Here is a 68,221-nt window from a genome sequence, read left to right as displayed (position 1 = left end):
TTCACCCACCCATCCTTCCTTTATTCTTGGAGGCTCCTTCCTGTCTTGTCATATTTTCTCTCTTTACGCTTGCTTGTCCTTGCAAGCCCTTTCAAGTCAGGTTTCAATTAAAATCTTCAATCCCAAAGATCCTTTTTAGATCAGAGTCAAAGCGGATGGAGCCCCCCCTCCCCCTCCCCCTCTTTTCTGATATTCAAAAATGTCATATTTTGTCATTCCATACATTGGAGGCTGCTCAGTAACTATTACATTTTGCAAACGTTACATTGCAAAGATCTAAACCAGGCAGCCTTGTTTCCCCCTCCAAGGATGTTTTATAATCTATCATTGCTTTTGTCTTGAATTGTACAACAAACAGGATGGGGAGAAGGGAGAAGGGAGGAAGGAGGAAGGAAGGAAAGAAGAAGGAAGAGGTCTGCTTTGGAAAAACCCCAAAGGCTGTATTAAGTATTTCAGTTGGCTGAAATGATTCCTTTCTGTGACACAGGTGGGAAGCTCTCGATCTCAGAATTTAATGTGAAAGTCAGGTCCCGCTGAGCAAAAAACTAGGTGAGAAGAACATCTGTGGATCCAAACAGGCAACCTGTAATGCAGCGTCCCTGCAGATGAGACTTCCGGTCCTGCAGCTGGTGTCTTTTTCTAGACCTTTGCTGAAATCCTCTGACCCAGTCATTCCTTAAGCCACGTTCAGATGACCCCAAGGCCAGGTTCACACGACACAGTTAGCCTGGTCAATTAGACTTGCTCCGTTTGCTCAAGAAGCCAAGCTAGTCTGGCATTGACCTTGGTGGGTTTGTTTCTGGCTGAGCCGGTGGTGGAAACTCTGTCACTTTGGGGAAATGTTGGGTTGATACGGAAAATTAGTCAATTTGGTAAACCAGAGCCAAAATGGGCTTTTATTTTTAAATCTATTCCTCTCTTGATTTTGAGCTCTACCCGTAGGTCATTTGAAATTTACTCGTTAAAAGGAAGGCTGGGGCGGGGGGAGCAACGGACCCAGATGAGAAGAAGCTGGAAGGGACGAGCAGCGTACCACCCCCTCCCAACTGGGCCTGCCAGCTGCATCTTAGTTTCAGGACCATGGACAGGGCTGGTGGGCAACCCTTGATTGGCTCCACCCCAAGACCCAAGACTGGGCTTGGCTTTCAGGTCTGATTCCACCACGGAGCCCTGAAAAGGGGGGCAGGGAGGGAAGGAGATAAGACAGCCAGCCCCCCCCCCACATCCGCACTCTGCTCGGAAGGGCTCTTCCCTCCTCGCCAGAAAATCCCAGACGGACGTTTGCTGAGGGTTTGTTTGTAAATGCTGCTGTTTGCATTTCTAGGTTGGCTTGTTTCTGCTGCTATCGTTTCCCTTTGGAGGATTTTTACCTGGAAAGAGGGGATAAAAATAAAGTGATAAATCAAGCAGAGAGCGGTTAGGCCAGCAAGGAGTGAACTCAAGAGGTGCAAGGAGAGTAGGTTTTTCACGGCTGGAGAAGCACCCTTGTTTCCGCCCAGGAGCTGCAGCAGCTGCATCCACCATGTTCCGGGCTGCAGATGAATTCTTCATGCTTCTGACATGCTTCCACCTGCTCAAGCTTGACAAAACTAGACCCCCAAACATACCCCCACCAGGTTCTGAATTCAGGCCCTCCTGAAAATGCAGATAAGGTTTTTCCAGATCTTATTTGCATACTCAAACACAACACATGTCCACAGAGGCACTAGGAGTTCATTAGGCTTATGGCTGCAAATGGCAGTCAACATCTCAACCTCACTGACTCAACAGCTCTGTAAATTCCCCTCTCCTTGCTAAACCTCAGCAGCCCCTTCCTGTCCACAACTCTGATGAGGCTCTTGATCTTTTGCCTGCAAGGGCCAGAAATTGTGCACGGGGGAAACTGGGCTCCGTATACACAGGTTTGCTGATCTACTTGGATGTAGAGACTTCTGCAGACCTTCTGTTGGGAGGAGATGTGGCTCCTGGTGGGGGACAGGTCCCTTGAGTATTTTATCAGCTGTTTTCACCCTTCCGGATCCTCTGAGGCTGCACCAAGAGGTTCTCCGGCTGCGGAAACTGAGGAGAGCTTTCCAACTTCTGGTCCTCTCCGAGGCTTCCAAAACCCTCTGACTCTGAAGCTGGAGTCAACCTTGCTTCCCAATCCCATCTGTTGGGGAGGTTTTCAAAGTGAGGGGGTGGCTCTGGAGTTGGCCAGCTGGGAGTCACTCCGGTGCTTGCCCAGAGTCCATAAAAGCTTTGTGAACTGCCCAGTGCCGCGTAAATCACACCTGTTTACCGCTTTGCCATCCTCATCTTCCAACCACGCCTGCCCATTTTCTCCTGGCCCTCAGCAATCGGCAGGCAGGCTGGAACAGCTCTGCTGATTTACTGACGAGAAGCTCCCAGCTACAGCCTCTAATCTCTGCGCTGAAGGAGCACCTTGCCAGAATTATTGCAAGGCTGTGGTGTCACTGGCAGATAAGAGATCAGCGCGTTGATTACACCTCTCAGAGGCTGGCCCAGGTGATCCCTGGGGGTGGATGTTGTCCTCAGGCTTGGAGCTTTTTTCCAGGAGCAGGCCAGCAATTACCGCCATGCCAGGGAATGGGTGAAGGATCAAGAGGCCATCCTTGCACCCCGGCTGTTCTCTAATGGCTGTGGCAAATTGGAGAGCTTTCTTTGCAGCCAAGGGGTGGGACGCCAGCCTGCCTCACACGCAGCTATTTATAGCTCCCGTCTTGATTTTTTGATGATTACCTTTCAAATTTTAAATATGAGATCTGCTTTGTGGAAATAACACGGTGCAAACTAATTATAGGCTTTGTGGTTTTCAATGAATGGAAGGCCTCCTCCTTCTCTTCTTCTCCTCCTCCTTCTCCTCCTCCTCCTCCTATTCCTCCTCCTCCTCCTCCTGATCACATGGCAGAGAAGGTTCCAGGCACATCAAGGAGGAGAAACAGAGACCTAGAAGGTGGGACCCCCAGAGGCAGAGGCCAAGCCTTGGGAATGGAGTCGATGGGCCTCCTTCTCCTGAATGGCAAGGCTGAGGAAGAGAAGTGGACCAACTCCAAGGTGATAGAAGAAGCTTCTGTCTGGATGGCGCCTAAGTGGCTTCATGACCCCATGAGCTCTTGGTGCTCAGCAGCTGCACATGTGAAGGCCCTTGGCACGCTTTCTGCAAGCCTCCCAGAGGAAGTGGCAGCCCCCCACCCCCAAAAAAGCCTTTCCAGAAACTGACCGGTTTTTAGGATGACTCACGAGGTTTGGAGAGCCCTTCCGGATCCCTCCTGTTTGCAGTGTGAACTGCGATGTATCCTAACCAGAATGCTGGCCAGTTTCCTTTTACCCACCACTCCTTTCTCAGCACAGAAAGGCTATACAGGTAGCCCTCAAGTTACATCCCTTCGTTTAGTGACCGTTCAAAATTCCAACTGCACTAAAAAAAGGTGCTTTGTGGACCGGTCCTTGCAGTCACGTGATCCAAATCCGGGCGCTTGGCAACCAACATGCATTTACCTCTTTTGTAGCATCCCAGAATCACGAGGTGACATTCGTGTCCTCCCCAGCCAGCAAAGTCCGCGTGAGAAGCCAGGTTCACTTAACGAGTCACTTAAGAATTACAGTGATTTGGCTTAACAATTGTGGCCAAGAAAAGGTCATAAGATCGAACATGACTCCCTTAAGGACCGCCTTGCTTAGCAGTGGGACCGTTTTAGCCATGGATGAGGAAGGGTCCCAGCAGAGCCCTCGGAGGAAAACCCGCTGAATGAAACCAGACACCTTGCATTGGCTTTGACGTTCCCGGCTCAGCCTCCATCCCGACGGCAAAGCCAGCTCATCCATCAATTTATTTGCTGGCCAGTCCTTAATGGCTGCCTTTGGCCTGAGCCGCCTGCACTGCCATAACACGGGAAAGCTGGAAATGGACTCAGAGGCAGTTTAATTAGCCGCCTCGTTTCCTATTGTTGTTTGGGTCTCCTGTTATTGAGAGGGTGGGGGCTGCTTCCCTCTTCCTCCCTGCTTGCTTGCCACACCAAGGTGTGTTTCACAGGTGAGGGGCACGATCTCGCTAGGGGTGTGCAAAGCCCTCAAAGTGAGCAGACTTATTAGGGAGCAGACCCCGGCCGTCTGGTCAGAGATGAGATATCGAATTGCCATTACCTGCAAACAAATGAATGAATGAATCAAAGACAATGAGCTTTATTTCTTACTGAAGGGAGACATAATAGAGGAGGCCCTTAAAAACCGGCCATTTCAAGAGTGGGGAGGAGGCCAACAAGCTTGAGTTTCAGCTCCAAGCTTCCAGATTTGGAGACACCGCAAAGGTGGGCATAGGAACCCAAAGGATTATTTCCAGAAAGAGCTCGAGAAACCTCCCGGTTTCTTTATGGGCTGCTTCCACCATGATTTTGGGAAGACAAGGGGGAGGCCCACCTCCCAATATCTGAAGGAGGCCAGTGTGAACAGGGGGAGAGGAGGAGACATTGGATCCAACTCTCCATTCTGTGCAGGAATCCAAATTAAAGCACTGCTGCTTAGTCACAACCATGAAGCGGGAGTCCACTGGTCATCATTGGTTCCACTTTGGACAACTGCTAGCAAAGCTGTGGGCTTTTCCCCTGAAGGTCTGTTGGAATCCACTTTCTTGTGAAGGGAAGGGAATGGCTTTCTTCTCAGGTGTTTCATAACCTTCCCAGCTTTGTCTGGTCAAGACAAGTCCTAAGTCTTGTTGAGTCCTTAAAAAGGACCACCCATGGACCTCGTCATGGTTCTATGAAAAGCCCTCCTACCTTGCCAGCTTCCCGTAGATGGCTCCTTCCTCCTCAGCTCCCTGTCTTCCCAGCCTATGACAGTCAGCCGAGATAGCAGGTGTCCTCTGACCCAAGGAGCGTCAGCATGGACAGCACAATTATATGGTCCTGTGGCAGGTTCGATGCACTGCTGCAGCCACAGTCTGAGCAGGGCTGAGTTTCCAACTGTTTATGTTTGATCATAGGTGAAAAAGGAGAAGATTGTGTCCAACTCGTGAAGCATTCATGTAACGTGAACTTTCCTACCCTGATTCACGGCATGTTACATCCCCCTGCAAGCAGAAACCCCATCACAGTTATTTATTTCATCTATTTTCATTTTAGGACATTTATATTGCCGCCTATTTGCACATGGCAGCTCGAGGCAGCTTACAAGAATATAAAAACCTCATATAAAAAACAATAAAACTAATAAAAGAGAGAATCACGTAATAAATTAATAATAGAATAGAATAACCCCGCCTGCTCCCTGCCCCAGTAACAACACATCCCATGAGCCATTGAATAGGCACCATCCTACTCTGAGTTCCCCAGGTCCATTGGCAGAACTGGGTCTTCAGTGCCTTCCGGAAGAGCACTAGAGTGGGGGCCGTTCTAATCTCGGGGGGGTGATGTTCCAGAGAGAGGGAGCCACCATGGAGAAGGCCCTTCTTTTGGGTCCCACCAGGTGTATCTCCCTCGGGGATGGGACCTGCAACGTTCTCTGCCTAACTGCTCTGGTGGGTCGGGGAGATATGACCGGCAAGAGACGGTTATGGGGTGCCAACTAGCCTTTCATTTCTTGAGTGGGGCAAGATAGACCAGTTCAAACCTCCCTTGAGTTGAGAAGTCACCCGACGGGTTGGGTGAAGCTCAGCCAACCTCCTTCAGTATGGTCCAAGACCAACATCCTGTTTTATTGGCTGATGGCATAATTATGTATTATGTTTTGCCTCTTGCTCACCAACCAGGGTTCTGTTCTTGTGTGTGTGTGTGTATACACTTGGTAAATAGATAAATCAGTTGCGGAGGACAATCAGGGGATTTGATTAGGGCAGCAGCCCTTGGATGCTGGCTGCCGTGCACGGGTGGGTGGGTGGGTGTGTTGGAAGAGCAGGTGAAGGGGGGGGCACCGCTTGCGCATTTGTATCCCACCCTGGGTGTATATGAGCCTGCTAGGGAAAGAAATAGCAGGAGCGCCGGACTGATGGATGCGGAGGAGAGGGAGGCCCTCCCTTTCGGGGTCCTGCTGATGGGCCAGAGGCTGTCATTAACTTCTGCCTTCGGCTGCTCCTCCTCAGGTGCCGAGACCAGAAAGTGCCATTGATTGCAGGGCTACCCAATTAAACCCTCTTCTAAATGGCTCGTTATTAGCCAACCCCCTCACCCAAAAGGCTTTAAATGGATGACTGGCTGGAAGCTCCTTCTGATCGTTTTCTGTTGGGTTGATTGAAAACTTCCTGCAAAAGGTCAGCAGGCTATTGGCCAGGAAGCATCAACAGCCAAGAGAAAGGGCTAAGGGAAGAATATACTTCCTTCTCCTCTTTCTCTTCCTCTTCCTCTCTTCCTCCTCTTTCTCCTCTTCCTCCTCCTCCTTTTCCTTGTCTTCTTCCTTGTCTTCTTGCTCTTCCTCTCCTCCTCCTCCTCCTCATTATCATCAACATCCTCTTCCTTGTCTTCTTCCTCTTCCTTATCTTCTTGCTCCTTCTCCTCTTCTTCCTCCTTCTCCTCTTCTTCCTCTTGGACCATTTGAAAACAGAGGATCAGAACAGGAAGCTAAAGACCTGATCAAGCCAGTAGGAGGAGCCTCTTTTTCAGCCCCCTGAAATTTAGGCTAGAATCCCCAACGGAAGGTAAAGAGTTCAGCCTCTTCCCCCCACCCCATTTCACCTACAGCTGCAGGTCCTCCTACGAGGCTGTGCCTGGGTTCTGTGGGGGGGCGGCCAAAGGTTGGCTTAGATCTTGCCTGCTAGGCCAGGAGGGAGGAGAAGGGAGGCCAGGAGCCCAGCCCACGTGCTGTCATCATTGATTCTTCTGAGCATCTTGAGAAAACCAGACATGCACAAACAGGACGGTGAAGATTTCACCACACGCAGCACTATCTTACTATGAAAACAATGCACCGTGATTATTGCCTCATGGTATCTTTCTAAAAAAAAATGATATTTCCATCGTTGGCCTTCCTTTGCCCGTAGGGATTAGTGGGAGGGTCTATCACCCCACTGAGGATTAATAAGTATTCCTTTGGGATCATCTTTGATCACTGACTGTGCTTCAGCAAGCATGGACGTAGGACTTCATATCGTGTCCTAAAACTGCAAATCAAAACTTGCAAGCCACGTTCATTGAATTCACACAATACCCTAAATCCACCTTGAACAAGTTCTGGCCGAGCGTGTTTCCTGCAATCCAGACCCATGTCAGTCACAGATCAGCCCTTCGTGTAGCTGCCATTTCATAGCTGTGTAGTCATTTCTCTTTGACCGGCAGAATCAACGCTGAAGGTTGCCAAATCTGTTCTTTGCAACTGCGGAAGACACAAGGGAGTCGGCCACCTGAGTGACAGCCGCCTCCGGAGTGGCTCCTTTCTGGATGATCTCTTCTTTATGGGGAAAGGGAGCGATTTGGCCAATTGAAAAGTTGTCTAAAAAGCCCCTGGACGGAAGCCATTGTTTCCTTAACACAATGTGGCTGCTCTTACTAGGAGTTGGGCAAGGGAGTGCTCCGTCTCTCTCTCTCTCTCTTTTAAAAGGGAGAAATTGTCCCTTGATCGGCGTGAATGAACATTCATCATATTTGAGTGAAGACGTAATGTGACAAGAAAAGTCCCAGCTGTCAGTCAAGTCACGTCTCCCAAACAGGCGGCATATGTGCGACCTGCCTTCATCGTCTCTTGTTTGTCTGAAACTGTCACCCGAGCAGCGCCAGCCCCAACAACCAAGAAGCAAGAGGCTGCTCCGCTTTTGAAGGACATATCTGAGAGATTGCAGGGAGACATTTGTTATGTAGAAATAAAATATGAATTTTAATGGGAGCCATTAACATGAACTCTTTTAGGAATAACTACAGGACTTTTATGATGAACGTATTAGAGCTCTGTTCTGCCATCACCACCTGCCACTCTTCATAAATCAACGCCAACAAGTTAATTCTTCCTAAAAGAGGATAAATCTGATTCTCGAGGACGGAGGGCAAGATGGAAGAATTATATCCAAGCCACCAACCTGCGCAGTCATGACAAATATGCAGCCAGGGTGCACAAGGAACTGAGAAATAAGGACTCGGCTTTCATGGACTCGGAGGGGCCCCAACCAGTCCGGACTCCAGGAGGCACTCGTGAGTTGCATTTCATTGGCTGATGGACTGGAGGAGGAGCTGCATGGGAACCTGGGAGTTTAAGGGGCATCGAATCTCCTTGTCTGTCTTGGGGTTTCTCAGCCTTGGCAGGTTTAAGATGTGCAGACAATCAACTCCCAGAACACAATGACCAACGTTGCAGTCTCTTTGCTTATTTTATGTATTTGTATCCCACCTTTATTATTTTGAAAAAATAAACTGAAAGCAGTGAACATAATGTAACACACCTTCCTCTTCCTATTTGCCCCACAATAACAACCCTGTGAGGGCTGAGAGGAGAAGGACTGGCCCAAAGGCCATCCAGCTGGATTTCACAGCTAAGGTGGGACTAGAACTCACAGTCAACCAGTTTCTAGCCTGGTGCGTTAACCACCCCAGCAAACTAGCTCTCTCCATACAACAGGCAAGAAGGGGAAGGCCCCAGAGGCTCTTGTTTAGCCTGGTCCTCTCTCTGCCAAGGCTGTGCCCTCCACTTGGGTCAGATGGGTGGACAAGAGAGGCAGGCCTTCCACTCCTCTCAGGCCCAGCCTCGCCTTCCACACCAGCAGCCCGGCTCTTTGCTCCACGCCGCATGCCTTCCTCCAGGGCTGCCTCTTCCCTCACCCACCCCTCTCCTCTGTCACTGCTGTGTGCAAATAATTCACGAGGCAACACAATGAGCAGCTCCTGAGCCTCTTCGCTCGCATACATGTCTGGTCAGATAAGTTTCAGCCAGGATTTTGATCAAGTCGTGGATGGAGGACAGCAACAGCAGCAGCAGCTGCGAGGAGGAGGAGGCAACTGGGGCTGCGTTGATGAGCTAGTCAGCCCTCAGAGAGGTGCCAGCCGTATCAGTGGCTTTGATCACTGGTGCTTGCTGCTCAGCCCCTCATGGAGCCGCCAGGTCGACTTCTCCTGTGGTCTCCTGCCTCTCAGCTCACAGAGAGATAATGGAGCAAGGTCTTCTTCTTCCCTTAGAAAAGCCAGGTCCCCAGATGTAAGCTAGTTCTAAACTGAGGTGGGCATCGTCCCTGTGAAAGGACCTTGGGGTGGGGTCAACCATACTCAATGGTGCCACATGGCTGCAGGTATGACATTGGTAGAAGACAGTGTCCAAATTCTGGGGAGCCCTCCTCCCTGCCCGATTCTGTGCTGAGCAGGGGTGAGGCACAATGACTTCAAGAAGCCCTTTCAGCAGCAGTGGTCCTCCAGGGACCCTCCCCAGGCAGGGTCCACATGCCTTCCGGAGAACCTCCTGCTCCACAGATTGTCAAAGGAGCCCTTTGACAGCTGCTGTCCGTGGCATTCTTGAAGAACACCAGAACTTCGCAGGTGATTTCTTGAAGACCAGAGGACTGAAGGTCATTTTGGGTCAGGTGGCAGATCTGGTGTTTTCCATCCTTCCTAGGTGGGAATCTGTTTGATCCCCTTTTCTGACTGAGGTGCTTGCAGACAAATGCTATGGAAGCAGCAGCGCTCTCCTTCCTGCTCTCAGCTTCGCTGGGTCGCATGAAAAGAGCCAAGAGTTTCAATTCCTGGAAGGTGAAAAGGCTCCTTCCTGTGACTGGATGGTTTCTCCGTGGGGTTTCCACTGGAAGCCACGGAAGCCGGCTTTAGACACGGACATTTGGGGCAGTGGCAACTGTTGCTGGGCAGTTGGGCCTAGACTGAGCTAGCTTTTCATTCCTGGAAGCAAGAAGTCATCCTTCTGGTGCCATAACTGTATCTAAGAAGAAGCCATTCGCAAGGCACCCCTTGTAAAATGCTCCCCACGCCCACAAAACCTGGCATTTTGGAGCCCAGCCTTGCCACCTTCTGTCTCCTTTACCAACATCCCCAAAACACCATCTCACAGTCCTGTGGTATTTTGACCCAGGCTCTCGGGATGTGACCGGGCACCAGTGTGCCCACTTAGCTCCTGGGCAGTTCTCCGCCAGCATTGTGTCTCTCCTGGGTCCAGTCCACCTTTGTCTTTATTTGGATCCATCAGAACGAGGCGTTTGTGCAGCTGGCATGTTGCAAAACAGCTTGAAGCATTTTGTTCTGGCCACAGCCAGGAGCCGAGCCGAGCTGCTTTTCTTGGGGTTGAATTTAGTGATGGATTTATTGACTTTTTCGCAGTGACACTGGGGGTGTGTGTAGTGGGGTGCCTGTCCACCACATGCCTTTGGAAAGGGCTTTGGATTGTCAAGGGGCGCCTCTCCTGCCCAACCTCTGGAGGAAACTGTTCTGTTTGTACGATGGCTGTGACTCCGAGGATAAAAAATATATTGTAAGAGACACTTCAGCGCACCCTTTTTTGAATGGCTGGATTTTCTTTGAACTGCGCTTCTTGAGCAAAGGTACATCTTTACGTGGTTCCCTTCCTTCGGTGTGACAGTCAGTAAGCCAGAAATGTTCCAGCCATGCTGCTGAGACTGCTGGCTTGTATCTTTCGGTCATCCTATCGCAGCAAAAGGAACAGGAAGGCTTTCCCAGGCGCTCTGAATTCAGAGCATGTCCTTGTCTTTGAAAACTCCATTTGGCCAAAGGACAAACTCTATTCTGCAAAGCCACAATCCATGAAGCCTCCGAAGGAGAGAAACCTTGTTTGGAACCTGAGGAAGAGGTGCGGAAGGGATCCAGGCTGAAAATAAGCAAGGAATGAAAAGTTCAGGAGTGCCTTGCAGGATCCAATCATCTCCGTTTCACAGTCTTCTTTCCATTGTGACCCCCCCTTTTTTTTTACCCAGGAAGTTAAGCAAGGAATCCCAAGGGTTGTGAGGTTGCCTGGGAATTCTTTAAAGAAAAAATCTTCCCAAAGAAGTCCACAGCCACATCAGCCTTCAAAAGAGGGTTTGAATGCGAGAAAGCTTTGAAAGGAAGCACTGGATTAAACAGGTGCTCAACCTCTGAAGTGCCAGATTGGAACAGCTGCCCCATCTGGACACCCAAAGGGGCTTCTGAACATGTCAACTTCTATTCTTGGATTCAACTCATTGAGACGGTGTGGCTCAATTTCCCGACTTGAGCACTGGCTCCAGTTGGATTGCTGCAGTGGTCTTGCTTGAGGCCTCCAAATGGAACCCAGCCACTTGGTCCAGAAAGTGACCTAATCACTTTCTACGTTCATCTCTGTTTGTGTGTGTGTATGTTTCCATCCTATGCATTTTCTGAATTTCACTTTCTACTTTGCTGCGTGTATCAGTCCAGCTGTAACCTATTTGCGAAAGTGGATGGCCTCAGGATGTCCCAGGGGACCTGGTTGGCTACAGAAGGGCTCAGAGAAACACCCCTGAGCCTCTGTTATCTTGCAGATGCCACAGGAAGCATAAACAAGATTTCTTGGGGCTGGAAATAAGACCAGAGTTAACATGTCTGTTATCTTTTGCTCGGTGTGGTTATCCAAAGCAGTTGTCTTGCCATTCTCTGCACCAAGACCCCTTAATTGCACATTAAGGCTCACTCCAGGTAAGGCATTGCAGGGCAATTTAAGCACACCTCACATGGTGCAATAAAGACACAAGGGAGAGGGAATTTTGTCTACCTGGGAAAGGAAATAATTGCCTCCCAGCCATCCTTTCTGGGCTGCCTGGGTGGTGGGGAGTTTCTGAAGGATGTGCCAAGATGAGATTACAAAAATCCAGGAGATCCATGGATCAAAGCAAAAGCCTTACATTAAGTCCAACTTCCTCTCTCTGGGACCAAATGGATACTTTCAGTGGGAAAGCCATAAATAAAAGAAAAGCAGAAGAAACGAAAAGAGAACGTTGGGTGCCTTCATTCACTCAACCCATCGGTATTTTTCAATGTTTGCCTTGAAACATCCAAACTTGATAGATCCACAACGGATTATTCATTGGCTTTGCATGATTTCTGTTTTTGTTTGAAAGAAGGTTGATCTAAAATCTTTTGTTCTTCAAAGCACGTTTTTCTTCTGGAAAGAAGTCAAGAGGATAGAAAACTATACTTGTATCAACAATAGGACATTCCCCCCAGACTCCAGAGGCCAGTCACCTGGCTTAAAGGGCCCATGGCCTGGGTTTGCCTTGCCCTTCCACTGGCTTGCCATCTGTGGGGTGAGCCCATCATCTGAATGGAGGAAGCTCATCCTACAATTCTTTGATGCAGCCTAGGGTGGCAGTCCTTGGGGCACACCTCAACCCAACACAGGAAGAGCAATGGAGGAAGGCTGGCCGCCTCATTCTTCAGCTCACGATGGGAAATTTGCTGAAGGCGAAACTCTCAATGGACCTTCAACTCACAAGAGAAAAATGATGGCAAATCTTCGCTGCTATTGCAATGCCAAGTGAATGACAAGGTCAGGTTGAGGTTTGATTTTAAGAAGGCCAAGGGGATGGACTTCAATTGCCATCATGCAATCCAAAACTGAAGATCCACCAAGGATTCTTGACGAATGAAGCGGAATCAGAGTGGTTCTTCCACCAGGATCTGTCCACAACCATTTTACGCTGTCTCAGAAGGTGGGACTCCGAAAGGCACCAAGAGGTACCCCCGAGAGCGGAGCGCAGAGGAGGCAGGAGGACAAATGGCCAGGTCCTGTGAGGGGCTGCCCCTTAAAGAGATAGCCTCTGCTCCGTGGTTTCTCTTCCTGCTGCTCTCCGAGGCGTCGCCTCTGCGAAGGCAGCGGGAGAGGGAGAAAGAAAGAGCTGCTGCAAAGACACGGTCACATAGTCACTTCCAGGGGTGGGCTGCGACCGGTTCGTCCCGGTTGGCCGAACTGGTACCGAACCAGCAGCTAATTTTATGGCCGGTTGGGTGAACTGGCAAATCCCACCCCAGGCTGGCTCCACTTACCCCACCCTGCTCCTCCAAGGAGTCCCCACATGGCCCGTTTTGGATCCCAGGTAAGTCCAGGGCCTGTGCGAAAGTTCTCAGAGGGCGAAAAACAGCCCCACTGGGGGCTCCGGAAGGCTGGAAGTGGGAGGGCAAAAACGACCCCCACCACCACCATGGTGCAGGAGACTGACGAGGCCACACCCACCATGGCCACGCCCACCCAGCACCCAGGCAGAGAACTGGTTGCTACCATTTTGAAGCCCACCCCATTCAGTTCCCACCGCCGTGCTTTCCCTGGATAGACTAGCTCTCATCTCAAGTGAACCCTAGACGTTTTCATATCAAAGCACTGAGGGGAAAAGGTTTTTCATTCTGTTTCTTTTTTTGCTTTTAACATCAGGAAACATATTACGAATTCAGAATTTGGGATGTTTTTTGTTTTCTGCTGTCCGGTTTGGGAATTTGGAGAAGTGAAAAGGGACAGAAGCTAGAGAACGAAAGGTGAAAAGCGAAAAGTTTTTTAAACTATCTCCAGCTTTAGCCTAGAAAGTCTGGACTCCCCCTTGAGGTCAGGCTATAAAGCCAGGAATTTCTCCCCGAGACATGAGCCACGTGCAATAGACTTTTAGCATGTCTCAAAGAACCAGGGACCCAAGGAAGCCCGGATTAGCTGGAACCCTCCACCCCTATAAATCTGACCCCTTTCCTTGCAAGTCGGACATATGCGAGGAAGAGGAAGATGGGGGACCCTGGGCTGAGAAAGGTCCCAGCTGGAAGAGTGGGAAACTCGGCTTGAAAAGGCCTGGGAAACCTTCCTCCTGGGGGGGGGTGTGTCCCCTTCCAAGACCGGCCACCCCCACCTCTCCCGTCCCCAAGCAAATCCAGGACCGTCCCTCCCTATTCTCTGCAGGCCAAGCTTCTCCTGGGGTTCCCACAGGTGGGCCGGTAGATTGTTTGGCAAGCTGATGATTAGTGGGGAGGTGTAAGTAGAAGCAGAGAACAGGTCCTGGGAGGTGCTCTATTATATCTACAGTGAGAAATATCTCTCAGTAAACATGTTTCCCATCCATTATTAAGTACCTGGGTCTCATGAAATATTGAAGGCTTGTGCATACAAGAGAGATAGAGAGAGGTAGGTGCAGGACTTTGTCTGGTCTGCCCCAACTCCTGTAACATGGCAGCAGAAGCTTGGATGGCAATCACACCATTATCAGCTGTTAGGATGTCTTCCCCGGATCAGACCAAGAGCCCCAACAGCCTGATAGGAAGGAGACAACCTTGGTGTTCCAGAGGTTGAGCTGGAACACCTTACCAACAAGGGAGGATTGGAAGCCCTTGGATTGGACCTGCCCGTAGACAGGAAAGGTGGGACTCTGCTACTTTGGGGGTTGGTTGCAGTTCATTTGATTTCACCATTGTCCTTACGCTGAGTCCTGGGCCCTTAAGCCCTGCCAATTCTTCTGGGAGGTTACAGAATTGGTATCCGAGCCTCTTACGACTCAGATGTTCTTCTGAAGAATGCTCGTTGGCATCTTCTAAAGGGGATGAGGAGATCCAGAAAGCTCGACTGTGTTCCAGGAGAAGCTTCAATCGTTCTCAGCTGCCAGGGGTTGTTTTAGGAGTCCTACAACCCACCTTAAACCCTTCTTTTTCAGGCTCAACACCAGGAATGAACATCCTGTGGAAGGAAAGGGGTACCAAGGAGAGCAAGCAAGAAATGATTCACTGTTCAGTGGAAGGTGAACTCTGGTTCTTTGTCCTGCAACCCATCGTGTGACTGTAACCTTCCCTCCTATTTGTGTAGAATTTTGAAGCTGCTTTGAGATATATTGTCTCATGTTCAGTTGCCATGTTCAGGGCCTGAGAAATCTTTGGTTGCTGGTACCACTAGACTAGATCAGAGCCATGGGGACACAGTGATTAGAATGCAGTATACAGGCTGACTCTCCCACAGCCAGCAGTTCAATCTTGACCGGCTCAAGATTAACTCACCCTTCCAAGTGAGGATGGAATGAGAACCCAGATAGTTGGGGGGGGGGGCAAGAGGCGGACTCTGTAAACTGCTTAGAGAGGGCGGTAAAGCACCGTGAAGCGGTATATAAATCCAAGTGGTATTGCTATTGCTAAGGCTCTGGATTGTTGTACGTATGCTTGCCAGATAGAAACTTTCAACGAAGATCCGTCTGTTCTGCGAAGACACTGCGGGACTGAACCCTTAAACCAGGGTGGGCAATTATGGTCCTGTGGACTTCAACTCCCAGAATTCCTGGGCCAGTCATGCTCAGGAATTCTGGGAGTTGAAGTCCACATATCATAGAGGGGCCATAGTTGCCCACGACTGCCTTAAACACTGTCAAGAAGATCATGTTTTGGAAAGAGTTTTGAGTTTTAACGAAAGCTGTCTCAGTGGCTCCTTGGAGTTTTCGTCTAATCAGCCCTCGTGGGCATCTGCAGGGTAAGAACGGGGTACAAGGTATGCAAATGAGAGGAATTGTACAATTTGCATCCGTGAATTTGCATCCTTGAGGCAACAACATTGTGATGCCTGTGGCATCACTGAGCCTCGTTCTGGGTGTTGGTGTCAGTCAGTAACATTGAAAGGAAGTTTTTTGTGGAATTTCTCCCGATTGGGATCAATTTTTTAATTGTTTGTAAGGCTTGCGAGCATCCAGGGAGTTTCACAGTTAAAAGAATAAAACAGCACAGTAACATTTGAAGGTAACGCAAAATGCAACACAGGAAAAGCGGCATCACATCAATAGAACTACTGAACCATAAAAGAACAATTAACACCAACTATTCAACATGCAGGAAATTGGCATGCAGACAAATGCAACCTAAAACAATATATAGATAAATATGTAAGTAACAAGAGCCCTACCTGTCTGGGAGGGTGCAATAGCATCTGGCCAGGCCAATACAGCGACAGGGGGGAAATCCCTCCGTCTGGCTTGCTTTCAGACCCCGAGAGATAGTTTGCTTCGGAGCGATCTTTCCAGGGGAAAGAGTGGGTTGCATGACTCTCCCCCTCCCCCACTCCGCAAGCTTCCAGGAGGCACCTGGCTGGCCAGCCAGGAGAAGAAATGCAGGACGGGGCCACCTGGAACTTTTATGTAGTCCGTAGAATCTGATGCATTGGGGGAAGAATCCAAAAAGCGGAGAAGGGAGGGAGCTGAAAAGAGCGCCTGTAATTTAGACGGTTGGATAGGCAAACAAAGCTCCATGGGGAGCATTTAGACTTATATATAGCTCCGTGGTGCTTCCCAGCCATCCCTGAGTGGTTACAGAGTCAGCCTCTCGCCCCTTCGAATCTGGGTCCTCATTTTACTCACTCAGGATGGAAGGCTCAGTCAACCTTGAGGAGGTCAGGATCAAACTGCTGGCAGAGGGCAGGGTTTGCCTGCGATACTGCGTGGCTAGGCGCTGGGAGTGGAGGGGACCAGGGGTGGGATTCAAATTTCTTACTACTGGTTCTGTGGGCATGGCTTGGTGGGTGTGGCTTGGTGGGCATGGCAGGGGAAGGATATACTGCAAAATCCCCCTTCCCTCCCCACCCCACTAACCTGCTTTCCAGCTCCGTTCTCCTGTGCAGGGCAACCAAAGGAGACCCAGCTGATCAGCTGGGACTCAATGGGAGGCAGAGAAGAGATGGGGTTGGCGGGGCCAGTCAGGGGCGGGATTGGCCAGTTCTCTGAACTACTCAAAATTTCCACTACCGGTGGTCCTCCAGAACTGGTCAGAACCTGCTGAATACCACCACTGGTCCTCGTTTTATCCCTGTTCTGGACCCTGAGGGATCTTTTATTGGTTCCTTGGAAAGGATACTCCACCCCCAAGCCCACTCCCCCTCTTGGGTTGTGTGTTCGTTCAGTACACCTGTTCTGGCTTACTGGCTCATTCACAGAGTGATTGTCTTCACAACCTACTAATATAGTGTTAGCCATTATAATTAAGATTAAAAGTAGCTAGACCAGAGGTGGGTATTCAGCAGGTTCTGACCAGTTCTGGAGAGCCAGTAGCAGAAATTTTGAGTAGTTGGGAGAACCAGCAAATCCCACTTCTGATTGGACAAATCCAATCCCTCAATATGTATAGCCATAATATCACAAGAGCAAAATTTTGTGAAAATAAGCCAGAATGGAACAGGCTCCCCACTTAGGTCCTCTCCCTGCCCCCCTCACCTAACTGAAGACCTGAAGACCTGAAGAAACCCTTAGGAGAAGTCTGAGAAAGGTGCCTTCCATGTTTCTGGAGGTCCGTAATTGGCCCTGCTTGGTACAGGTAGCCTTCCAAAACAGACGGGAATTCTGTCAAAACATTTTTGGACTGACTTCTCTGAAAAGGCCATGAACTGCACTTAGAACTCAGGGTCCTCCCATCACTTTGTGTCTGTGATGCAGGACGTAAAACCATCACCTTCATGTCCACGTGGTAAGTATGTAAGTAATTATCTACCGGTTTGATAGTTTAAAGCAGCTGTGTGGATGGGTAAACCATGCACACAGCCATTTTGTGGGGTAGGGGCAGGCCCCTCTTCTCCTGCACTTGAGCCAGGTTTGCATCACTTCTTAGTTTCATCTCAAATTCTGCCACAAGGCTAAAAATGGAATTAATTCATGGAGAAATCTGTGTTATTGTGTTAGTCACAGTGGCTCTTGAAAACTCACGCAAACCCAGCTACCAGCTGCTGGGGAAAATCCAGAGGGATTGTGCTTGTCTTCAGTTGTGTGTCCTCTCTGCTCCCCTAAGATTTCTGGATGGCCACTAGAGAAGGAGGCGAGTGGGGACGCACAGGGCTCATCAAGTGCTGAAATTTGACATGAAACACATCCGTGCAGAAAAGAACCTCTGGGGCCCGCCTGGGAAGGACTCCTCCACTCCAGAAGATCTCCACAGCCAGGGAGCAGAGAAGAGAAGCCGAGACAGCATTGTGCTCCCGACTTCTCTACTTACAGTGTGTGTGCAAGTGTGTGTACAACATACAGCGATACGCCAAGCTGTGGTGCTGACTGCAATTCCACACAGTTCTCCAGCCAGATATACAGAAAATGCATCTGAAAAAAGGGTGAGTCTCTACTATGGATGAAAGCCATTTTCAGAGTCCTCCAACTGCCTTGTTGAGAGAAGGTCTCACAATCTTAGAGCGCCACCTTCAGTTTCCGGGGGGCTGAGAAAAAGCGGTTCCTCCCACCATATAGAAACTAATCTCCCCAATTTGCAATGCCAGGAAATGTTTGTTTTACTGTACATGCACCTTTGGCCAGGAGAGGTATGTTAAATGCATGTGAGCATTTTTGTAGACTTTTTAAAAAAATCACAGCACGTTAAGCCGAGGAAGATCAGAAAGGGCTCATGCCAACCAACGTGAACCCCCAAAGTGGATCCCTCTGTGAGCCCTTCATATCCATCATGAGAAGAACAACATTTGGTGGCGAGGGGATCTTTTAAAGTTACTTTGGTCAACTAAGCTGAGTTTTGAGAGCAATATTAAAAGGATGCCCTACGGCACATGAACCAATTGATTTCTGAGAGTTGATAAATTCTTGCTGATTAGAGGCCCTTTAAGGGTTATTTTTCAGGGAATTCTCTGCCTCCCTGGGTTGTTTTCCAGAGTTCTACATAACAGTTCCTTGTTCTCAAAACACAACTGAACTTTTTCCATTAAAAGTTTGCATGACCCTGAATTCTCCAGCCAGCCCAAGGATCACCAGATTCCCACACACCCCCTCTTCGCTTTTTTTTAGTACTGGCTGACCTCTCCTGCTGAAATCCAGTGGCACAGTTTCTCTCCATTTGGAGGCGAGAAACACACAAAAAGGGTAGTGAAAAATTGCACCACTTTCCCACCTGCGAGGACCTTCTGGGACGTGTCTGACAGGAGCTCCTGCTCGAAGACAAGGCAGCGTGTTTATTTTCAAATATGGAGCCGACCTTCCCAGGATGGCTCACAAACACTTGAAAATCACAGCTTGGGGGCGGGGGGGGGGGAAGAGGGGGAAGGTGGTTTCTCCAAGCACCAGACCATTGTAGTTGTGTTGTTTAACAAATTAATGCCATGGGATGCCTTTGTTATGTGCCTCGCCTGTCCACGTTCCACTAAAATGCTGCTTTCTTGGAGAGCACGTCCTTCCTTCAGGAGCTGCTCCTACCCTACCAATAAAGCAGACATTGGCAGCCCTTGTGAATCAAAGTTATTTCCCTCCCAGGGAAGTTATGGGCACTGAACTATCCCAAAGACCGTAAGAGAAAATGAAAAAGCAGCTCTTTTCCCATTTCTCCCAAGAGAGCCCAGAACCACAAACCTATTGTGTGCTCCAGAGGCACCAAAGCCCTGGAGGTGACGTGTGGATGCTTGGTGGGACCATCTTCAGTGTGGAAATGATCATCCTGGCCAGGCAGGGTGTGCTCAGATGCTGTCGGATGTTTGCACAAGGTCCCAAACATGGGATTAGGATGTTTGTGTGTGGGGTGGGAGCTTGCCACCACATCTTCCTTTGATACACGGGGAGGAATCCTGTGGCTGGAGGCCCACCAGGGCTTCCTCCACCCTGAATGGGAGGAGTATCAGTTGGGGCATATTGAACATTTCTTGCTCACAAAACTGTACCTAATGTGGCCGTCGCCAAGCAACATCTCCACTGGGTGAGTGAGCGATCCTACACGGGAGTCAAGGGCAGAGAAAGTCAGCCTTACATGTGCAAACCAGGCCGGGTTCATGCAGAACATGGGCCTCCTCACTCTTGCTTTGTGCCCCAGGCGGAGCTGCCCGGTGTCTGGCTGGTTATGGAAGCTGCCCAGCCTTCCCTCCCCGGCGTTGCTTGACACCTGATTTTCACCTGGCCTGTTCACTCCACAGGAAGCTCACATACACCAAAACGTCCTTCAGCAGAACCGATAAAACGCGGCCGTAACACTTGGCAATTTATCCCCACCTCCTTCTGGTCTGTCTCTCAGAAGAGGCCCAGAGACATCAGGACGGTGAAGTAGGGGGAGCTCATGTTCTGGCCACAGCTGCACCCAAACGTCAACCCTCACCTGAGGGGAGAACAACCTTGCCAACAAACCCATGGATGAACCCATGCTTCCTTCCTTCATCCCTTCCTGCTCTATACCTTCCTCTCTTCATTACTTCTTTCCTCCCACCCTCCCTCCTTCTCTCTCTTTCCTTCCTTCCTTCTTTCCTCCCCACTCCTGTTCTATTCCTCCCTCCCTTCATTGCTTCTTTCCTTCCTCCTTCCCCCCTTCCTCACTAGTAGCACAGCCGGACTCTGTCTGCCTAGGAGCATCTTCCAGGATCCCTTCAGGCCCCAGTACAAACTTTGTGTTGCTGGTAATTTGAATCAATACATTTTTTTTTAAATGGTGTTAACGTCCAAGTTTTTCAGATGATTAGTTCCATGAAATTGATGTAGGTCCAGTTTCAATGCATATTTTATTTAGCATAATGGAACATGTTGCTCTAAAATGTTCTGATTCATCGTTGCAAAAGAATTTAATTGGTCTCACTATCACAAGGATAATTGAGCCTGTCAGAGAAACACAAATACTGTGATAACGGGGAGACCAATGGAAGCATACGGACGGGCACACACACACACACACACACACACACACACACGCACTGAAGTGCACTCTGTAAACTGAGAGCGTCCCATAATTCCCTTCAAAACCAAAGCTTGCAGCATCTCTTGGGGATAATTAGTGGCTGCTGTAAGAGCATCATTTGATTGCGAAATGCGACCTTCCAATGGACCCTTCGTGGACCCCTCCCACCTTGCTCCACCCGTGGCACAAACACACCCCAGGAAGCATCGCCCCCCCCCTTCTGCATCCCTGCATCCTGCAAACCCACAGGGATTTCTAGCCTTTGAGCAGAGTGACCAGCCCCCTCCTCAGTCTCTTGATACATGGGACCCCCCCCCACCCACTGCTGCTGACTCCCCACACAGGTGAGTGATATCAAGAACAAAAAGGGGAAGGGGAAGGGAAAGGGAAAGGGAAGGGAGGGAGGGAGGGAGGGAGGGAAGGAAAGCAGGCAAGGGAAAGGGAAGGGAAGGAGGAAGGAGGGAAAAGAAGGAAGGAAGGAAGGAAGGAAGGAAGGAAGGAAGGAAGGAAGGAAGGAAGGAAGGAAGGAAGGAAGGAAGGAAGGAAGGAAGGGAGGAAGGAAGGAAGGAAAGGAAAGCAGGGAAGGGAAAGGAAAAGGAAGGGAAGGAGGAAGGAAGGAAGGAAGTAACAAAGGAAGGGAAGGAAAGCAGGGAAAGGAAAGGGAAGGGAAGGGAAGGAAGGAAGGAAGGAAGGAAGGAAGGAAGGAAGGAAGGAAAGAAGGAAGGAAGGAAGGGAAGGAAAGCAGGGAAGGGAAGGGGAAGGGAAGAAGGGGAGAGCTATCCTAAATAAAAGAGCTCCTGGTGACTTCTACCTCTTAAAATTAAAATACGGAGGAGGACAGAATGGAGGCATCAAACAGGACCCAGGGCCTCCGTCCACCGGTGGCGAAAGGCTTTCCGGTCAGCTGATTTCCGGCCTGCCAAAGAGGCTGGGTGGCAGCGCGGAAGGGCTCAGTTCCTGCCTTTGCCCATCACCCTTTGCCCCCCATGATCAGGATGGCACCGTTAGGGAGCAAGTCAAAACAGAGTCAGGCTGGCTTTGCCAAAGGGGGCTGTGGGGAGGGGTTGCATTGAGCCCCACTCAGGGGTGGAGGGGAGGGAACCTCGGCATGTCAGCAGTGAGGGGTGGCTCCCTATTTCTTGGGGTGGGGAATGACCCCCAAGCCTTGTCGGGATTTGTTCGGCTGGTGCTTTGGGCCGAGACATCCAGGTTTGGTTGAAGAGGCTCCTTCCCTCTTCCCTCACAGCACACGGGGGGGGGGGCAGCCTCCCTCTCCCCAATTATCCATGCAAAGACAAAGCAACCAGGGTGTTTTTTTTAAAAAAAAAATCTCTTCCATTTTAATTGTTGAGAAAAAGCAATACCTGTCATTGGGCCTCCAGGTCTTTGGAATTTAATTAGATCTAATGACCAGATAAGTTGAGGATTTTGAATAAGGACCTGCAGGGAATCTGTTGTGTGAACAAGATCAGGCCACTATTCCATTTCCTCTGTAAGCTTCTCTAAATAATTTCTAGAGCTGCATTTTGAGCAGATGGATGGATGGATGGATGGATGGATGGATGGATGGATGGATGGATGGATGATAGATAGATAGGGTAGGGTAGGGTAGGGTAGGATGAAGAGATGATAGATCTCTCTTTCCTTCCTTCCCTTCCTTCCTTCCTTCCTTCCTTCCTTCCTTCCTTCCTTCCTTCCTTCCTTCCTTCCTTCCCTTCTTTGGTATAGTTCCTATTCAGATCCCACATTTATTCAGGTTTATTAAAAACGTGAGATGAAGAGTGAATAGCAAGGAGTCTTATTGGATGACTTGGGTCTATGGAACATAGGTGTTGCCTTCCCTGTCTTTGCTATGTTTATGCCAAAGAAAGAAAGAGAGAGAGAAAGAAGGAAGGAAGGAAGATATATAGATGATAGATAGATAGATGATAGATAGATAGATAGATAGATAGATAGATAGATAGATAGATAGATAGATAGACAGACAGACAGACAGACAGACAGACAGACAGACAGACAGACAATAGCAGGGCTATGCAGAGCTCTGAATTTGATCTGCAAAATATGTTTTAGCACATGCAAATGTTTCATCTGGCCACTTCTATTTTGAAGTACACAGTAGCTACATTTGTGTTCCCATTAATCTTAAGTATATTTTGGAAATGAGATGGAGGGACGGACGGACGGACGAGGGAATATGTTCTAGTGTTTGCAAGAGAGGAGGAGGATGCCCTCCCTCCCCTGTCTGAAAGTCACCTCTGAGTGAGCTTGCTTGGACTTTCCAAGCAATCGTTCAGGTGGTGCCTTCTCAGGGCTGACAGGACTCTCTGGGAAGGGGCCATAATGCTGGGCCCATCAAGTGGGAGGAGAACCTGCCCGTCAGCAGCAGGAACCTCAGTCCTTGAGGGCCACTGACACTCCTGACAAGCGCCTTTGCCTGGTGTATCTGCAGGATAATTTTGCATTGTCATTTGGAGCACTTAAAGTATCACCAAGATTTCGCCATTCTAAAAGCTTAGCATCTGTCAGCTGGGCAAGTTATTTCAGTGAAAGGGTATCATCACAGCAGCAGTGGAAAACAAAACGTGCCTGAGGTGTCCGACTGGGTGCTCTTCATCCGTTCTGGGCAGACTCCATCACCTCTGGAAGGGCAGGTGCCTCAGCCACCTGGGTCAGCGAGGAGAAACCACTCTGCACTCTCCGTAGAGCCTCTGTGTTTGGCCAAGGGATATTTAGCCATTCTCCTCCCTGGAAGAATGCCTTTGCTTCTACTTATTGGCACAGGGGGTGTGCAGTTGACCCTCTTCTCCTGCAACAGGTAAATCGCTGAGTCCCTGGGAGAGTAACTGACGAAACGGAGAGAAAGTTAGGTGAAAGAGGGAGGCAGAATTGCTCAACCTCCTTGGTCCAAAGCAGAATTCGCCCACCTGGATCTGCAAGGAGAGACTGTTTGTTCTCCTCTCTCAGGGTTGATGTCTTCACAATGGTTGGGATGACAATGGCCATGCTCTTGCTCATGGGCATGTTGGCCGAGATGGATGGGGAAGTGAGATCTAAGATATCTGAAGGACCCTGGCAATCTTCTTCTACAAGGCTTTGGCCAACAGAGGTTTTTCTCCCTTTGACCTCTGAAAGAGAAGACAGTGGTAACATGTGGCCTTTTCTCAGATCTCAGTGGCTGGAAACGCCACCTTTGAAACTCTTTCTTTGCACTGCCGGACCAGGTCTCTTCAAGAAGACGGGCCTCATCGGCACCAGAGCACCTTGTCCGGAGCCCGAGACGGCCTTTTGCTAAAGTATACCTGAAGAAACCTGAGTCTGCTGAGCAGACCCTCCTGTTCCCAACCCTTGGGTGGCCTCTGCCCAAGAGATAGATTTGCATGCATCTTAAATGCCTGTCAGCCGACAACAAGGCAGCCACGTCATGTTTCATTTATACAAGGGACTTGGTGGTGACTCGGGTCACAAACAAATAAACACAATTGTTTCAGCATGCATCAAATACTGGTTACAAGCCCTGGAATGAATAAAACAGCCCAGCAGAGTGGAGAGCCGCGGGGGGGGGGGGGAGTACACAAAATGTAGGGCTAACTCAGATAAAGAAGCATTCGAATAGCATTTGAAACTCTCAATCAACTGATATCTATTTCCTTTCCTTCCAGCGGCTACCTGCCCTTCTTGCTAACCCCTTTGTCCCCCTGTCTAAACACATTTAGCCAGTTGGCCCTTCTAGCCCATCACTTTCTGGACTCCCTGCTCCCCCCGCTGCCCAGGTGTGTACAGGTACCACTACCCCCTTAGCTCTTCAAATCTGGTTCACTGAGCTGCCCATCGGATCTTTTTGAGGACTTGCTTGGTCCCTTTCCTCCAGGAGCTGTGGGAGGTAAGCAGGGAGGGAGTCAAGCATGTCATCAGCCTCGAGTCCCTCTGTGCTCACCAGAGATCTAAGTCCAGCCCACCTTGCGTTCCCTTGACTCTTCTCTACCACCCAATTACTTTGACCATTAGTAGTTCAGCTGGTTGCAGAGGGCCTGGATTTCCTGCTTTTCCTGGCGTCTGAGGGGTTGTCTGCCTCGGAGAGCCCTCGGGGAGAGCAGGAATCAGCCCACTCAGCCTCTCCACCTGGCTCAAGCCTCGGTAAAATCGGAATCCCACTTTTGGAGGAGTTCAGCTGACCCGGAGAGGCAAGAGTTAACAGCTGCAGCCAACCACAAATTCTGAGAGTTGAGGTCCATTCCTCTGAAGGTTGGGAAGGTTGAGAAGCAGCCGTCTAAGGGATTGGATCAGGGGTGGGATTCTACCAGTTCTTGCCTATTCGCTAGAACTGGTTGTTAACATTCTAAGCAGTTCGGAGAACCGGTTGTTAGAAGAAATTCCTGGCCTAATCCTGTAAGGAAAGCAGGAAGGAAACATTCTGGTGTTGCTTACAGAAACTGCCTCTCCCTTAACCCTTATTACATTCTTGGCAGGACTAGACTTCCTGTCTCAGGAACTTCACTGGAGTTTTTTTCCCCTCCTTTGCTGGTACTTTGCTCATGTGGAGTGACCATTCAAAGTTACAATGGCACTGGAAAAATTAACTTATGACCGTTTTTCACACTTACGACTGTTGCAGCATCCCCAGTCATGAGAGGCCAGGCGAGGAGATGCGTGCCTCGATGTGAGTGATATGGAGTTGGCCACGCCCAGCCAGTCACATGACCACCAAGCCAAGCCCACCAACTAAGCCAGAACCGGTTGTTTAAAAAATTGAATCCCACCCCTGGATTGGATCAAGAGGGTGCATGGCTAACTGAACCCCCCCCCTCCTTTCCAAGCTGCCTTCTGTCTCTGCAGGGATGACCAGAAGAACAAAAAGAGCCCAGGGGAGCCTCCACCCCAAGGGGGAGGGGGAGGGGGAGGGCCATCAGGCATGGCCCACCCCCTTCCCTCCAATCAAAGAACCACCGATGTCCAGCTTGGGAAGTCTCCTTCCTCAGCGTCTCTCATCTCTCCATATCTGCTCCTTCTCTGGAACCATTTATGGGAACTGCAAAGAGAGACATCTTTATTGCTAATTCATTAAAAACACATAAAGAAAATTCTAACAGCAGATTAGCTTATGAGGGCAGTTTTTACAAGTGCACTGCAATTAGAAGATATACAAAACAATTACTTTCTAGGAAAACTCTCCACTTAATCTCTCTCCTTGTTTGCCCCGGGTGGCTTCTTCAATCACTCTCTGGCTTTTTATCCCCTTGCGCAGCAACAACACACAAGGGCGCCTCACACCACGTTGGCACAGTTGCTGCTGGGCCACCCGAGGAAGAGAGAGGCCGGCCATCTCTAGCCTCGCATGAGCCCCTCAGCCCTGCGCTTGCCAAGAAGCCCACCTCAGGCTGCGGGGCCGCCCTTTGCAAAGTAGGGGGGGGTGTAGGCTGGTTGGCAGGCTGGTTGCCCTCTGATAAGCCCCTCTGGGGGACAAGCCCCTCTGCCCAACCCTGTTTTAAAGCTAAAGCTCGGGTCTCAATCACAATTTACAAGCCACGACGTTTGAGTTCATGTCTGTGGAAGTGGAAGAAGCTTCTTGCGCAAAAAGCGAAACGTCACCAAAGAAAAACCAGAAAGTCCAGTTGCCCCTTGAAAAAAAAGCATCTTTGGTACAATCTGAGTTAATGAACGATGGTAAGCCATGGTTAGTGGGATAATGGCGATAATCTCCAGTTCAGCCACCACAAGAAACCTCAGTTTACAACCTGTAATGGCTTGACCCTTACTGACTGACATGAAATAGCAGTCAGAAACCAAAGAAATCTCCTTCGGTGTCAGCCAGTTGTGAGAACCAGGCTGGCCACGCGGCTCAGACATCATGAAAAACCCTGGCTTGTCCAGCTAACCCTGTTGAGTAAGCTACAACTAGGCACCTTCTAAATCTGGTTTGCGAATCCCAGTGGCCACATTCACACAACACAGGGAATCAAAAGCCAGTATGCTCCATTCCCATGGGATGTTTTGGCTCCCTGTCTGAATCTGGCCTCTCCTGCAAGCTTTTCCAGCCCGTGGAAAACAATTTCTTGAAGGTGACCTTTCCCCAGAAAATAAACCCTCCGAGGCAAAACTGTTATTCCAAGTTTTGCTGGGTCCTGCAAACTCCATCTCGACTGCCTTCCACAATCCGTTAACATGTGACCCAATATTTCCTGAGCAAACAATCATATCGTACATTTCAGCAGCTTCCTGGCCATCCAAGAGGAGCCACAACCCCTTTGGGTCTGTCTCTGGCCCGGTCGGGACAACTTGTGAACCGTGTTGTGGGTTGCAGCTCCCATTATTTTTCTTTTCTAAGGATGCTAGCTGGGCTCCAGAGATTGTTCTTGCAAATTCCAGGGATTAGCACTTTGCTTACATATGGCTGCTACCTATCCATTTATCTTAGTTAAAAATAAAGGGGTCACACAAAGGGCAGGTGCTGAGTGAAGAGTCCTGGGGTACTTCCTAAAATGGGGAGGGCCAGGGTTGAAAGAGCCCCCAGAAGTTGGACGTTGGCCTTCCCTGGAAAACTGTGTCTGATGGACTTGGGGTCCTTGGGGAAACTCCAGCCGTTCCAGGTTGTATGACAGGCTGGAGAAGCCCTGATGAGAACATTCATAATTAGTGACAAATCTTTGGCACAAGGAGGCATGGCTAATGCACCTGGACAGATGACCGGATGGAGGAGGTTGGCAGTCACGCAAGCAATTTTACTGTGTCACCTGCGCCCTAAATCAAGGGAGCAGCTCTGTTGCTGGCTTCCCGAAAAGCTCGGAGGAACCATCACCAAAGTCCAGGGGGGCAGAGCAACCCCCAAAACACACCACTCCTGGATGATTCTATCTTGCACCTCGTCTTCTCAGACACAACCCTGGCAAAGCTCCCGCTTACTTTTGGGAAAAATCCACTCCTGGAGAAGGAGAGCAGCTCACAAATTTGAGTTTTGCTCAAAGATGCGGCAGAGCTCACCTGGCCTTCTGCAGCAAAATAGTAAATGGAAAGGGTGTCACCTGCTGGCAGCACAAAATATTTCACCTTAGTGAATAATGCATGCTTCTGCAGTAGGCGAACTTGTTTTATGTACTGTACTTTATTAAAAGCGGGTAAGTGGCAATGGGTGGCTGTTAGCTGAAATTCAGGCCCCACGTTCACTAATTGCCTCTGTATAACTTAAAGCCCCTTGGCAGTGCTTGCTCTCTTTCTCTCTCTCTCTCTCTCCTTCCTTCCCTCTCCCTCTCCCCATTCCTATTTTAATGTTGGTCTGCGGGGTTAGGAAGAACAGTTTGCAGGAATTGAGTATGTCTAATTCAAAGAAAAGAAGAACTAGGGGTGACATGATCGCAGTGCTCCAATATTTGAGGGGCTGCCCCAAAGAAGAGGGAGTCAAGCTATTCTGCAAAGCACCAAGAAGGCGGGACAAGAAGCAACGGATGGAAACTAATCAAGGAGAGAAGCAACTAAGGAGGAATTTCCTGACAGTGAGGACAATTAACCAGTGGAACAGCCTGCCACCAGAAGTTGTGGTTGCTCCAACAGTGGAGATTTTAAAGAAGGGATTGGTAACCATTTCTCTGGGACGGCATAGGGACTCCTGTTTGAGCAGGAGGATGGACTAGAAGAAGTGCTTTTCAAAAGGCAGCTGGACTTTGTTTCTCCTTGAAGATGTTTCACTTCTCATCCAAAAAGGTTCTTCAGTTTTGCTTGGGTGAGCAGTGAAGCGTCTTCAAGGAAGAACAAAGTCCAGCTGCCTTTTGAAACAACCTCTGGGACAACCATGACCTGGATGACTGAGAATCTCAGATACTTTGTCTGAAGAGGTCCTACATCAGATGCCTCCGTGGAATTTTGCACCCCTACAAACCTCAAGCATTGCTCTGTTCTGGGGAATTCCAACACACACACACACCCCATTTGGCTATTCTGGTGGCTGGAAGAGAGTTGAAGGAAGGGTGAGAAATGGGGACACATCCATGCGGAATTCCACCAGAATTTAGAAGACCTTTCCCAACGATGTCCTTGATGCTAGTTAAACCGCCTTCTCCTCCCTCAGTTGCTCCAGAAAGGCAGTTGAGTCATCCTAATCAACTGCAGAAGGGGAGAACTTGCCGCCTGCCTGGAAATGGCATAAACCGCCCCAGAAGGCCCCCTCCTCCATCTCAGCTGCAGGGGAGGGGGCTGGGAGACCCTAGAAGGGAGAAAGGGGGGATTCCTGCCCCAAGGCAGCCTCTCTCTTCCTGGTTTCTCCCACGCGCCCCATCTGGGAGGCTTGGCACACTCAACAAGGTTTGTGACTCCCCACTGCTGACTTCCATCTTCGGTGTGCGATGGCACGGTGGCAATTAGTTCATTGGCACATATTTCCAATCAATTAACTCAGGAAAAGGCTTGCTTTCTTTGGAGGCTGCCAGACAACCTTGGACGCCTGGGGTTTGCGTGACGAGCCAGCACTAACAGTCCCAAGGTTGGGCACCAGCAATCGGTCTGTGGGAATGTGCCACTCTGGAGAATCCCCAGCTCATTTCCCAGCATTGCCTGGGTCAAAGGCCGCAGAGCCATGAAAGACTCAGCCTGAAATCAGCAGGAAGGAGCCGCCATTAGAGCCAAGCGAGCTGGTTCCTGTAGTCAGAGAGAGCCATGCGGTTTAAAGGCAGGTTCTCCATCCTGGTGCTATTCAGATCTTTGAAATTTCAACCTCCCAGGGGCGTAAGGTCAGTTTGGGCAGGCTGATTGAAAGCTTGTAGCTAGACTGCAGGGGTCTCCAACCGTGGCAACTTTAAGCCTGGTGGACTTCAACTCCCAGAATTCCCCAGCCAGCTGGTTATTGAAGTCCACCAGGCTTAAAGTTGAGGTTATCTCTGGTACATTAATCCCAAAGGTTATTTGCTGAGGTTGTAGACCTCAGAGACCCCATTTGCCTTCCTTTGCCCTGGAAATTCCCCTCTTTGCCATTCTTCATGGTTCTAGCACCCGTAAGATCTAGGGAAAACCTCGTTGTTTATTTCATAATTACTTGTACAATATGCTGGCGCAAACACTGTATATATCTTGGCTGTAAACCACATTGACTCAAGCAAGTTCCTCCTAAGATGTTGGGACTACAACCTCCAAAACCCCCAGCCAGCACCAATTGCTTCCATGCCGAGTGCCCCCTGCGTCCATTGGACTTTGCTGCCATCGGCCCCCCTTCTCAGATTCTTGGAAGTCCTCTTGAGAAGGTTCTGAAGGACATCACCAGGGCCATCTTCCCAGCCAACCAGGGTCCTCCTTTCTACCCAAAGGGGTGCCAGGGGTCACCCCCTTCTGAAAGATGGGCGTTGTTCTCTTTACAGAAGGCGAGCTCAGCTCCCTCATCGAGACCGGCAGCCAAAGCTCAGCAGTGACTGACAGAAGGGATGTTTTGCCCCATGACCTCTGAGTAGTTTGAACAAAGCATTTCATGGAACTCCTTGAAAAGGTGGCATGAGTCAAGAATTCTTACCTGGTTACATCATTTCAAGAGCTTTCCCATCATTATCTGAGTCCACCTGTCAGTAAACTGCAATGAAGAAGACCTGATGGTTCAGCTTCTCCACAAACTACCTGGGTCTCTTCGCTACTTTGACAGGCTCATCATTAGGTGAACATACCTGAGGACTGACAGCAGGAAAACCAGAGAAGGGGAGGGGGGAAACCCAGCGGACTTTTCTCCTGCTTGCAGGTATATTTGTTCGATCAGATAAAGGTAATCTGGTTCTGTATTCATTTGAACACCTACCCCCCCCAACCGAGCAACAATCCGCTCTCCCCGCTCCCAAATTAATCAGTTGAAAATGCGGTTTTGCCAGCAGCAAAGTTTCCAAATGTTCTGTTTGAACAGCAAAATTCACAACATATAAATAATATCCACCTGGGCTTTTGTCTTGCAGGAAAGACGTTCTGGAGATGTTCCAAATGAAGGCTGCCGTTTTGAATGTTCTGAATGCCAGAACTCATCTGTTGCTGTGGCTTTTAAATATCCAAACAATAAAGTTATATTTCTTTTTTTCAGGGGAGGGGAGAGGACGATAAAGGCCTTTCTGCCCAGAGTTTTAAACAGTCCAACTGCCTTGAACAATGTAATCCATCATTTGTTAATCAGATCGTAAGATTTTAATGGTCTCAGGGATGGCATTAAGGATGAGATGCTAGCACTTTGGTTGACCATCTTTAGGCAATTAGGTTAAAGAGTTGCTAAACCCTTTAATTCATACTGATCCAGCATCTCTGAGTGGCAGGTTTTCACCTTAAGTGGACCAACTGAGGTTTTGTAAAGCAGAGGGGCAGACCTTGAGGTCCAGATCTTGGGCGCAGTTCCCAAGTAATTCCCAAACGTTAGTACCAAACTGTAATTATTAAGGTGAAGCCCATTTCCTTCCTTCCTTCATCTCTTGATAAATAAAAATATTGTCGTCCTTTGAGGTGATGTTAGAGCCTTTGAGGTTCTTACTGCAAGAAATGAACCAAGTTTTCCTTTGGAAATTGCATGTTTTATCGTTCTACATTGTAAATATCTAGATAGTCTATATAACTTACAAGCCACGTATAGGACCCAGGCTACTCCAGCTAAAACCACACATGCACGAAGACTGAATGTTTTGCTTCATACTTCTAGCAAGCCTTTCGTAAGTGCCCATGTAAAATGGTGTCAAATTAAATGTGCAACGACAAAACCCCCACTATTGGAACAAGATGAAATTTTCAGTGGCCGTTTCAAAAATGACAACTAATTTGCAGGATTTGTGACAACAGTGCGGATCCAGCCAGTCCACATGAGATATTCCTAAGGCCCATTCTTTCCACGCCTATCTCCTTCTCTAATCCCAACAAGACCCTCCAGCTGGAAGCCCACATGAATTAAGTTCAGCAAGGTTTGTTCGGGAAACGATGCTGTGCAGGCCCAGTTAATGAATTGACCGTGGCTTTAACAAGGAAGGCGGCGACTCGTTTGCCGGGTCTGGCTCCTTCTGCTTTTAATTCCTGCACACCTGGGCACCTTTAGTAGCGCTGTCAGTCGGCATCTTTGGGGAAGCAGCTCTGGAGGTCGAAATACAGGTAAGCCAGAGAGCGAAAAAGAACAAAAGGACAAAAGTAAACGCTTTGGAGGGTCATTTTCCAAGGAGCTGTTTAAACCTGAGGAAGGTCATTCCCGGCTGCAGGCTTAGCCGTGGGGCAGAGAGAGAGGGTGAGAAGGGGGCCCCGCACTGGACAGGGAAAACTGTGCAGGCTGCCCAACTTAAAACAATATTTGAAAGGGGACGTTGGTTTTAAACATGAGAACAAAAACTAGAGAACGAAGATCCCTTGCAGCAAAAACACCATTAAGGATCACAGATGCCCACTCAAAATCATTGCTGAGCTTCTATCTCAAGTTTAACATTAACCTGGAGTTTTTGTTGGGTTTTGTTTTTGTTAAAACCATTTTTAAGGGCTATGTTAAGCCTCCTCCTCCTCCTGAACCAGAACTGAGCCACGGAAGACAAGGAAAAAGGCAACCATTTTGCAGGGAGGTCGATTTTAATTCTAAAACAAGTTGAGGCTGTTTGCGGCCAAATGCAGGCCCTTCTCCGAGGACCGCAAGCATTCGGTACTTCTGAACGGAAGAACCAGCGAGTGGCAGAGGCAGGCCTTGAAATGCCTCTCCCCTCCGGGATCCTCTCACGTCGCCGTTCTGAGAAAGCGACGGAGCTGAAAGGCAGTTCTTCTCTTCCGCAGGAAGACTGCCCTGGGCTCTGGAGGTTTTCCTGAAGGACGGGGATGCGGGATCAACTAATAGACTGTTCGCTTTCTCCGTTTTCCAGTTTTCTTTTCCTTTCATCTGTTTTCCTCTTAAAGATGCTATTTCTGTAGAACTGCAGCTCTCTGATGCTCTCCCGGATGTCGTCCAGGGCTCTAAAAATAAAACGATCCAGGAAAAATATATTTTACGGATAAGGAAACATGTTTTTATATTCTTTTACGATGGGGTTAGCAAACTCTCCAGAGTCACTTGGGTGAGAGAGGAGTGGTGTAGAAATTTAAGAAACAAATAAGCAATACAAACGCAGGTTTTGCACTCTCAATAGGGGCAGGAAATTCTATTGAGATTCATCTTTGCTACGCTTCAAATGCCTGGCGAGTTCTTCACCCCCATCTTCAGCATTCAGCCTGCGTTTTGGAACGCCAGCACCAGGCCGGTTTCTAACCCGGCTACATCTCGAAGCCTTTTGATCGGTTGTCCAAGCTGAGCCCCTGCTCAAATATCTGGGAATGGTGCCACCCAGGGGAATTGGGGGGCGGGGGGGGGGGCGGGGGTGTGTGTTCTGCCCTTTCTTAAAGGCATCCATACAAAGTCTCTTTATTGAATCATCAGGCATCCTCAAATATGACTCACAGTTACGTTGAAATTCATCTCAATGTCCAATTCTCTGCATAGCTGACTTTATGGTGTAAAAGGATAGTGATCTTTCATCCGATGGTAGTGGAACAGAGGGGAGAGGCATCAGCACAATGCTGGGGTCCAAGCAAGAGTGAAGGAACCTCCCCCAACCCACCGAGGGTCTATTCAGTGACCACATGACATGGACTACATTTCCCAGGATGCCTTCCCTTAAAGGGATAGCTCCCAATTCCTAACGACCTATCCCCATTCCCTATTAGCTATATACTGTCTGGACAGCACAGGGGGTCAGTTTCATTCTCCACGTTATTCCCAGAAATTCAGACCAGGTGGGGCTCAGAGGAGACCCCCAACTCCTATCTCCTAGCACTGGAGCAGCTTTTCCAACGGTTCCTTGCCAACTCACACTTTCGTGGGGACTCCGCTTCCCAACTCACAGCTTCAAAGGCTGGGAAGCCTTCAGAAGGGAATGGGATGGGATAACTTGACCCAGCCTTCCCCCAGCCCCTCGGCCTGTGGAGATGCTCAAAGTGGCCCTTCCTACCAGTTGGGCATTCTGGAAATTGAAACCCCAACGTCCCTGAAGGAGGAGGAGGAGACCACCATCCCTGCTTGCAGACTACGGAGCCCTTCCTTCGGTGCTGCAGGCAGGAATAACTCTGCCAGCTGCCCTTAAACCCTTTGCCTAAATTAGGCTGCGCAGAAGAAGCAGGAGGGATGAAATGCTGGATGTTTAGGAGCAGGCAGGCCCCCTTTGGACAGCCTCACCTGTGAGAAGCAGACTTCTTGGGAGCAAACTCATAGTCCTCAGGGTACCAGCGCCTGAAACGAAAAGAGGGACGCCCCGGTCTCCATGCTGAGGAAGCCAAAGCACGCACACACACACACACCCTGCATGCAGAAGCCACACCAAAGGAGGGTCTGCAGAAGCTTGGAAGAACTGCAGGAGTCAAATCCTGGGCCAGAAATCAGCTTCACCGAAGACCATTTCAGGCCTGCAAATGCGTTTTTATTTTACTGAAAACGTGTATTATTTTCCTGACGGGAGCTCCCTGCCTCCCTGAGCTCCCCTTCCCAACCTCTGCTAATCCCACGGGAGTCTCCCAATTCCACCGTTCCGCCAACCGGGACCCCTGGCTAGGAATTCTGGAGGGCGCCTCCTATTCACCTGCAGAGTTCCTTCACGGTGCTGACGTCGATGATCCGGTAATGGAGATGCTTCATGAACTGCGGCATGTATTTGTCAAGGAACTTCTTGTCGGCATGAACAGAGTTTCCTGTCCGGGAGCAAAACCCCGCCAGTCAAACCAGGATTCTCAGCCAGGAGACGGAGAAAAATGCAGAGGCCAACATTTCATCTCTACTGAATACAGTCGGCTCTGGATTTAACGGACTAAACGTCCCTTAAAGCCAAATGTCCATTAAATGGAAGGTTGTCCTGTATTGCTTGGGAACAAGTATAGAGTTAATCAAGTCCTGGCTGCCCTCTTCTCCTCCTCCCCCCCCCAGGAGCCCCTGCCTGCCCACCCCATTGGCCTGCCCCCATCTAGGCAGCCCATGGCATTCTCTTCCAGGGGGTCTTCTCCATTAACACCAAAGCCCCTTAAGCCAGCCACCATAGTGGGGTTCCCTCCCACTCTTAAGCTGCGCAAACTCCCAGAATTCCCCCAGGCAGCCTGCTGGCTGGGGGCTTCTGGGAGTTGCAGTCCACGTGGCCTTTTAACCTTGCCCAACTTGGGAAACTCCGGTTGAAACGAACGAAAGAGGCCAAGTTCACCGCTCCAACCTGCGAGAGGGCAGAGCCCCGGCGGAGTCTGTTGTCGGATGAAAGACAGGAACTCGTACTCCGCTTGGCGCAGGGAGATCGTACTCTCCTTCACGGCCTTGGTCAGACCCGACTGGGAGAGAAGAGAACGCAGAGGTGAAGCTGCATCGTCAAGAGAGTCGCTCGGACCCAACCCCCGCAGGCTTCAAGGAACCCATGCCTGAAGGCTGTTGCCCAAGACAGGGGCTCGGAGTAGGGTTGGGGGAGGAAATTTCGGAATAAGGGCACCCCTGAACATGCCAGAAAGGGTCTGAGGAAGGCTCAGCGGGCTCTATTATTCCAGAGCCTCTGAAGGATCTCTAGAGACCCCCATTCCAGGGGAACCCGCGCAAGATGGCCGGCGGTGCCCACCACTCAGAAAGTTGCTGAGATACACAGGACCAGGGCTTTCAAACTTGGCACGTTCAAGACTTGTGGACTTCAACTCCCAAAATTCCTAACATAACTGGAAGAGGAAATTCTGGGAGTTGGAAGTCCACAAGTCTTAAAGCTGTCAAGTTTGAAGACTTCTGTCATAGAGAAATCCAACTGGACAAAGTCTACTACTTTGTTTTCATTATTGTCTGCATTCCCAGACAGCTATTGTCTCCTTGTTGATGTTCCTCAACCGAGGGCCCGGAATCGTCTCTACCTGTGTAGGTTCATGACCTCTGACCCCAAAAAGAAGGCTCCCTTCCAATTATTCACAGCAGGACAAGACCTTGGTGGCCCCATGGCTGGGTGGGGGATATTCCTTTGCAACACAAGCCTCACTGGCCTTCCCATACATGAGCTCCTGCCACAGTTCCCCTCATAAAGAGTGGAAGGGTTGAGAAAGAGATTTAAATTCAAATATCAGGTTCCAGCAGGAACGAGCAACCTCAGAATCCCCAACTTTTGTTCTGCCGGGCTGCAGCTTCGGGGCTGACCTCAGAGCGGTGCTGGGTTGCCCCCCTCTGGGCTACAAAGCCACTGAGCTTTCCCTCAAGGAAAAGGGTCCCTTCCTCAGGAGGGCAGAAGGGGACCCTAGGGAGGAGGAGGAGGAGGAGGAGGGGGAGGGATGGTGAAACCGAGAAGAGGAAGCCAGTTGAGCACAAAATTCTAGGAAATTGGAGATCTTACCTTCCCATGATGCTCTTTGCACCAGTCTGACATGCTGTCAAGCAACTCATTGGGCTGGTTGATGATCAGGTTAGGACCCTACCAACCAAGAGAGGACATTTATGGATGAATGAATGTTTATATGACCATCCAACTGACCAACCCTAACTCCGGGCAGCTCACAAGAATAGAATAGGAATAGAAATAGGAATAAGAATAAGAATAGAGTAGTATAGAATAGAAGAGGGGAGAATAGAATAGAACAGAACAGAATAGAATAAAGAAGAAAGGAAAGATAAAATAGAATAAGAAAGGACAAAGAAAAGAGAATAGGAAAGAATAGAATAGAATAAGAAAGAATAGAATAGAGTGGAGTTGAATAGAAGAAGGAAGGACAATAGAATATAGAATAGCATAGCATAGCATAGCATAGCATATTCTTTATTGGCCAAGTGTGAGTGGACACACAAGGACTTTGTCTTGGTGCAAATGCTCTCAGTGTACATAAAAGAAGAGAGACATTTGGCAAAAGTCAAGAATCATCAGGTACACTTAATGACTGGGTGCAATAAGCAATCAAATCCTACTAGGAAACAGTCCATATAGATCGTAAGGATACAAGAGACAAGGTTACGGTCCTACAGCCACAAGTGGGAGGGGGGGGATGATAAGGAGCGATGGGAGGATTAATAGTGATAGTCATGAGCCCAAGAGAACAACAGAAAGCACTTAAAAACACAGCAGTCAAAAGGCCACCCTCCCTTTTCAGGGAAGGTTTCATCATCGCTCCTTCCGCACGGCATACACCTCTCTGGTGCAGAGGAGGAAGAGGCAGTCCGTCCTTGAGGGAGCCGGCAGGTTGAGGCCGCGGAGGGATCCACGTCTCCTCAGAAGCCACAGGGAGAGAGAACAGCTGTAAGCCAGTCCGCCTTCCGGTTTAATCTTCCCTTTGCCCCCTTGGCATCAGCCGTTCTCCAGGCTGGGAACCTCTGGGCCTGGCAGGCGGGGAAAGGGGAACTGGGTGCCTCCAGACATTCCCCCCAGGGCCCCCCCATCAGGGGGAGACCGTCAGGATAGCAACTTACTTCGGCCAGGATGTTCAGCCCTGAATCTGTGACCAGGCAGGCCATCTCCAGGATCTGGTCCTTCTCAACGTCCAGGCCGGTCATCTGTGTCCGAGAAGCAAAGGCAGCCAGGGGAAGAGCATGGGAATTAGCCCTGGCCTTAAGCAGGGACTCACTAACTGAAGGGGAGACAGGGGAGGAGAGTGGGTGGGGGGTGAGCAGGAGAAAGGAGGAGAAATTCACCGTCCTGCCTTCAAGGGAAGAAGGCGACACTCGGAAGGGAGAACCTCAGGGTTCCCCAACCTTGGCCACTTTAAGACGGGTGGACTTCCACTCCCAGAATTCCTCCTCTGGTCATGTTAGCTCAGGAACTCTGGGAGTTGAAGGCCACAACTCTTCAACTTGCCAAGTTTGAAGACCCTTGCTCTAGATCAGGGGTCTCCAACCGTGGCCACTTTAAGACGGGTGGGTGGACTTCCACTCCCAGAGTTCCTCAGCCAGCAAAGCTGGGGGTGGAAGTCCACCCGTCTTAAAGTGGCCGAGGCTGGAGACCCCTGCAAGTCTAAGGGCCATCCATGGAGGGCTCCCATCCTTGGTGGGAGGATGCTTACAGCTGGGCTGGGCATTGGGAGGGTCGAAAGCTCCTTGCCGGGTCAAGCCAGACCAGCTCTGGACCAGCGGGCCATGGAGGGCGGAGACCCCAATGCAGCTCTGGGGTCTCCCCAAAGACAGGGGCAAATCCCGGCCCCAAAGGAAAACGCCAACTGCCCATCAAATAGGGAGCAAAGGGGGGGGAGAAGCCCTCTGCTTGAATTCATGGGGCAGACCCCCTGAATGCCACCCCCCCGCCCCACCCTCATTGGCTTCTGCCTGTTATGATGGGGGGATTGAGAGCCCCTCCCTCCAGCAAAAGCCCAGGAAGGAGGCACAGCTGCATCCCCAGATTCAAGACCCCCCCCAAAAAAAATTGTGGAGGGAGATGCTGGGTCCCATCTTAGAAGAGGGGGGGGGTTGAGGGCTTTAGGAGGGGGGAAGCCCCCTATACAGGAGATCCCCCCTGCCTGCCCCCTCCCAGCCCCCGGGACCCTTGGAGGGGGCCAGCCGCCCCGCACCCCAAGTGGACAGGCGGGCGGGCGGATCTCCCGTGGGATGGGGTTTGGGGGGCTTCCCCCCCGCTTCCTGCCTCCTCCCTACCTCCAGGTCCACCCAGACGATCCTCTGGCCCATCTGGGCGGCCGCCTCGGCCATCGCTCGCCTCCCGCCGCGCCCCGGGACGCCTCCTCCGCAGAGCCGCAGCCAGCCGCGGGCGCTTCCGCCGACGCCACGCATCCCCGCCGAAAGGGACTACCGTTCCCGGCAGGCAGCGCGACACCGAACCCGCCGGCTCCAGTCCTGCCGCAAGGTCTGCCGGGAGACGGAGTCCTCAAAAGAGCCCGACGCCCAGCGGCCGCGCCATGCATAGCATGCCGGGAAAAGTAGCCCCCCCCCTTCCTCCCCTAAACGAAGGCGGAAGCATCCTCGTTGGAGGTCCGAGGGCCACCCGGGACCGGCCTCCGAGGGCCCTGGGCCCCGGCCCCAGATGCCCGCCTGCTCCACCCTGCTGGGGAAGGAGGGAATGGGCAGCTGCTTCCCCCCCACCCCCAATGGGCTGCTCTGGGCCAAGGCGATCCGCCTGCCAAGGGTTGGGTTTGGAGGGGGGGCAGACAGCTTGCAGCTGCGACCAGGAAGTGGGGGGTGTCAATGTCAAAGGTCGACCTTTGCCCTCCCTCTATGGCTGACCAGTTTTTTAAAAAAGCACTTGGAGTTCAACTGCAAGGGGAAGGCGGAGGGGCCAAGAGGCTGCGTGTCAAAGGACAGGATGGGCAGCAAAGCCCTTTGAGCTTCCTTTGGGTGGGGGCTCTGTGGAGCTGCTTTCCCTGCCCCAGGGCGGGGGGGCCCCAGGGCTCATGAAGGAAGTGGCATATTTCACCCCAGGAAATCGGTGCAGCCCAGATGGGCCTCGCTTGGGAAAAGAGAGCCCACCCTTTGCGGACTGTCATTAACAATCTTAACAAATTCATTCTTTTTTTTCTGAGTACGAATTCCCCAGGGAAAAGAAATAATGGTAGGAACAGAAACAAAGCAATATAGCATCACTGAAGAGAAAGAACAGAGGGGCAGGTTAATACCCACCCCAGGCAAGATTTGGACATCCAGAGCATGCAGCCTCTCTTGGGGGCAGATCGATTCTGTCAGAGCCTCTCCAGGAATTTAGATTTTAGGGGAACAGGGAGAGTAAAGTAGACAAACTAGGCAGGCATTTTTGGGGAGGTGCACGGAGCCGACTCCACATGAGAGGCAAATACTTTTGGAAAACTGAAAAGAACCACTAGCTTTCAATTTAGACCCCAGGAGATTTTGTTTGCACACACAGACAACAGTTTTTACAAGAAAGGAATTATTTATTTTTTGTCATTATATACATATACATAAGCCTAAGGAAGGGCATGTTTAATACTCTCAACAATATTTCTTGGGAAAATGTTAGAAATGAATTTTAGGGGCTTTTTAAATTTACGGCATCATCAAAAGCAAGGTCATTGAAATACTAGTAGAAAATGTTTCCTGTATATGAACAATGTTGTCAACATTAATATTAACAAAATCCCACCCCTTCAGACATGTAGTATAACCAAGGCTTAACAAACTTTCTTGGAAAAAAAAGAAAAAGCAAGCAGCAACAGCAGCAAAATAAAACCCTAGTCCTGTTCTTTCAGGAATTCTGTTTGGTAGAAAGAATAATAGTCATCTTGGGACTGTAGTAGTAGGGAAGAGATGAGGATGAACCCGGTTAAAACGGCTGCTTCTTCCCTAAAATCACATGGCTCCAAGTGAAACGTACCCCAATTGCAAATACTGGGTACTAATTTTACTCCAAGCAGCCATTTGAAACACAACCTATGTGTTTTACGTGTGCCCAGAAAACACAAACACTGAATTACCAGTCCCAACGGCCTACGTTTAAAGGAAGCACCGGAGATGCACCCGGAAGCCAAGTGAAAGCTAGGCCTGCTAGTTTCTTACCATTAAAAGTGCTCCCAGAAAAACACTTGTGCCAAATCAGGATTTCTCAGAATACAAAGAAGTAAGAGTTGCATGCACTGATGGCATTTTAGCCAGGAAGCGGGGTGGCAGGGGTGAGGGGTGGGAAGCGTGAAGATTGTAGCCCACCCGGGGGACGGAAAAGCAAGATTTCACTCTCCAATTACTAAGCATTTTGAGCTCTCATCAGGAACCAGTCATTTTATGATGAAATGTTTCATTACAAGTTTGCAATGGGCGCATATTCTCATCAATACTTACCTCTTTCTCATTTCATTTGAATATTGATTTTCTAACTTAACCTAAATCAGAAATTTCTAATTTTCAAAGTGTTTGCAAAACAATCTGAATTTTTCTCCACGTGAGGCAGAAGCATGCAATAATTTCCTGAGAAGTGGTAATCACTTAAGATACTGCAGGGTCTCCTTGATATAAAAACCACCAGACCAGATCAGCTATAAAAAACCCCAATGAGACTGTCAGTGTAAAGAACACACATCCTTCATTACAGGTGATCAAATTCTTGGGCAAATCTGCTCCCTTTGTAGATCTCACCAGGTGAAACACTTAATACAACGAATATTCAGTAACTTCATTCCCGCAGCAAAACATGGTTACCCAAATTATCAACGGCCACCAAACTTTCTCCTTCCCGGCCCTTTTCTGAGCAACACCAGAACCACCTCAGGGGCTCTTGCTATAAAAATACCAACGTTGGTTTTAAAATAAAACCAAAGCAGCAGAACGTTTTTTTTTTCCTTATAAAATAAACACAATGTCTTCTTTTCTTTATCCGTTTAAAAGTGTGGCACTTGTTTTTTCTCTCTTTGTCTAAACCCTGAGGGGAAGTTAATACAATTCAAAAATTCTTTTCTCTCAAAATACATACTGCAGATGATAGATATATAAAACTTTTTTTTTCTTTTTAAAAAAGGTAACTTGTGAAGTTACTGCCTACAAGCTCTCCGTGAAGGGAAGAAAGGAAGCTTTAAAAAGGGAAAGAACCAATAGGAAGAAATGTACGCAAAATCCGCTCCAAATACTTGCGAGTGGCGGGCGGAGCGCCATCCCCCATCGCGGTAACCCCAGCTGCTGTGATTCAGCTCCAGCCTCCATAGTTCCTGTCGTCGTGGTAATGGTCTTCCCGGCTCCCCCGGAAGGAGTAATTGGAACCGCAGTCCGCAAGCCGCCTCTGCTCCTGGCCGTGGTGCCTGTGGCCAGACTGGTACGGGTGGGAGCTGGCTCTGCCCTTGCGGGGAGGCTCCGAGCGCCAGTGTGCTGGGGAGGCGGAGGACCAGGGGAAGGAGTAACCCTGCTGGCCTCCGGGCAGAGACTCGGGAAGCGGAGAGTTGTGCCTCCCGCCGTACGACGGGACCTGCTGCCAGGCCGAAGTCATCTGGGTGGGGAGGCAAGAAGCTTGGGTCACCTTCAGCAAGAGGGGTGAGGAGAGGAGGGCCCTGCGGCCAGGAAGAATCCCCACCACCCCCGTGTCCGAGGAAGGGCAGGAAGGCTCTCGGCCCTCAACTGCAGCCCTGCTGGGGAAGGGCAGAGGTGGGAGTATTGCCTGCTAAGCCAAAGAGGGCAGGAGAAAACGTTTTGAGCAGAGATCTAGAGCAGCAGTCTCCACATTTGGCCTTGGCTGGCTGAGGAATTCTGGGAGTGGAAGTCCACGGAAGTCTTAGAAGTTGCCAAGTTTGGAGACCCCCGCCCCCACCCCCCACTCTAGAGGGAGCCAATGAGGAGGAGGAGGAGGAGGCCTGAGAAAGATAAAGTTGTAGCAAGCACGGTGAAGAGACAATATGGGCCATCAATGTAACGCTTTTGGTGGGTTTTTTTTTTTTACTGCACTTGCATATAAACATGTACAAGGATTTCCTCTGGAGCCACTCATAAAACTTGGGGGGACCAGTTACCATGCAGGGAAGAATGCAGGAAAGCGGGTGGAATTGTCAGATTTGATGCTACTTCAGGCAACTGCAGCACAAAATAAAGATGGCTGGTGTTGCAGGAATTCGGCATGTAAAGAAAGGACACCCCCCCACCCCATCCCACCCCCCCCCAGAGGAAAATACAGGCTCACATCCCATCTGTGACCCCTCAAGGGATCTGTGCTGTTCCTCTTCCAAATCACACTGGGGAGGCCCACTCACCATAGCCTTCAATTGATGGTTGTCCAGAGAGGAGAGAGATCTCTGGCCAGCTGACATGTTCTCAGTGTTCCTCTCAAACCTGTTCAGTCAAAACCAGAAGAAATCAGCTGTATTAATCTTAATAAAGTTGACATTCAATTTTATTTTATTTTTCCCAAGGAACCACATTCCATATATTTGTAAATTTACCATGTTTAAAGCACTTCTTTAAAGAAAATATAATTAACCAGTTTTATTACAGGCACATTTGTCAAATGCCTCAGGAGACCTAGTAATTATTTCAAATCATGGATCGCAATTCAGTGTTCTGAAAAGTATCAGAACATTTTAATAAGTGGTTTTGAAATACTTTTAAATAGCGCGCGGCTTCTGCACTTTAGTGCTATCATTTCATGAATTTCATTTTCCACCCCAACTAGACCCCCCCAAATTAGGCCAGTTTAAAAGCCAGCAGAGAAGTCCACACAAGGCTACCTGTTGCTGTGCGCTGCTGCCAGAAGCTGTGGGCTGGAAGGGTTTCCGTTTGCAAATCCATGTGGGGCACAGGGTGAGGTGACCTCTTGAGATGCATGACTGCTCCCTGGAAGACATTTTGGAAGATGAATTAAAGGACTCTTGAGGGAGACAAACTGCAAGATGCCAGCAGCCAAGATGGAGCAATTAACTGGCTCTGAAGTATCACACCAGAGAACTACTACAGCACACAAACACATTTCCAAAACAAATGTTGCAACCTTCTGAAATACCCAGTAGGTGACAATGCAATCGCAATGCAACACTAAAGACACCAAAGTCCAACTTAATTGCAATCCCATGTTAGATGGAAATGAGCCGTCCTGAGCTGAAAAAAACTAAGGACATTCTTTCAAATACACCAGCCCCATTCTGCAAAAGTTGATTTCGCATATTTTGTTTAAACCAGAAGTGAGATTTAAAGAATACCAACATACTGAAACCAAGACTCCAGAATTCATTTCAGCAATGGGGCTGAATTGGGAATAAATTTGTTTTAAGAAGAATGTTTTGTGGTCACAGCAGATTATATTTCACAACTGAACAACTCAAAGTGCATACAGCATTCAGTGAAGCAAAATAGTCATTTGTAGGGCGATGATTGTAGGATCTTTGTAATATTTAGATGCATCATGTATTTAAATATAAAATTAACTAAAATTTAAGCTGATCCCAGCAATGGTTCTTCAAGACTGACAAAGCAGCCTCTTCTCAAAAATAGTTCACGTTAATACACAGACAATGTGGTGTTCACTATTATCGTATCTTCTACTTAAAGATTTGGCAACTGTTTAATCCAGCATGGTTACACAAAGCACTTTGCTCTAACAGTTTACACACTAGCTCTAAGAAAAGCGATAAAATCTTTCTACTTTGCCAAGATCATCTAGGCTGCTTGACACATTTTATGGATACCTGATCGGAACTGAATTTTGAGCGGTCTCCCAAAAAGTTTGATCCCATGAAGCAGACTCATGCCATAGGGAACGGATTCTTCATGTTTGAAATTCACAAATGCAAACTGTTTTGGTTTCCCATCCCTGTCCTTCGGGATCTTTACTTTGATGACTGGGCCTGCCTGCAAACCAAGAAACAAAACGTTACATTAAAAAACAGACCTGGATGCAAGTCACTTAACACGCCCGCATTTCAAATAAACCTTCAAAGAGGGGCAGCACCTGCCAATCAAGCAGAGGATATTGTTATGGCGCAAACACTTCCTCAACATCGAACGCCCTTATGCTTAGATTTTAAAAACATCCTAAAAAACATCCTGAAAACAAAAGAGCGAGTTAAAAGTCTCTCACTTTCGCAAACATGGATGGAAAGAAATTCCAACGGTTGGGAGCCGCCAGAGTTCCCTAAGTGAGAAGGGAAACACTGAAAAAGTCACCGAAAAAGTCCCCCTGGAAGGATGCTCAGGCTAGTCTCACGGGCAGAAAAGCCGCCAGGTTTCTTCAGGAGGCCACCAGTGACCCTGCCCTGGAAAAAACGCACCAACCCAACAAAGGGGGGGGGGAACATACACCCCCAAATAAAGCAGCAGAAATCCACCCCCTTTTCTTTGCATGCCAAGGGAAATCGGGCATTTTAACTCAGGGGGTCTCCCGAGCTGCTTGGGGGATTCTGGGAGCGGAAGCGCACAAGCCTTTTCTTCTTCTTCTTCTTCTTCCTTCAAGCCAATCAATCCAATCAATCAATCCATCAATCGTTTATTGTCAATGAAGCTGAACGGAGCCTCCCTGCAAAGCCTGCCCTATGAGAGACTCCATCCTTGGGGCGTTTCTTTAAACTCGCCCGGTTGGAAGAAGCCAGCCCCCGCCCCCCCGCGACTCTTATCCCCTTCACAGTCCTGGCCTGGAAGGCGCAGAGGGAGGGGGTCGTGCAAGGGAGGGGAGGGCTGGGGGAGATCCAAGCAGGGGAGGGGAGGATTCGCCCCCAACTCCTCCCCCAACTCCTTCTCCTCCCCCAACTCCTCCTCCTCCCCGCGTCCTCGGGCGGCTCTTTCCCACCGGGACCCTCGCTGCCTTTGGCCTCCCCGCGCAGAGATGCTCCCACCACGAGCCCCCCCACAATCCCCGGGGCCAGAGCCCCCAACCCCCGGCCGGATCCCGGGACGCCCTCAGCGGCCTTGGGCGGTGGGGGGGCGACGGACGAGCGCCATCCTTAAAGCGTCCCCCCTCCCTCAGCGCTCTTCCTCAGCCGGGGTGTCGGAGGGTCCGGGGGAGGCCTCCGAGGAAGCGCTCTCTGCCCCCACGGCGGCCTAGTTCAGCGGCGCGCCGGGAGGGGAGGAGGAGAGACCCCCGAAGACCCTCCGACCCCGGCGATTTCCCCCCTCCGGCCCCCGTACCTGGTGGAAGAGCTCGAAGACCAGCTCCTCGGTCACGCGCGGGTCGAGGTTGCCCACGAAGAGCGTCCGGTCCGCCTCCGCCGCCCCCATCGCCTCCGCCGCCCCTCGGCTCCGGGGCGCATGCGCGTTAAGAGGAAGACGAAGAGGAAGACGAAGAAGAAGAAGAGCGGAACCTCGGCGCCCCCCCCACTGGAACGCGCGAAGTGCGCGGGCGCAGAACGACCGTTCGGTTTCCGGACAGCCGGAGAGGGAAGGCGAGCGACGAGAGTCAAAAAGGTCAGACTGGCAGCGCGCGGCGGAGGAAGCCCGATTGGAATGCGTGTCCCCGCCCTCTCTGCGGGAGTCCCAGGTGGGATTGAGAAGGGAGGATTTTATATTAAAAAAGGCAGCACCGTCTGAAAATGATTTTATTTTTTTTAGGGCATTCTTCCTGTCGCCCAGGAAGTTCAACAGAGGGCAAAACACAATAGATCCAAACTCAAGATAAACCACACCAAACCTGATTGCAGGAAATACAACTTCAGCCACAGAGTGGTCAATGTCTGGAATACTCTACCTGACTCTCTATTTTTGTTCCCCAAACCCCCAAAACTTTAACCTCAGACTGTCTACTATTGACCTCACCCCATTCCTAAGAGGACTGTAGGGGGTGTGTATAAGTGCCTACCGTCCCTGTCCTATTGTTTCTTTTTATTTTTCTTATATGTATCCATGTATTCATAACTATGTTTATACTTATACCTATTATCTTGTAAGCAATTGACAAAATAAAAAAATAAAAAAAATAAAAACCCAGGCACTCTCAGCATCTCTTCCCCTTTTTGTCTTCGCCAAGAATTTCCAAGGCGTGTGATCCTCTTCATCAATAAACCTTCTTTCCAACCAACTTCTATAATCGCAGAGCCTTTTCCCCCACTTGGAACTGAACCCAGAAGGAAAATTCTTCCAACGAGGTGATCGACTGTACACATCAAGGAAAGCAGAAACCAGCACGCACACACAGAGAGAGATACAAAATATTTTATTACAAACAAAACCATTTTCTAATGGACCTCCTAGCAAAGGATCACAGAAGAGATGTGATGTGTGCTTTCCCTAACTTGTATAACAAAATCCTAACCATGTTTGGGGAAGCCTCTGGGTGTTACATCAACCGCTGCCTAAATTTCACGGACTGCATTTCTGGGCAAGAAGGATGCACCGCCCTTTTGCATCTGCTTCGGATGGAGGGCAGTTGATCCTGATCTCCTCAATCCACTTGATGACAAAGCCAGCCTGTCTCACTGCCTCTTCTACCATCTCCTTCTCCAGGTAGAGGGCTGAGAACTTGCGTTGGCCCACCGTGTAGTAGTGCGCTTCAAGGGATGAATTCAACAGGAGGTGCCCGCCTGGTTTCAGGAGAGAACTGATGTTCCTGAAAGCTGATTGGTAGGTGGGGATGTCCTTGCAAGCCACATCGAAGCACAAACTGGAGAGCAGGCAATCTGCGGGAGGAAGAACCAGCGGGGCCAAAGGGTTGGGTTGGGTCACATCGCATTTCAGGTACCGCTTGACGGCTCTTCGGACTTTCTCCTCCTTCTCTGGCCATTTTTCCCTGGGGATAAAGACAGGAAGAATATGACCCACCTACTTCCAAACCTTGGTCACTCTAGAGATTCCCTTCTTTTTATGGATGGAGATAGGTCAGGTCTCCCAGGTCTGCTGTCCTTCAAGAAGAGGAAAGGCCTTCTCTGTGCATGGATTCCTTGTTGCCTGGATTCAAATATCACCCTGGGACATGGAAGGTCTACAACAGTGTCTCTCAACCTTGGCAACTCTCAAATGTGTGGACTTCCTCTCTCAGAGTAATCATCTTTCTAAGTCCAACAAAAGAAGAAACAGAGATGGAAACCCTACTAAGATACAGGTTGCCCCAGGAGAGAGAGCTTGGGAAGGGGAGGCCCAAAGAAGACATGGACCACTGAGGACGAGGAGGAGATGACCCTGCAGATCCTTCTGAAGCCCTGCAGAAGAATTGAAACAGACCCGAGTCTGGAACAACTGGTCCAGCCCCTCCCATCAGCTCAGAAGAAACTGGATTTCTTGCCGCTTTGCTTTGCAAGCACAATGGGCACATCTAACTCAGCAGCAGCTACCAAAGCTTTCTGAAAGAGAGTGAGTCCCCTTTCCACCAATGTGGACTCTTCTGGTCTGCACAATTACTCTCCTGTAAAGCTCCTGATTGCAAAATCCCTTCGGCTGCATTTTCATCCATGGACAGATTAGCCAAAGTTGAAAGAAAGGGATCTGGTTGCCTTCTGTAGTTGAATCTAAATTAATCTTATAGCCTTAAAGACTTTCAAAGGAAAAGCTCCATTCTTCCTCGACCTACCTGTCTCCTTCCAGCTCACAGACGTATTTCACAATGGGGGTCCAGTCGAAAGCCCCCGGCTCCTTCCTCAGCCATTGCTGCATCTCCTCCTGGTTCTGGTCAGCGTAATCGGTGGCTATGATCTCCCGGAAGGACTCGCAGGCGGAGAGGAACTGGTAGATGGATGCGCCACTGCCAATGTCGATGAGGGTGTCTCCCTTGATGCCATCTGGTGCCCATCAAGTCAACCAGAGTTTTTCAAACTGAGTTTGCTTTGGGTCCTTTGTTATCTGCTACAGGGCCCTGTATAGTTTCCCCATCTACACTGCCTCAGAAGAACCAGAGACCCTCCAAAGACCATTCTGTAGACCACCTTACCACCTAGCAATTCCTTCTTAGCATTCCCATGAACCTGTTCCCAACCCACCTTTTCTCCCCTACGTCAAGAAGAAATAAATGTGAAAGAGATTGGGGGAACTTCTTCCTTGGGTTTCATGTCTAGATCAATCTGCAGAAAAGTTCAAGTAACAGAACATAGAATCACAGGGTTGGAAGGGATGTTTGTGACTATTTTGGCATCTGCCTTTTGTAAGCTACTTTCATTCCTTGGCTGTTTGTAGCCTGAAGAGGACGTCTAAGTGGGGCAGGTTACAATCCGCAGAATTATGAAGACGGAAGCGTGACTTTGAGATCTGCCTCTTGGCCCCTCCTGACCATCTCAGGTCAACAAGCGTCCCTCACCTTGAGGTTAAAGCTGGGAAAGTCAACACTTACCTAGGGTGAAGGCCCTGTGGGCCCCTTTCAGGAAGAAGGTTACAAACTGACCCATTCCATCGTCCACAAGGCTAACTTTGTAGTACTTTTCCAGATGGTCTCTGGGATCGAAATGCTGAGTGTAGAAATCTTTCCCTGTACAGGACTCTTCCATCATCACAAAACTACTTTTACCAACTGCTGGTTTCTCCTTTCCTGATGTGAGCATTATTATACCTTTGTCTTTGCTGGCTCCACCTCCTTATGTCCCTTACAGATTGCTTTCTCAACAAAGTTCACCTTTGCACATTGCAGCGTGAGTATCTTGCCAATAATTTTGAAGCCAGGACCTCCCCTGACCTAATCTTAACAAAACAAGATGTTCTCCTTTGAAAAGGAAGCATGGGGCTGGTGGATCCCCCACTAAGAAACAATAGACCCCCAGCCCCGGGACGGATGATAAATTAGAAGAATGTGATTGCATAACATGTCAATTTGAAATGGAGCCAATGAGATAAGACCTACCCAAAATCTGAATGGGAAGTCAGAAGTCTTGGCAATAGAGGTAGAATAACCAAATATGGATCAATTGCAGAAACTGCAAGCAAGGGCAAAAGACACGTAGACTAAAGCACGGTACAACTCCATAAAAAGTCATAGCTTTGTGACATTTTTACGCTCCTATTTCTGGTATTCGATTGTATAAAAGACCGTGCTTTGTTGTTGTTCAGGGTCTCGGCTCCTTTAGCGGCTGGGACCCTTTTGCTGAAGGGCTTCAATGAAAGTTTTGCAAAAGCCCATCACTCGTGTGTGGCTCTGATTGGCTCCTGCGCCAAGCTGGCCCATTTTTGGGACAACAGAACATAGAATCATAATGCTAGAAGGGCTCTTTGGCCTCCTCCTGTTATGCAACCTGATATTCTCTCTTGGAACAGAGACCTCAGAAGACCCCACCCCTCTCCGGGGAAAGAAAACAATGGGGATAGGAAGGAGTGGTGGATCCTCTGGTCAGAGGTCAGGAGAAGTAGAAGAGGCAGGCCAGAGAAGAGCCTTCAGGGCCAGATGTCCAAAAAGCCAAGTCCTCTTCCCTTTTCTGACAGTTCGACTTCTGGGGTAGAAAACATCTGTTCTGGGCTTGATGCTTTTCTCCTGTTGCACCTGGCTGCCCCACTGCTCCAGCGAGTCACCCTTTCTCCTGGCTCCTTGCCCAGTGTGGTATGTTACCAGGCAGGTTTTCCCCTCCCGCCTCATGGGAGATAAAGGCCAATTCCACGCATGCCCAACTCTTCCTTGGCACTTAGGACCGGGGAAAGTAACGATCTTTCTATTTGGGGACCAGATGCCAACGCAAGGGGCCACATTCCTCGGAATGCAGCTTTGCAGTGGGCAGCAGAATGCCTGCAGTGTCTCCTGGCTGTGGCATCCTGTCTTGGTCTAGTGAGAGACCTGGAAGGCTGCAGAGCAGAGAGAAACGCATTCAGAGGCATTCAGGGTCGCAAGCCTGGATGCCACGCCAAAGGCGCCAAAGAGGGAGCTGAAATGAGGAACTCTTATAAGAAGGGCATTGCTCAGTTCACTGGGAGTAAATCAATTATTGTCATAGCTTATTTTCAGAGGGGGATTCCAGGAATTGAACTCTACCCATCTTTGAGCTTTGAGCCAAGGAACCAAAGAAGCTTCCAGAGTCGTAAAAACCAGCTGAAACTCCCAGCGGAGCCTGGGGCTGTCTGGGGTTCAGAAGGAGCCTTTGTGCCCAGGAAGAGCCTGCAACTTTAGCACCAAAGAAACGCCTGCTGCCTCACTCGTCCGATGGGGCACAAAATGAGCTTGGCAGACACTGACTGTCAAGGCAGCTCAGCTCTGCACCAACCCATCATTTTTCTCCTTTGGCACCAAAGCATTTGCCCACCGGCCACCACTTCGGGGAACGAGTGCAGGAAGACCTATGCCTTGTCCTGCGTCTTTGCCAGCTGCGGTTCCTTGTCCTGACCTCCTCCATAATTTCTGCCTCTACAGATTGCAGCATTCTGGGCAGCCTGAGCCATGCCAAGAGGGGCACGGGACTTATCAAGGTGGAGGAGGGGATTGGTTCATCAGCCTAAACCAGCTCTGGCATGCAGCTGCTTTGCAAAACAGCCTCCCTCATTTCCTGGAAAGACCCCACCTGCAGACCAAGTCTGGAAACACAGCTGGCCCTGCCTGGCCAAAGAACCAGAGAGCAATATGTGTTCCATAATGCTGAGAGAACCAGATGTGGGTGGGGGACACTTAGGGGCGGGGCACTGGGCAGAGGCAAAGTGGGTAAGACCAAAGGGGCTGAAGGAGGCTGCTCTCTCCTCTCCTGGTGGCCAGCAGTGGCCCTGTGGCTCAGCTGTCTCTGCTTTCGAAGTGGCTCAGCGTTGCTGGTGATTTGGGGCAGCAGAGAGGGAAGGAGGGAGGGATGGCTCTGATTTGGAGGAAAGCAGCCAAAGACGGGGTCACCCCTTGGCCACTGGCTGATAGCCGAGAAGAGGGGAGGGCAGCCTCGGAATGGGCAGGGCCAAGGACAGCCCAGGGCAACACATCCAGAGAGAATCCACGTACATAGAAAACAGGGGGACACAATGCAAAGAAAGCACAAACCAACACACAAACGCAGAGGCAAGACACTACTTTATTACACACAGAGTCATTCCCTGTGCACCACTTCCTATGCGCCTTCTAGGAAAGGCATGGGAAGGATCCCAGGAGGCATGTGATATGTGTTTTCCTTAACTTGTATAACAAAATCATAACAATGGTCGAAGAAGTCTGGGTGTAACACAACGACTGCCTAATTTTCACGGACTGCATTTCTGGGCAAGAAGGATGCACCGCCCCTTCCCATCTGCTTGGGGTGGGGGGTGCTTGATCCTGGTCTCTTCAATCCATTTAATGACAAAGCCAGCCTGTCTCACTGCCTCTTCTACCATCTCCTTCTCCAGGTAAATGTTAAAGAACCTATGTTGGCCCACCGTGTAGTAGTGCCCTTCAAGGGTCGAATAAAACAGGAGGTGCCCCCCCGGTTTCAGGAGGGAACTGATGTTCCTGAAAGCTGATTGGTAGGTGGGGATGTCCTTGCAAGCCCCATCGAAGCACAAACAGGAGAGCAGGCAATCTGCGGGCGGAAGAACCAGCGGGGCCAAAGGGTTGGGTTGGGTCACATCGCATTTCAGGTACCGCTTGACGGCTCTTCGGACTTTCTCTTCCTTCTCTGGCCATTTTTCCCTGGGGATAAAGACAGGAAGAATATGACCTGCCTACCTCCAAACCTTGGTCACTCTGGAGTTGCCCTTCTTTTTATGAATGGAGATAGGCCAGGTCTCCCAGGTCTGCTGTCCTTCAAGAAGAGGAAAGGCCTTCTCTGTGCATGGATTCCTTGTTGCCTGGATTCAAATATCACCCTGGGACCTGGAAGGTCTGCAACAGTGTCTCTCAACCTTGGCAACTCTCAAATGTGTGGACTTCCTCTCTCAGAGTAATCATCTTTCTAAGTCCAACAAAAGAAGAAACAGAGATGGACTTCTGGTTTGCAAGGCTTCGGCAGCGGCAGGGATTTGCGACATCGCGCGATCCCTGCTGCGCTCACTGCCGAAGTGCCTCCAATCCATTTGGATTTGGAAGATATGGGGGACCTGGACAGGGGTTTGGGGGGTGTCGCAGACCCCTTCCCCAGCTGGCAAAACCCCCTTTTCCCAAGGCGGTGGAGCGGCGGTCAGCAATGGCCACCACAAAGAAGCCTGCAGCTGGACAAGATCGCGCAGGAGGAACAAAGTGAAAGTTTTTTCTGGCTGAACCAGGACAAAGAGGAGCCTTTAAAACCTGGAAATTTGCCTTTTTTATTGCTACATTGTTTCCCAGAAAGACTGTGCAAGCAGCGGAAGAAAGTTGAATGGAAAGTTACTGCTTTTCACTCTCCTTCCCTACGGAAGTAGCTGATGGAAACTTGGAAAACCTGCTTTGGCAAAGAAGGTAAATAAACCTAAAAATTAAAGCCAAGGGGATAAAAGATTTTGGAACATTGGAATTAAAAATTAAAAGTCTATTGCTATAAGTGGGAAGGAAGAAGTAAAAAACATATTTTAAGACTTTATTGAAGAAGACTGCTTGAAGTTTATAAGATTAGAAATTAATGACAATAAGGCTTCTAAAAATCATTTTGAAATTGTCTAATTGAATCTCACCCCAGGAGGAGGGAAAAAAAGAAGAAGAAAGTGTTAATGGAACAATTTGTTCTGATTTGGATTGCTTTGTGACTTTGTGACTTTTGGGGAACTAATTCTTGAAAGACTAAAAACATTTGGGTTGCTCTCTTAAAAATAAAAATAAAAAATGGCATTATCTGTGCAAGAATTACAAATGGAATTTCAAAAGCTACAGAAAGAGAAACAAGAAGGCAAGAGTTCTCTTGGATCTATCTTTCATTTTTTGGAAATGGCGATTTCCACTTATCAAGAAATACAAGAACAAGAGGCCTGGGATGAAGAAGGAGAAGCCATCTTTAATGGACAAAAAGTTACAGCTGAAAAGAACAAGGGCGGGGGGAAAGAAAATGGAGAATTTAGATCTTAAAAAAGCAACCAAGAAAGGGGAAAATAAGATGAAAAATTGATACAATGCCAGAAAGCAACAGAAAAAAGAAACACAACAGAGAGAGAAGATAAAAAAAAGTGGAATTTGAGAGATGGGGAGGCAAAAAGACCAGAATTGGTAAGAAAGGAAGGGAAAAAGGAAAGAGAAGCCATAAAGGTTTAAAACAAGATGCTAAAAAAAAGGTTTTTTTTTCAGAGATAAAGGGTAAAATCTAAATTTTAAAAAAATATACGATTCTGCAAAAGTACATAAGATTGCATTGTAGATATTAGTATTTGAAGCTGAGTTAGAAAATTGAAATATTATGAGTTAATAATGTATTAAAGGGAATATATAAAATGTTTAAGAGTAAATAATAGAGTCTAATTTTCTATGGAATATTGTTTTGATTATACTATAAACTCAATCCCTTTTTTATTTTTGTTTTATTGTTTCAAAATGTAGTATTGTGCTAAGCAGAATCAGTATGGAAAGTATGTATTATTTCAAGTGTTAAATCTAGGGGAAAGATAAAAAGTTGTCATACTTCAAACAGTGATTACAGGAGAAATATTGTATTAGAAAGAAAAGATAAATAGATAGTTGAAGAGAACAGACAAAAGATACAATTATTTAAAATGAGATGAAATAAATGTAATAGGATTATGAGAGTGAATAGAGGAGAGAAAATATATAGAAAATACAGAATGTTAATTAAGATATGAAACAGTATATTAACTGAGTATGAATTTGATTTATGTCTGTATAAAAAGAGGTATCCCGGAGTAAGCCGCTTTCCAAAAGAAGTTTTAGGTATTTATGTTTTGTGTTTTGTATGTCTATGTTTGAATTAATAAAATCTTAGAAGAATGTAAGAAGAATGTTGGAAGAGAATAATGAAATTGTAAATAAGACAGATGGATATAAAGAATGTATATAATCTAAAGTAAAAGAAATATAATTTGAATAATAGAAGGAAAGGGAGAAATAAAGAGAAGCTGGGATAAGATATGAAGTTGAACAGATAAGGTAAATATCTATATTAAATTGTGCTTGTATGGAAATGTGATAATTTGGAATTATTCTGTCTTTAAATAAGATGTTTTATTGGTTTTTTCAGAAAAGATTTTTTATGTTATTATGCTTTGTTTGTGTATTGTTTTGTAAAAATTAATAAAATTTGTTCCAAAAAAAAAAAAAAGAAGAAGAAACAGAGATGGAAACTCTACTAAGATACAGGTCGCCCCAGGAGAGAGAGCTTGGGAAGGGGAGGCCCAAAGAAGACATGGACCACTGAGGATGAGGAGGAGATGACCCTGCAGATCCTTCTGAAGCCCCGCAGAAGAATTGAAACAGACCCGAGTCTGGAACAACTGGTCCAGCCCCTCCCATCAGCTCAGAAGAAACTGGATTTCTTGCCGCTTTGCTTTGCAAGCAAAATGGGCACATCTAACTCAGCAGCAGCTAGCAAAGCTTTCTGAAAGAGAGTGAGTCCCCTTTCCTCCTTCAATGTGGACTCTTCTGGTCTGCACAATTACTCTCCTGTAAAGTTCCTGATTGCAAAATCTGCTGCATTTTCATCCATGGACAGATTAGCCAAAGTTGAAAGAAAGGGATCTGGTTGCCTTCTGTAGTTGAATCTAAATTAATCTTATAGCCTTAAAGACTTTCAGAGGAAAAGCTCCATTCTTCCTCGACCTACCTGTCTCCTTCCAGCTCACAGACGTATTTCACAATGGGGGTCCAGTCGAAAGCCCCCGGCTCCTTCCTCAGCCATTGCTGCATCTCCTCCCAGTTCTGGTCAGCGTAATCGGTGGCTATGATCTCCCGGAAGGACTCGCAGGCGGAGAGGAACTGGTAGATGGATGCGCCACTGCCAATGTCGATGAGGGTGTCTCCCTTGATGCCATCTGGAGCCCATCAAGTCAACCAGAGTTTTTCAAACTGAGTTTGCTTTGGGTCCTTTGTTATCTGCTACAGGGCCCTGTATAGTTTCCCCATCTACACTGCCTCAGAAGAACCAGAGACTCTCCAAAGACCATTCTGTAGACCACCTTACCACCTAGCAATTCCTTCTTAGCATTCCCATGAACCTGTTCCCAACCCACCTTTTCTCCCCTACGTCAAGAAGAAATAAATGTGAAAGAGATTGGGGGAACTTCTTCCTTGGGTTTCATGTCTAGATCAATCTGCAGAAAAGTTCAAGTAACAGAACATAGAATCACAGGGTTGGAAGGGATGTTTGTGACTATTTTGGCATCTGCCTTTTGTAAGCTACTTTCATTCCTTGGCTGTTTGTAGCCTGAAGAGGACGTCTAAGTGGGGCAGGTTACAATCCGCAGAATTATGAAGACGGAAGCGTGACTTTGAGATCTGCCTCTTGGCCCCTCCTGACCATCTCAGGTCAACAAGCGTCCCTCACCTTGAGGTTAAAGCTGGGAAAGTCAACACTTACCTAGGGTGAAGGCCCTGTGGGCCCCTTTCAGGAAGAAGGTTACAAACTGACCCATTCCATCGTCCACAAGGCTAACTTTGTAGTACTTTTCCAGATGGTCTCTGGGATCGAAATGCTGAGTGTAGAAATCTTTCCCTGTACAGGACTCTTCCATCATCACAAAACTACTTTTACCAACTGCTGGTTTCTCCTTTCCTGATGTGAGCATTATTATACCTTTGTCTTTGCTGGCTCCACCTCCTTATGTCCCTTACAGATTGCTTTCTCAACAAAGTTCACCTTTGCACATTGCAGCGTGAGTGTCTTGCCAATAATTTGAAGCCAGGACCTCCCCTGACCTAATCTTAACAAAACAAGATGTTCTCCTTTGAAAAGGAAGCATATTTCTGGTAGACAAGACTCTTCCATCATCACAAAACTACTTTTACCAACTGCTGGTTTCTCCTTTCCTGATGTGAGCATTAATATACCTTTGTCTTTGCTGGCTGCACCTCCTGATTTCCCTTACATGTACATTCCTCAACAAAACACACTGTTGTATCTCACAGCACAAGCATTTTGCCCATTTCCTGATTGACCGTAAACAAAGATGGAATACCGCCCCCCCCCCCCCAGAGGGAGGGAAAAGCAAATAGGGAGCCGTTGGAGTCAAGAAAACAGAAACAAGAGATGGAAAGAAGCAAACAGAAAAGAGGAAACACATCAAACAATAACCATTGGGCACTCAAACTCAATCAATGCAAAAAAGGTACATGTGCAAGTCACCATAGAAGGCCAGCCATGTGAGGTGGAGGTGGACTTAGGCTCATATTTATCAATGGTATCGTGGAATATCCTAGAAAGACTAATACCTGATATAAACAAGGGAGAGCTCGAAATACAAAAACTCACACTAAAGGACTACCAGGGAAACAGAATTCCTGTAGTAGGTACCTGACATTTCAAAGTTGAATTCAAAAAACACACTAAAGTCTTTCCATTAACAATAGTCGACCGGGATCAACCCAGCCTACTGGGACTCAAATGGTTTGCACCATTAGGAATCGGAGTAACCAGAAGAAACAGCATTACTGAGACAGACTGGGAAGAGGACCTGATGAAAGAATTCCAGGATGTCTTCAACGGAGAACGGGGCAAGTACCAAGGGTTCCCTATCTCATTTAATTTAAATCCAAATATAGCCCCTATAAGACTAAAGGCGAGGTGAGTTCCTTTCTTGTTAAAACCAATAATTGATGAACAATTAGATAAACTTATCGCACCGGGGGCATTAGAACCAATAGACCATGCAAGGTGGGAAATCCCAATTGTTACCCCTATTAAACCAGATGGGTCCGTACGTATCTGTGGGGACTACAAAGCAACCCTTAACCACGCTCTACAGCAAAGCGCATACTCAGTTCCGGTGGTACAGCACCTATTACATTCTTTAGGGGGAGGTAAAATCTTTGCGAAATTGGACCTTGCGCAAGCCTACCAACAATTGCCAGTTGACCCAGAAACAGTGGAAGCACAAACAATTGTGACCCACAGGGGGACATTCAAATGCAACAGACTGCAATTTGGAGTTAGTGTGGCCCCAGGGGTATTCCAGTCCGCCTAAGAGAGGTCTTTAAAAAATTTAAAGAGGCGGGACTTAAAGTAAAAAGAGAGAAGTGCCAATTAGCCACCGACAAAGTCAAAATCCTGGGATACCTCATAGACAAAGAAGGGATCCACCCCACTGAAATCAAAATCAGAGCAATAAAGGAAGCTCCCAGACCCCAAAATAAAACAGACTTACAAGCCTTCTTGGGACTTATTAATTTTTACAATGTATTCTTACCACAGAAAGCAATGATAGCGGAACCACTACACAGGTTGCTTGATAAGAAAGCTACCTGGACCTGGGGGCAACGAGAAGAAACAGCATTCCAGGAAATAAAAAACTTACTTACATCAGACTGTGTGCTAATACAATACAGCGAGACCCTTCCAATAACATTAACATGTGATGCATCACCATTCGGCATTGGTGCCATACTCAGCCACGTATTACCCGATGGAAGAGAAGCACCTATCGCATTCTATTCAAAAACTCTATCTAAACCAGAGCAGAATTACAGCCAACTAGACAGGGAGGCATTGGCCGCAATAACAGGAATAAAACGTTTCCATGAATATATCTATGGCAGACCTTTTTCACTTGTCACAGACCATAAACCTCTCCTAGGAATCCTTGCAGGAAACAAAGCTACACCTAACATACTGTCACCGCGGATGACGAGATGGTCTGAATTCCTAGCTTCCTATAACTACAACTTGATCTACCGACCAGGAAAGAACATAACACACGCTGATGCCCTGAGCCATTCCCCCCTACCTGATTTAGATGATAATTCTGCACCAACTACATCAACCCTTCAAATCAAGACGTTGGCAAACCTACCCATAACAGCAACAGACATTGCTATGGAAACCACGAGAGACAGAAACCTGGCGCGGATTTTAAATTGGGTGGGTAAAGGGGGACCAGAGACTGCAAATGATGAGACTGTTAAACCATTTCAGAATAGACAAACAGAACTATCAATCTTAAAGGGATGTATACTATGGGGGGATAGGGTGGGCATAGCGAACATATTAAGGAAACAAATACTTGAATTATTGCATGAGGGTCACCCGGGTATTGTCAGAATGAAGTCCCTGGCTAGGAGTTATGTATGGTGGCCAGGGATGGATAAAGACATAGGAGAATGGGTAGCAATTTGCAAACGATGCCAGGAATCTAGACCTAGACCCCCTTCTGCACCTATACACGAATGGGAAACACCTAGGGGACCATGGTCTAGAATACACATTGATTTCGCAGGACCAACTAAAGGACACACATTCTTAATAGTGGTAGACGCTTACTCAAATTGGCTAGAGGTAAGCATCATGCACTCAACCACAACAGAAGCTGTTATTAGACAACTAAGGAAACTTTTTATGACACATGGATTGCCGGATTTAGTTGTATCTGACAACGGACCACAATTCACAGCAATAACATTCGAAAGTTTCCTGGCAGAAGAAGGAATAAGGCATGCACTAACAGCGCCGGGACGTCCAGCTACGAACGGATGGGCGGAATGCATGGTCCGTTACACTAAGGAAGCACTGCCCAAATTGGGACTGGGGGATATACAGGAAAAAATAGACAAACTACTAACTATACAACACATTACACCAAACACCACAACAAATAAAAGCCCAGCAGAATTATTAATGGGAAGGAAACTAAGATCAAACCTAGACAGGCTACACCCCACATATAGCCCAGAAAAGCCATCAGACTCCTCTAGTAAGTGCCGCACATTCAAAAAAGGGGACCTAGTCTATGCAAAAAACCTCACAGGGGAACCATTGTGGATACCGGCAACAATAACCCAAATAACAGGACCCCGGTCATACAGGGTAGACACAGAGGACGGAAAGAGCTGGAGGAGACACATAGACCAAATCAGATCAAGGACCACACTGAGAAACACTAACAATCAGGATGAGGAGGGGGGAAAACCTACACAAATAAAGGAATTGCCGCAAACATTAAACAAAAATAGCCAAACCAGAGAGGGGGGAGACCCCTCAAGCACAAACAAAAGGGGAGGGGGAGACCCACCACAAGTAAAAGAAGCGACAAAACAAACCCTAACAATGACACAACAACCAATACTAACATTAGTTCCAATCGGAAATCACAAACACGTACCTGAAACTATAGAAGAAGAAATCAACTTGGGGACGCTGGAGCAGACTTCGAAGAACCATCAAGAAGCCACTCCTAGTGGGAGCGGCCGAGCCGACTCAACCAGCCAGGAAAGGCCTGGCAGGAGTGGCATGGCTGACTCTACCTTCCAGGAGGCTCCACGGAAAAGAATGGGAAAAAAAGCAACCCCGTCCCAACAGTCCAGAGGCGAACTCACAACTGAATTGCGCAGGTCCAGTCGGAACCATAAGAGCCCCACCTACTTATGTGACTCCGTAAGATAGGTGAGGCCTGGATTGGTTAGACTGGACCACATGGGGAGGGGTGCTATATATTTGCATACTTACCTATGATTGGTTGGTCCATGGTGGCGGGAGATTTGAAGAGCCGTCATTGGCCACGAACCGCGAGCAGCCGGCTATAAAAAAGGCTGCCGCGGTTTCTCCGCATGCGATTATTAGAAAGAAAATAAAAAGGAAAAAGTCAACTGGGCCTTGAGTCTCTTTTCCCACAACGCAACACCTTACTTCCTGCTTGTTGGCTTCAAAGGGTTGCTATTTATAGCAGCTGGGGAGTAGCATCTATTTTGGCTCCTGGCTTATTGGTCTCCTGGAGCTGAGCCCAGAATAGGTAGGGCAGCATTTCTCAACCTTGGCAACTTTAAGAGGAGCAGATTTCAACTCCCGGAATCCCCCCACCACAATTAGAACTTAAAATCCGATATTATCTGATCCTTAGAGATCAAAATAGTTTATGTCCTGGGCTGCCCTGACCCCATTTGAACTGTTCTTCAAAGCCAACACTCTAAACTGATCAAATAGGACAAATTCTGGGTGGAATTTTTCCCTGAAAAATCTGAAGAATGTCCTCTGTTCTCCTGAATGCCTTCTCGGTTCTCAGAAACATTTTGGGTTCCAAGAGCATTAAACCATCTCTTGACTTCCAAATAAGGGAAATCTAGCAAAAATGGGTCTTGTGACATTGGTGCTTCTTCTTCCGCGACCACTTCTGCCACCCACCCACTCAATGTCTTCTTCCTGCTAGAAGCACAACAATGGCAGGGCATGAACTTGGGAGTAATGATCATCTCTCTCCTGATTTCCTTATATTGGCTCGTATAGTCTCTAAAGTTGCATCCAGTAAGCCGAATGACCCCAATGAGCCTCTAGCAAACAAATGGAAGACCACCATCTGCAGGTTCATGTCTCCCATTTAGCCTCAAGAGAGATTCAGACCTCTTCTTCCCAACATAGATCCTTCAAATAGCGCACATGATGCTACCCTTCCCACATTCTGAAGACACCATTTTGCAGAAGACTCTTTCGGGCCTTGAAGGCATGGAGGTGACTTTTGGACATGCTTTCAGAACCTCTACTAAGAATGAGCCGCTAAGTCCATTCAGGAATTCTACTAACATGCAGAAGCAAATCTTTATGGGAGGAGCAAAGTGTGTAGCAGCTCAGATATGCCCAGATAGCTCAGCTCTGTACCAACCCATTGTTTTTCTCCCATGGCACAAAAGTGCTTGCCAACCAGGTGCCTCTTCTGGGCACGAGTACTACCTTGTTCTGCCACTTTGCCAGCTGTGGTTCCTTGTCCTCACTTGTGCCACAATTTTGTAGGCAGCCTGACCTGTGCCAAAGGGACGTACTATCGAAGTGGAGCTGGGGATTGGTTCACCAGCTTAAACCAACTCTGGCATGCAGCTACTTTGCAAATCAGCCTCCCCTGTACCCTGGAAAGACCCCACAACTGGACAAACTTTGACGGAGTCCCTGCCTGGCCAAAGAACCAGAATGCAATATGTTTTACCCAACTCCTCAAGACCCAGATGTGGGTGGGAGGACATTTAGAGGTGGGAGACTGAGCAGAAAAGAAAAGGATGAGATCAAGAGGGCTGAAGGAAGCTGCTCCCTGACCTCCCAGCCACCAGGGGTAGCCCCTTGGGTGATCCTGCCTCTGCTTTGAACAGGCTCAGCCTTGCTGCTAATTGGGGAAGCAGACTGAGAGGGATAGGTAGCTCTGACTGGCAGAAGAGCAGCTGCTGGAGGCAATGAGGGATTTGCCCCTCAGCCAGTGGCAGGGTAGGCAGGAAGAATGGAGTGCCATCTCAGAAAGGGCAAGGCTGAGGGCAGCCCAGGGCAACACATGCACAGAGAATCCGTGTACATAGAAAAACAGACAGACACAACACAAGGAAAGCAGAAACCAACACACAACCACTTTATTCCATGTCTACAAGGAAAAGCACAGAGAAGAGCAGAGAAGCCACGTGGTGTGTGCTTTCCCTAACTGGTATAACAGATTCATTACAATATCTGGAGAATCATCTGGGTGTTACGTTGGCAACTGCCTGATTTTCATGGGCTACATTTCTGGGCAAGAAAGATGCACAGCTTCTTCCCATCAGCTAGAGAAGCGGGGATGTTCACCCTGGTCTCCTCAATCCACTTGATGACAAAGCCAGCCTGTCTCACTGCCTCTTCTACTACCTCCTTCTCCAGGTACAGGGTGGAGAACTTGTGTTGTCCCACCATGTAGTAATGTTCCTCAATCGTTGAATGGAAGAGGAGGTGCCCGCCTGGTTTCAGGAGAGAACTGATGTTCCTGAAAGCTGATTGGTAGGTGGGGATGTCCTTGCAAGCCCCATCAAAGCACAAGGTGGAGAGCAGGCAATCTGCAGGAGGAAGAACCAGTGGGGCCAAAGGGTTGGGTTGGGTCACATCGCATTTCAGGTACCGCTTGACGGCTCTTCGGACTTTCTCTTCCTTCTCTGGCCATTTTTCCCTGGGGATAAAGACAGGAAGAATATGACCCGCCTACCTCCAAACCTTGGTCACTCTAGAGATTCCCTTCTTTTTATGGATGGAGATAAGTCAGGTCTCCCAGGCCTGCTGTCCTTCAACAACAGGAATGCCCTCCTCTCTAGAATTCTCCTTCTTGCCTAGGTTCAAGTATCAGCCTGCAAAAGGCAAGGGCAGGATTCCTCAGCCTTGGCAGCTCTTAAGATATCTGGGCTTCAGATGCCAAAATTTCCCAACCAGAACAAGGAACCCTGGATTAGAGTTGGCGGTCACCAATCTCTTTGTCTTGGCATCCCCTACTTCACAGGTGGAGAAGACCCTATAAATTATTTCCATGAAGTAATAATGAGCCCCATGTGACTATGTCATCACCAAAATTCCATGATTTAAGGTGAGAATGGAAAGAGGTGATGGCAGCCTTTCCGTAATGAATTCTCCTCTCTGGCATCCTAGGGTTGCTATGGAAATGGTCGATGTGTATCTTCAGTGAATTTCCCCCTGAGCAGCTCATGGATTCCCACTGCCTTTCTCCAGGAGTAACAGGAGTAACTCCAGGAGAAGAAGAACCACCCAGACCCAAAGAAGAGAGGGACCATTGAGGAGGAGATGACCTTGCAGGTCCTTCTGAAGCACTGCAGAAGACCTAAAATAGAGACTGAGCCATTGTTGCCAATTTGCTTCGCTACCACAATGGGCACATGCATCCTAGCAGCAGCTGGCCATGGGCTCTGAAAGAGAGAGTCCCCTTTGGTTCTTCAGTGTGGACTCTTCTGGTCTGCACGGTTATTCTCCTGTTAAGCTCCTGCTTGCAAAATCTCTCCTGCATCATTTTCATGCATGGACAGATTAGTCAAAGTTGAAAGAAGAGTGCTGGATTTTGGGTTTCCTTCTCTAGTTGAATCTAAATAAATCTTATAGTCTTAAAGACTTTCAAAGCAAAAGCTACATTCTTCCTGTACCTACCTGTCTCCTTCCAGCTCACAGACATATTTCACAATGGGAGTCCAGTCAAAAGCCCCCGGCTCCTTCCTCAGCCATCGCTGCACCTCCTCCCGGTTCAGGTCAGTGTAATCACTGGCTATGATCTCCCGGAAGGACTCACAGGCGGAGAGGAACTGGTGGATGGTTGGGCCGGTGCCAATGTCAATCAGGATGTCTCCCTTGATGCCATCTGGAGCCCATCAAGCCAAATACAGAGTTTTTCAACTTCAGTTTGCTTTGGGTCCTTTGTATCTGCTATTCTGCATATGGATACCTGTTTTCCCCCACCTGAACAGCACCAGAAGCCCCTTGAAGAGCATCCTGGAGGCCCCCTGATCACCTGGCAACCCCTCCCCTTCTCAGCATTCCCATGAACCTGTTCCCAACCCAATCACTCGCTCATTCCTCAAGAAGACGTACACACAGGCAAACGCTTTGGTCCACAAGCCGATTGCTTGGGCTTCATTTCCACATCAGTCTGTAAACTATTTAGACTTCTCCCATCTGGACGCCACTAAAGGGCCTTGCATGCCAAAACAATAAACCCAAAGTTAGTTTTTGCTCCTGTGCCGTCACTCTGCTGAACGCTTAATTTCCACGATGCTGCCTTAGGCCTAAAGGTATTTACCCATGTAGCAAAGCTGTATTGATATTCTTCTTCTCATCTTTCTCATCTTCCCTAATACCTTCTCCTATTGGTATCTATGATTTGTCACTTGTTGCATTTTATGATTAATGATTGTAACTATAATCTATGATATCGATGACCTATTGCCTTGTTTTTTGGATATACACTGAGAGCTTCTGCACCAGGGACCAATTCTTTGTGTGTCCAATTACACTTAACCAATAAAGAATTCTGTTCCGTTCCATTTTATTCCATTCTATAAAAGGTCAAGTCATGTTTTGGCATCTGCCTCTTGTAAGCTATTTCCACCGTGTAGCTGTTTCTACCCTGAAGAGGACATCTAAATGGTGCAAGTTATAACCAGCAGAATTGTGAATATAACAGAATAAAAGATTTGGAAACCTCTTGGAGCTCTCCTCATCCTCCTGGACACGCAGAAGACCCTCTATCATTCTGGACAAATGGCTGTCCAATCTCTTCCTAAAATCCTCCAGTGATGGAGCACCGATAACTTCTGAAGGCAACTTCTGTTCCACTGACGAACTGTTAGAGAATTCCTCCTTAATTACGGGTTGCTTCTCTCTCCTTGATTAATTCCCGTCCATTGTTTCGTGCTCTGCTTTTCAGTACAGTGGAAAACAGCCTGACCCTTATTCCTCACCTATTGGAACACTTTTATCATGTCACCTCTAGCCTTGCTTGTCGCTAGATTAGACCTACCAGATTCCTGCAACCATTCTCATATGTTTTAGCCTCCAACTCCCCCAATCGTCTTTGTTGCTCTTCTATGCTCTCTTCCTAGAGTCCCAACACCTATTTTATATCACGGTGACCAAAACTGGATGCAATATTTCCCAGCATGAATATGAACAAATGAGCTTGCGTTGTGCCTCTTGACTTCTCCTTGGCATCTCTGATCAAGAAGCCTCCTTCACATGATAAAACAACACATAGACTAAACCACAGATATTTTTATTGGGAATTATACTGGAAATATACAATAAAGAATTGAAATATTTGATTGTAAATGTTTTGACAGCGGCTAGAATTGTATTTGCTAAGAATTGGAAAAATGAAAAAAATGCCTGTGCAGGAGGAAGTTATTAAGAAAATTATGGACTGTACTGAAATGAGTAAATTGACATTTGAAATTAGAGAACAAGAAGATAAACAATTTTATATGATATGGGACTTATTTTATCAATGGTTAGATAAAAAGACATGGTAATGAAATAGACTAAGAAATTTTATAATAGAAGACTAATAGATTGGTATAGAACATAATACAAAAATATATAGCCATTGGACGAATGCATAATATAAATGTATAATAAAATCTAGAATATCTCATATAAAATGATGGAATAATAGTTTAATCAAATGAATGGTTAATAACTGATAAATATATAAGCATATGTTAGATTGACAATGTGAGAACCTATATAACCTATGAGTAAGGACTATGAAAGGATAGCACAAAAGATTTGCAACCAACTGACACACTGTATGTATATAACTGGAAGATGGTTTTACGTTTTTACATGTTGTCTGTATATGTTTGTCTTAAAAAATAATTTTTTTATTAAAAATAAAAAGAAGCACCCCTCACCTTAGGGTTAAAATTGAGAAAGCACCTACCTATGGTGAATGCCCTGTGGGCCCCTTTCAAGAATGAGATTAAAACCTGGTCATCATCTTCATCCAAGTTAACTTTATAATAGCTTTCCAGATAATCTTTGGGAAGAAAATACTCGTTATAGAACTCTCCCTCTGTGAAAGGCTCCTCCATCACCCTAGAAAATCTTTGGCTGGCTGCTCTTCTCAAGTTCTGAGCTTGGTCATATTTTTATCTTGGCTAGCTCCACCCCGTGGTTTCTCTTATGGACTGGTTTCTTAACAAAGGCCCATGTTGCAGGGCTGCAGAGTGGTGCCGAAAGAGCTGTTAATTATAGCAACTAGGGAGAAGCATCTATTTCCGCTTCTGCTTGATCGCTCTCTAGCTCTTCAGTCCAGGACAGGTAGATGAGCCTTTTTCAACCCTGGCAACTTTAAGAGGAGTGGACTTCAGCTCTCAGAATTTGCCCCTGGTGTGAGAATGCAAAATCTAATATCTGATCTGATCTCAGTGAGATTCGCCCTTCAGCCAGGGGCAGGGGAGCCAGGAAGAATGGAGTGACAGATCAAAAAAGGCAGGGATGAGGCAGTGGTGGCATTCAAACATTTGACTACTGGTTCTGTGGGCATGGCTTGGTGGGAATGGTGTGGCTTGGCGGGACATGGCTGGTTAGGTGTGGCGGGGGAAAGATACTGCAAAATCCCCATTCCCTTCCCACCCAACTAATCTGCTTTCCAGCTCTGTTCTCCTGTGCAGGGCTACTGGTTCTCAAAAACTGGTCACAACCGGCTGTATATCACGTCTAGGCTGAGAGCAGCCCAGGCAATACGTGCACAGAGAATCGATGCACATAGAAAAACAGACAGACACAACACAAGGAAAGCAGAAACCAACACACAACCACTTTATTCCATGTCTACAAGGAAAGGCATAGAGAAGAGCAGAGGAGCAAAGTGGTGTGTGCTTTTCCTAACTGGTACAACAGATTCATTACAATATCTGGGGAATCATCTGGGTGTTATGTTGGCAATTGCCTGATTTTCATGGGCTACATTTCTGGGCAAGAAGGATGCACAGCTTCTTCCCATCGGCTAGAGAAGGGGGGATGTTCATCCTGGTCTCCTCAATCCACTTAATGACAAAGCCAGCTTGTCTCACTGCCTCTTCTACCATCTCCTTCTCCAGGTAGAGGGCTGAGAACTTGTGTTGGCCCACCATGTAGTAGTGCCCTTCAAGGGTTGAATAAAACAGGAGGTACCCGCCCGGTTTCAGGAGGGAACTGATGTTCCTAAATGCCGATTGGTAGGTGGGGATGTCCTTGCAAGCCCCATCGAAGCACAAGGTGGAGAGCAGGAAATCTGCAGGAGGAAGAACCAGCGGGGCCAAAGGGTTGGGTTGGGTCACATCGCATTTCAGGTACCGCTTGACGGCTCTTCGGACTTTCTCTTCCTTCTCTGGCCATTTTTCCCTGGGAAGAAAAGACAGGAAGAATATGACCCGCCTACCTCCAAACCTTGGTCACTCTAGAGATTCCCTTCTTTTTACGGAGGGAGATAGGTCAGGTCTCCCAGGCCTGCTGTCCTTCAAGAACAGGAATGCCCTCCTCTCTAGAATTCTCCTTCTTGCCTAGGTTCAAGTATCAGCCTGCAAAAGGCAAGGGCAGGATTCCTCAGCCTTGGCAGCTCTTAAGATATCTGGGCTTCAGATGCCAAAATTTCCCAACCAGAACAAGGAACCCTGGATTAGAGTTGGCGGTCACCAATCTCTTTGTCTTGGCACCCCCTACTTCACAGGTGGAGAAGACCCTATAAATTATTTCCATGAATTAATAATGAGCCCCATGTGACTACGTCATCACCAAAATTCCATGATTTAAGGTGAGAATGGAAAGAGGTGATGGCAGCCTCTCCGTAATGAATTCTCCTCTCTGGCATCCTAGGGTTGCTATGGAGATGGTCGATGTGTATCTTCAGTGAATTTCCCCCTGAGCAGCACATGGATTCCCACTGCCTTTCTCCAGGAGTAACTGGCAGGAGAAGAAGAACCACCCAGACCCAAAGAAGAGAGGGACCATTGAGGAGGAGATGACCTTGCAGGTCCTTCTGAAGCACTGCAGAAGACCTAAAATAGAGACTGAGCCATTGTTGCTCCCCTTTCCATTTGCCCAGAGGAGACAACTGAACGTTGCCAATTTGCTTCGCTACCACAATGGGCACATGCATCCTAGCAGCAGCTGGCCGTGGTCTCTGAAAGAGAGAGTCCCCTTTGGTTCTTCAGTGTGGACTCTTCTGGTCTGCACGGTTATTCTCCTGTTAAGCTCCTGCTTGCAAAATCTCTCCTGCAACATTTTCATGCATGGACAGATTAGTCAAAGTTGAAAGAAGAGTGCTGGATTTTGGGTTTCCTTCTCTAGTTGAATCTAAATAAATCTTATAGTCTTAAAGACTTTCAAAGCAAAAGCTACATTCTTCCTCTACCCACCTGTCTCCTTCCAGCTCGCAGACATATTTCACAATGGGAGTCCAGTCAAAAGCCCCCGGCTCCTTCCTCAGCCATCGCTGCACCTCCTCCCGGTTCTGGTCAGTGTAGTCACTGGCTATGATCTCCCGGAAGGACTCGCAGGCAGAGAGGAACTGGTGGATGGTTGGGCCGGTGCCAATGTCAATCAGGGTGTCTCCCTTGATGCCATCTGGAACCCATGAAGCCAAATACAGAGTTTTTCAACTTCAGTTTGCTTTGGGTCCTTTGTATCTGCTATTCTGCATATGGATACCTGTTTTCCCCCACCTGAACAGCACCAGAAGCCCCTTGAAGAGCATCCTGGAGGCCCCCTGATCACCTGGCAACCCCTCCCCTTCTCAGCATTCCCATGAACCTGTTCCCAACCCAATCATTCGCTCATTCCTCAAGAAGACGTACACACAGGCAAACACTTTGGTCCACAAGCCGATTGCTTGGGCTTCATTTCCACATCAGTCTTCTCCCATCTGGACGCCGCTATAGGGCCTTGCTTACCAAAACCAGAGACCCCAAGTTGGCTGTTGCCCCTGTGCCATCCCTCTGCTGAATACCTAATCTCGGACCATCTCTGATCAAGAAGCCTCCCTCACCTTGGGCTTAAAATCGAGGAAGTCAGCACTTACCTACAGTGAATGCCCTGTGGGCCCCTTTCAGGAAAAAGGTTAAAACCTGGCCGACATCTTCATCCAAGTTAACTTTATAATAGGTTTCCAGGTAATCTTTGGGAAGAAAACACTCGGCATAGAAGTCTCCCTCGGTGAAAGGCTCCTCCATCACCCCAGAAACTCTTTGGCCGGTTGCTCCTCTCAAGTTCTGAGCTTGATCATGTTCTTATCA

The 68,221-nt window shown here is 48.3% G+C and overlaps 6 protein-coding genes and 1 long non-coding RNA gene across 7 annotated transcripts in view; 1 reads left to right on the top strand and 6 right to left on the bottom strand.

The window, feature by feature from the left end:
- Positions 1-32,014: 32,014 nt before the first annotated feature.
- REXO2 (RNA exonuclease 2) lies at positions 32,015-38,279 on the bottom strand. Its single transcript, XM_026709192.2, has 7 exons — positions 38,059-38,279; positions 36,886-36,969; positions 35,822-35,899; positions 34,682-34,793; positions 34,064-34,172; positions 33,664-33,717; positions 32,015-32,408 (listed from the first exon to the last, which is right to left on the bottom strand). Exons 1-7 carry the CDS (start codon positions 38,191-38,193, stop codon positions 32,282-32,284), a joined length of 699 nt encoding a protein of 232 aa, XP_026564977.1. The 5' UTR covers positions 38,194-38,279; the 3' UTR covers positions 32,015-32,281.
- A 1,005-nt stretch (positions 38,280-39,284) lies between these two features.
- RBM7 (RNA binding motif protein 7) lies at positions 39,285-45,394 on the bottom strand. Its single transcript, XM_087938702.1, has 5 exons — positions 44,959-45,394; positions 43,524-43,686; positions 42,570-42,675; positions 42,096-42,174; positions 39,285-41,341 (listed from the first exon to the last, which is right to left on the bottom strand). Exons 1-5 carry the CDS (start codon positions 45,046-45,048, stop codon positions 41,045-41,047), a joined length of 735 nt encoding a protein of 244 aa, XP_087794828.1. The 5' UTR covers positions 45,049-45,394; the 3' UTR covers positions 39,285-41,044.
- A 564-nt stretch (positions 45,395-45,958) lies between these two features.
- Positions 45,959-48,399, bottom strand: LOC148125082 (nicotinamide N-methyltransferase-like). Its single transcript, XM_087938697.1, has 3 exons — positions 48,083-48,399; positions 47,330-47,537; positions 45,959-46,552 (listed from the first exon to the last, which is right to left on the bottom strand). The coding sequence occupies exons 1-3, from the start codon at positions 48,288-48,290 to the stop codon at positions 46,126-46,128; spliced, it is 843 nt and encodes a 280-aa protein (XP_087794823.1). The 5' UTR covers positions 48,291-48,399; the 3' UTR covers positions 45,959-46,125.
- A 2,297-nt stretch (positions 48,400-50,696) lies between these two features.
- On the bottom strand, positions 50,697-55,353 carry LOC148125080 (nicotinamide N-methyltransferase-like). The gene is made up of 3 exons (XM_087938696.1): positions 55,107-55,353; positions 54,354-54,561; positions 50,697-51,307 (listed from the first exon to the last, which is right to left on the bottom strand). Exons 1-3 carry the CDS (start codon positions 55,312-55,314, stop codon positions 50,881-50,883), a joined length of 843 nt encoding a protein of 280 aa, XP_087794822.1. The 5' UTR covers positions 55,315-55,353; the 3' UTR covers positions 50,697-50,880.
- Positions 51,944-53,900, top strand: LOC148125081 (uncharacterized). Its single transcript, XR_015744617.1, has 2 exons — positions 51,944-52,051; positions 52,269-53,900. It is a non-coding gene; the product is annotated as an uncharacterized LOC148125081 (long non-coding RNA).
- A 5,684-nt stretch (positions 55,354-61,037) lies between the features above and the next one.
- Positions 61,038-65,616, bottom strand: LOC148125079 (nicotinamide N-methyltransferase-like). Its single transcript, XM_087938699.1, has 3 exons — positions 64,888-65,616; positions 62,604-62,811; positions 61,038-61,623 (listed from the first exon to the last, which is right to left on the bottom strand). The coding sequence occupies exons 1-3, from the start codon at positions 65,036-65,038 to the stop codon at positions 61,197-61,199; spliced, it is 786 nt and encodes a 261-aa protein (XP_087794825.1). The 5' UTR covers positions 65,039-65,616; the 3' UTR covers positions 61,038-61,196.
- Positions 65,617-65,747: 131 nt separating this feature from the next.
- LOC148125078 (nicotinamide N-methyltransferase-like) overlaps positions 65,748-68,221 on the bottom strand; it is a 2,704-nt gene continuing 230 nt past the window's right edge. Inside the window, exons 1-3 of the mRNA XM_087938701.1 lie at positions 68,008-68,221; positions 67,346-67,553; positions 65,748-66,332 (exon numbers count right to left, since the gene is read on the bottom strand). The exon at positions 68,008-68,221 is cut by the window's right edge and continues 230 nt beyond it. Coding sequence (XP_087794827.1) covers positions 65,906-66,332; positions 67,346-67,553; positions 68,008-68,158 — 786 coding nt within the window. The 5' untranslated portion in view covers positions 68,159-68,221 and the 3' untranslated portion in view covers positions 65,748-65,905. The remainder of the gene's footprint in view (positions 66,333-67,345; positions 67,554-68,007) is intronic.

This window comes from Pseudonaja textilis, chromosome 9 (genome assembly GCF_049901715.1).
Source record: "Pseudonaja textilis isolate UNSWEBS1 chromosome 9, rPseTex1.2, whole genome shotgun sequence".
Taxonomy (NCBI): domain Eukaryota; kingdom Metazoa; phylum Chordata; class Lepidosauria; order Squamata; family Elapidae; genus Pseudonaja; species Pseudonaja textilis.
The sequence above is the reverse complement of the archived record's forward strand: the minus strand, read 5'-3'. Positions and strand labels throughout refer to the sequence as shown.

Bases quoted from the DNA above. Each gene is read 5' to 3' on its own strand.
- REXO2 (XM_026709192.2), bottom strand. From the start codon at position 38,193: ATGCGTGGCGTCGGCGGAAGCGCCCGCGGCTGGCTGCGGCTCTGCGGA. The intron at 34,173-34,681 runs GTTGGAGCGGTG...GCTCCCGGACAG, and splicing joins GGGGCTCTGCCCTCTCGCAG to GAAACTCTGTTCATGCCGAC. The intron at 32,409-33,663 runs GTGAGGCTGTCC...TTTTATTTTTAG, and splicing joins AAGAAGTCTGCTTCTCACAG to AGCCCTGGACGACATCCGGG.
- RBM7 (XM_087938702.1), bottom strand. From the start codon at position 45,048: ATGGGGGCGGCGGAGGCGGACCGGACGCTCTTCGTGGGCAACCTCGAC. The intron at 42,175-42,569 runs GTAGCCTTGTGT...TTGACTGAACAG, and splicing joins GCAGCAGCGCACAGCAACAG to GTTTGAGAGGAACACTGAGA. The intron at 41,342-42,095 runs GTGAGTGGGCCT...CTCCCCACCCAG, and splicing joins ACCATCAATTGAAGGCTATG to ATGACTTCGGCCTGGCAGCA.
- LOC148125079 (XM_087938699.1), bottom strand. From the start codon at position 65,038: ATGGAGGAGCCTTTCACAGAGGGAGAGTTCTATAACGAGTATTTTCTT. The intron at 62,812-64,887 runs GTAGGTGCTTTC...GATGGGCTCCAG, and splicing joins CCACAGGGCATTCACCATAG to ATGGCATCAAGGGAGACATC. The intron at 61,624-62,603 runs GTAGGTACAGGA...CTTTATCCCCAG, and splicing joins TGTGAGCTGGAAGGAGACAG to GGAAAAATGGCCAGAGAAGG.
- LOC148125080 (XM_087938696.1), bottom strand. From the start codon at position 55,314: ATGCTCACATCAGGAAAGGAGAAACCAGCAGTTGGTAAAAGTAGTTTT. The intron at 54,562-55,106 runs GTAAGTGTTGAC...GATGGGCTCCAG, and splicing joins CCACAGGGCCTTCACCCTAG to ATGGCATCAAGGGAGACACC. The intron at 51,308-54,353 runs GTAGGTCGAGGA...CTTTATCCCCAG, and splicing joins TGTGAGCTGGAAGGAGACAG to GGAAAAATGGCCAGAGAAGG.
- LOC148125082 (XM_087938697.1), bottom strand. From the start codon at position 48,290: ATGCTCACATCAGGAAAGGAGAAACCAGCAGTTGGTAAAAGTAGTTTT. The intron at 47,538-48,082 runs GTAAGTGTTGAC...GATGGGCACCAG, and splicing joins CCACAGGGCCTTCACCCTAG to ATGGCATCAAGGGAGACACC. The intron at 46,553-47,329 runs GTAGGTCGAGGA...CTTTATCCCCAG, and splicing joins TGTGAGCTGGAAGGAGACAG to GGAAAAATGGCCAGAGAAGG.